The 72,089-nt window shown below is 36.2% G+C and overlaps 8 pseudogenes; 3 read left to right on the top strand and 5 right to left on the bottom strand.

The window, feature by feature from the left end:
- Nucleotides 1–14,704: 14,704 nt before the first annotated feature.
- Nucleotides 14,705–33,685, bottom strand: LOC132799906 (NAD(P)H-quinone oxidoreductase subunit 2 A, chloroplastic-like; annotated as a pseudogene).
- A 10,081-nt stretch (nt 33,686–43,766) lies between these two features.
- LOC132799905 (uncharacterized mitochondrial protein AtMg00370-like) lies at nt 43,767–44,683 on the top strand (annotated as a pseudogene).
- A 3,345-nt stretch (nt 44,684–48,028) lies between these two features.
- Nucleotides 48,029–51,924, bottom strand: LOC125419333 (NAD(P)H-quinone oxidoreductase subunit 1, chloroplastic-like; annotated as a pseudogene).
- Nucleotides 51,925–52,567: 643 nt separating this feature from the next.
- On the bottom strand, nt 52,568–55,470 carry LOC132799904 (protein TIC 214-like; annotated as a pseudogene).
- Nucleotides 55,471–55,592: 122 nt separating this feature from the next.
- LOC132799903 (protein TIC 214-like) lies at nt 55,593–58,583 on the bottom strand (annotated as a pseudogene).
- A 2,262-nt stretch (nt 58,584–60,845) lies between these two features.
- LOC132799839 (NAD(P)H-quinone oxidoreductase subunit 2 A, chloroplastic-like) lies at nt 60,846–63,048 on the top strand (annotated as a pseudogene).
- Nucleotides 63,049–64,614: 1,566 nt separating this feature from the next.
- On the bottom strand, nt 64,615–67,906 carry LOC132799902 (protein Ycf2-like; annotated as a pseudogene).
- A 2,718-nt stretch (nt 67,907–70,624) lies between these two features.
- The window catches only part of LOC125419330 (photosystem II CP47 reaction center protein-like), a 1,504-nt pseudogene continuing 39 nt past the window's right edge, over nt 70,625–72,089 (top strand).

The raw sequence follows: 72,089 nt of genomic DNA, 5'->3' as shown, positions 1-72,089 counted from the left end.
TGGAAGAATTTTTAGGCGTATAAAAAGTGGGATTTGTGCTTGTGGAAATTATCGAGTAATAAGAGATGAAAAAGAATAACCAAAATTTTGTGAACAATGCAGAGTTGAATTTGTTGATTCTCAGATACGAAGATATCAAAGGGGTTACATCAAACTAGCATGCCCAGTAACCCATGTGTGGTATTTGAAATGTCTTCCTAGTTATATTGCGAATCTTTTAGATAAGCCTATTAAAGAATTAGAAGACCTAGTATAGTGCAATGTGTGATTTGATCAAAATTATACGTTTACAAATTCAAATTGAGAAACTACCATCCCATTCAATCGAATTAGGATACCCTAGATCTGACATGTCTCTTGGTAGGAGTAACATGAAACTGAAAATTATGGGTGTGTTCAATACTCCCAAGTAAAAAAGGAATTGGTCTATGGTTGATTCAGTAACAAATAAATAGATATTTGCACCTCATGAAAAAAAAGATTTCTTTTGTGGAAGTAACCATTTCCTTTCTTTCTAAACGAAAGAAATTCTGTTGAAATAAGCAGATATGTCATGGTTGTAGGAGTCTATCCATCGCATATAGGCTTTAAGGATATCATGAAATAACCGTCAAGGCAAAGTAGGGACCTGAAAGATTGAACGGAACGATACATAGACAAGTAAATACCTTACGAATTCCAAGGCCCTCCTTTACTTTAATTAAAATTAAGGGGATTCATCATTCGAAGGGAAGTAGACTACTAAAGAATTTCACATTTCATTTATTTTATTATGCCATAATTAAATAAAGAAATCAATTCATAAAATATACTAACACAAATAAATAAAATGAATCAATGAAATGTTGCTTGACCTTCTTTTGGAACTTGAGTAAGCAGTAGATTTTTTGGGGTTTTTATAGAATTTGATAGTGGAAACGAAACCACTTTCTTTTCTTTGTCTTTTTTGGTGTAACTACTTGAGCCGAATGAGAGGAAACTTTCACATCCGATTTTGAGGGGGGAAGATCCAATAGGACCCTATCCAAATTTTTCTTTTGCCAGGCCCATAACTGAAGAACCCACTTTCTTACGATTATGAGGTTCATTCGAATATGAGATCAATCCTGGAAATACAGCATCCCACTTTTTTCTACTACCCAAGGCTTCAAGACATTTTGAAATTGAAAAATTTATGGAGCAAGTGCTATCCGAGAACAATTAGCTGATCTAGATTTGTGAATTATTATAGATTATTCGTTGGTAGAATGGAAAGAATTATGGGAAGAAGGCCCACAGGTAATGAATGGGAAGATCAAAAAGTTGGAAGAAGAAGGGATTTTTTGGTTAGACGTATAGAATTAGCTAAGAATTTTATTCGAACAAATATAGAACCCGAGTGGATGGTTTTATGTCTATTACCAGTTCTTCCTCCCGAGTTGAGACCTATTATTCAGATAGATAGGGGTGAACTAATGAGCTCAGATATTAATGAACTCGATAGAAGAGTTATCTATTCGAACAATACTCTTATCAATCTATTAACCATAAGTAGATCTACGCCAGGGGAATTGGTAATGTGTCAAGAGAAATTGGTACAAGAAGCCATGGATACACTTCTTGATAATGGAATCCATGAACAACCAATGAGGGATGATCATAATAAGGTTTACAAGTCGTTTTCAGATGTAATTGAAGGCAAAAAAGGAAGATTTTGTGAGACTCTACTTGGCAAACATGTTGATTATTTGGGGCACTCTATTAGTGTCGTAGGTCCATCACTTTCATTACATCGATGTGGATTGCCTCGCGAAATAGCAATAGAACTTTTCCACATATTTGTAATTCGTGGTTTAATTAGACAACAATTGGCTTCGAACATAGGAGTTGCTATGAGTAAAATTCAGGAAAAAAAGCCGATTGTATGGGAAATACTTTAGGAAGTTATGCAAAGGCATCTCGTATTGCTAAATAGGGCACCCGCTCTGCAGAGATTAGGCATACAGGCCTTCCAGCCCAGTTTAGTCGAAGGACATGCTATTTGTCTACATCCATTAGTTTGTAGGGGATTCAATGCAGACTTTGATACGGATTAAATGGCTATTCATGTACCCTTATCTTTGGAGGCTCAAACGAAGGCTTGTTTACTTAAGTTTTCTCATATGAATCTCTTGTCGCCAGCTATTGGAGATCCTATTTCAGTACCAACTCAAGATATGCTTATTGGGCCCTATGTATTAACGAGCGGGAATCACCGAGGTATTTGTGCAAATAGATATAATCCATGGAATCACAGAAATTATCAAAATGGAATGTAATTCCAATGATGCAATTGGAGCTTATTGGCAGAAAAGAATCCATTTAGATAGTCCTTTGTGGCTCCGGTGGCAACTAAATCAATGTGTTATTACTTCAAGAGAAGCTCCCCTTGAAGTTCACTATGAACCTTTGGGTACCTATCATGAGATTTATGGGCCCTATCTAATAGTAAAAAGCATAAAAAAAGAAATTTTTTGTATATACACTCAAACCATTGTTGGTCATATTTCTCTTTATCGAGCAAACGAAGAACCTATACAAGGATTTTGCGTAGCCTACTCATATGATACCAATAATATGGTATGCAAGCTAAGTAATTCTATGACACCAGTGTGAATTCAAGTCTCTCCGGTTCAAGTAAGACCATAGTACCTGAATTTCTACATGAATCATGATCAAAAAAGGAAGTTTTCCAATCATTGACTCAAACCCATTGGCAAACCCCACTTAGCGAAATATGGAGGTACTTATAGCAGAACGGGCTAATCTAGCCTTTCACAATAAAGTGATAGATGGAACTGCCATTAAATGGCTAATTAGTAGATTAATAGACCACTTCGGAATGGCATATACATCACATATCCTAGATCAAGTAAAGACTTGAGGATTTCGACAAACCACTGCTACATCATTTCGTTAGGAATTCATGATCTTTTAACAATACCTTATAAGGGATGGCTAGTCCAAGATACTAAACAGCAAGGTTTTATTTTGGAAAAACACCATCATTATGGGAATGTACACACGTTAGAAAAATTACGACAATCTATTGAGATATGGTATGCCATAAGTGACTATTTGTAACAAGAAATGAATCCTAATTTTAGGATGACTAACCCTTTAATGCAATCCATATAATGTCCTTTGCATGGATCCATACATCTCGATCGGAAAAGAATCAATAGAAAAATAAAGAATCAGAATTGATCGATATATTTCTCGAAACAAACGAAAAAGAAAAGAAAGATGAAACATAAATCATGGATCAACTAAGCCCTTTCAGGGACTTGTTTAAGAAAAAGAAAGAGGAATCTCATGTAAATACCATGGAATAAGGCTTGATCCTGTTCATGGGGATTAAGTAAAAATTCCATTCCAAAAAGTTTGAAACAATTGGGATTTTATGGAGATTGGATGGAGTTACTAATTCATGATCTGGCATGTTCATAATGAAAACTTCATTCTTGATTCTACGAGAATTTTTATGAAAGCCGTTCATTTGCTTCTCTTTGATGGATGTTTTATTTTCCCAGAATGTATCCCAATTTTTAGCCTAATTCTTCTTCGGATGGTCGATTCAACCTCTGATAAAAAAGATATACCTTGGTAATATTTCATCTCTTCAACAAGTTTAGTAATGAGCATAACGGCCCTATTGTTCCGATGGAGAGAAGAACCTATTATGCTCCCTAGTGTTCCGATGGAGAGAAGAACATATGATTAGCTTTTTGGGAAATTTCCAAACGAACAATTTCAATGAAATCTTTCAATTTCTTATTTTGCTATGTTCAACTTTATGTATTCCTTTATCCATATAATTCTAAAATTGCAGAATAACACAAAAACAAATAAACCAAATAAAGATAGATCAAACCTGAACAAAATTTAGCTCTGATACGAACCTAGGACGACCTGCTCCTAAACCCGTATTATATTAGCCCGGATCTTAATTAAGTTCAAGTTCTAGTGGAATGGACCTCAACCCCTAACCAACCTGTGGTTAGAAACCTTGGTATAATGTAGACGCCACAATAGGGGATGGAAAATCTATTGATAAGTCAAGCTAAAACAACCAATTCTCTAATGGTGTTTTAGGTGTTCTCAAAGAACAAAGAGATAATTAATCTCACAAGTATTTTCTTAATGAAATCAAAGTTGTATTCTTATGGAAAAATAAGCCTTTAAATAGGCTTTGAAAGAAACAAAATAAACCCTAAAAACCCTAGGTAAAACCGGCCACACACATAAAGAAACCTAGTTGGCCGAAACTATACTTCCTTTCCTAATCTAAGTTTGATTAATTAATTCCTTTATATTAAATTAGGAATTAATTAATTTACAATGGAAAGAATAAAATAAAAACCTTCCTAAAGTTATTTGTCCAGAAAATAAATAAATAAAAGCCAAAAAGTAATGGTAGTTTCCTAAAAAAAAAAGTAAAAACAAATTAGGAAACTAAAAATGCTAGCCTTTTGATCAAGTTGACTTTGATCAATCTTTGACCTCTTTGAGCTTCAAATCAGCTTCTAGATTCTTTTTAGGATGCCAAATAAGCTGAATATGAAGTCCCACACGTTGCCCATGCTTGGAAAAATAAGAAAAGGCTAATACAGTAAAATACAGTAAAGCCAGCAAGCAATACAGCAAATTCGGCCAAATTGTTGATGCTGTCCGTACAAGCCCTTTTTGATTGCATTTGAGGCTGTTTTAACTTGATTCCATGACCTCTTAGGCATATGTATTGAACCCATAAAGCATTGGAACCATTTCATGCTTCCCGGACTCCAAAAATGTACCAAAACCGTCACCCGGGTCTGTATCGGCTTCCACCACTTGGATGCTTAGAATAGGCTTTGTATCTTCAAGTATGGACAAGCTCTGTTGAGATTGATTACCCCCTGTGTAAATACTCCCAGTTTGTCCTTAAATCTCTTAATTTGAGCTCTTGTGATTGGCCTAGTCTTTATCCGTGTCAAGTCAGCACCCCAGCGGGTTATCGGTTGAGCGGCCTCGGGCGGAATCACATCACTTCCAAAGAACAAGGCTTTTTTCGAATAAGCCAATTCATTTGGGACCCTGTAGATCCACTTATTTCCTATTCAAAGATCAGCCCGTTGTCTTTGTGTTTTCACATCGAGAATTCTTTACAGATGAAGAAATGTTAAAGGTGCTTTTTACTTCCCAAATAGATCTTCCTACATCTATATATAAACGCTGGCTTATCAAGAATAGTACTTTGAATTGTTGATTCATTGCCAGAGATGGCTTAGAACCAATAGTTCATTATCTAATAGATTTTTCCGTTCTAATACTCCATCCGAGAGTTATCAGTATTTATCAAAGCTGTTCGTATCTAATGGAATGCTATTGGATCAAATGACAAAGACATTGTTGAGAAAAAGATGGTTTTTCCAGGATGAAATGAAAATTGGGCTCATGTAACAAGAGCAAGGTTTTCCATTCCTTAGCTAGAAAGATATGTGGCCATGAAATAGGGATCAAGTTGAACAGAATTGACCAGGTGATAGAGTCGTGGAAACACCCATTTCTTCCATATTTTCGACCTCAGCTCCATGGAACAATATACTACTGCTGAAACATGGAGTGATACGAACCTAGGACGACCCGCTCCTAAACCCGTATTATATTAGCCCGGATCTAATTATGTTCAAGTTATAATGGTCACCTTGACCCCTAACCAACCTATGATTAGAAACCTTTGTATATAATGAAAACGCCACAATAGGTGATGGAAGGTCTATCGATAAGTCAAACTAAAACACTCATTCACTAATGGTGTTTTAGGTGTTCAAAAGAACAAAGAGAATTCAATCTCACAAATAATCTTCTATATATAATTCAAGCTTAATTCTTATTGAAAAATAAGCCTTTAAATAGGCTTTGAATAAACAAAATAAAACCCTAAAAGGATTAGGAAATTTCAACCAACATAGAATCCTATTACGAAATTGCCTAATTTCACACTCTTTCCTAATCTAATTTGGATTAATTAATTCCTTTATTTTGAGTTAGGAATTAATTAATTTACAATGAAAATAATGAAATAATAACTTTCCTAAACTTATTTTTCCAGCAAATAAATAAATAAAACCCAAAAAGTAATGGTAATTTCCTAAAACAAAAAGTAGAATAAAATTAAGAAACTAAAATACTAGCTTTTTTACTAAGTTGATTTGACTAACCTTTGACAAACTTGAGCTCCAAATCAGCTTCAATATGCTTTTTAAGATTCCAAATAAGCTTATTATGGAGTACCACACATTTCCCTTCCTTGGAGAAAAGGGAAAAACCAACTCAGCAAAATACAGTAAAGCAAGCACAAAATACAGTAATTTTTGGCCAGATTTTGAAGCTGTCCGTATAATTCCGTACAAGTTGGTTTTTCTTCTACCTTGACTTATTTTCATGACCTCTTAGTGATATTTATTGAATCCATAAAGAGTTGGAACCATTTCTTGCTGCCCAGACTCCAAAAATGTACTAAAACGGCTACTCGGGTCTGTACCGGCTTCCACCACTTGTATGCTCATAATAGGTCTTGGTTCTTCGGGAATAGACAAGCCCTCTTGAGAATGAATAATGCCCTTGATAAATGCAGAAAGGTGATCCCTAAACCTCTTAGCTTGAGCTCTAGTGATTGACCCCGTCTTCATCCATATCTGGTTGGTACCCCAGCGGGTTGTCGGTTGTGCAAGCTCGGGCGGATTCGCATCATTCCCCTCCTCTTGAAAAGGATTTGCCCTCAAACCAAAGTCATCACCTACCAAAAAAGGAGACAAATCAGCAACATTGGATGTAGCACTAACATTATACTCACCCGGTAAATCAAGTTTGTAAGCATTGTCATTTATCCGCTCAAAAGCTTGAAAAGGTTCATCGCCTCTCGGCATCAATTTGGATTTCCGCTGTTCGGGAACCTCTCCTTCCTCAAGTCTTTTCATGAATCTGCTTTACAAAATCAGCCTTTTGTTTTCTATCTAGATTAGCACGTTCACTTAAAGGTAAAGGTGTTAAATCTAATGGAGTCAAAGGATTAAACTCATAAACAATTTCAAAAGGTGTATATTTAGTTGCTGAATGTAAAGACCTATTATAAGCAAATTCAACATATGGCAAACAATCCTCCCACGTTCTCAAATTTCTACTAATTAATGCTCTTAACAATGCAGACAAAGTTATATTCACTACTTTGGTTTGTCCATCAGTTTATGGATGACAAGTAGTTGAAAATAAAAGCTTGATACCTAACTTAGCCCATAAAGTTTTCCAAAAATAACTTAAGAACTTAGCATCTTTATCCGAAACAATAGTCCTAGGCATTCCATGTAACCTCACAATTTCTTTGAAGATAAATTAGCAACATTAGATGCATCAGTAGTTTTATTAAATGCAATAAAATGTGCCATCTTAGAAAATCTATCCACAACAACAAATATTGAATCCTTACCTGTCTTTGACCTAGGCAAACCAAGAATAAAATCCATTGACAAATCCACCCAAGGAAAGGAAGGAATTGGCAAAGGCTTGTAAAGACCATGCGACATCAACCTAGATTTGCCTTTTCAGCACTTCAAGCATCTTTCACATATTTTCTCTACATCACTCCTCATGTTAGGCCAATAAAAAATATTCTTGCAGCAAGGATAAAGTTTTAGAAACTCCAAAATGACCCGTTAAACCACCACCATGACTTTCCTGAACTAGTAACTCCCTAACACTACAATTAGGCACACAAAGTTTGTTTTCCTTGAACAAATACCCCTCAAATATGTAAAATTTATTAAATCCATGTTTCAAACAGGTCCTAAATAATTCTCCAAAGTCACTATCATGCTCATAAAGTTCCTTTAATTGTTCAAAACCAAGCAATCTAGCATTTAAGGTAGAAAAGAGAACATACCTTTGGGATAATGCATCGGCAACCACATTTTCCTAACCTTTTTTGTAGCGAATCACATATGGAAAGGTCTCAATAAATTCAATCCCCTTGGCCTGCCTTAGTTTGAGCTTTCCTTGGCCTCTAGTGTGCTTCAGAGATTCATGATCCACAAGAATCACAAAATCTTTTGGCATGAGATAATGTTGCCACGTTTCTAAAGCCCTCACCAAAGCGTACATCTTCTTGTCATATGTCGGGTAGTTTAGTGCAGCTCCACTCCATTTAATTTCTCACTAAAGAAAGCTATGGGCCTTCCTTCTTGCATTAATACAACCCCAATACCTACACTCGAAGCATCACATTCAATTTCAAAAGTCCTGGAAAAATTTGGCAAAACTAATAAAGGTGCATTACATAATTTTCGTTCAATAAATTAAAAGAGTTTTCTTGTACTTCCGCCCATTTAAAACCAACATTCTTCTTTCCAACTTCATTCAAAGGTGCTGCGATGGTGCTAAAGTCCTTGACAAATCTTCAATAAAAGCTTTCCAAACCATGAAAGCTCCTAACTTGAGTGATAGAAGTGGGTGTCGGCCATTCCTTGATTGCTTGGACTTTAGATTGGTCAACTTTGATTCCTGCAGCACTTACTACAAATCCTAGGAAAACAAGCTCATCTTTGTAAAAATCACACTTTTTCATGTTAGCAAACAACCTTTCTTTCCTAAGGGTATTTAAAACTTGCCTAAGATGGTCTTACATACTCATCCAAGTTTCGGCTATATACTGAAATGTCATCAAAATACACAACCATAAATTTACCAATAAATGGATGCATAACATGATTCATAAGCCTCATAAAAGTACTAGCTTCATTGGTTAAACTAAAAGGCATGACTAACCATTCATACAGCCCATATTTAGTTTTAAATGCGGTTAACCATTCATCACCTTCTTTCATTCTAATTTGATGGTATCCACTCCTAAGATCAATTTTAGTGAACATGCAAGCACCATGCAATTCATCAAGCATATCATCTAATCTAGGAATTGGATGTCTATATTATTTATAGCCCTACAATCAACACACATTCTCCAAGAACCATCTTTTTTAGGCACTAATAAAACAGGAACAGCATATGGACTCATACTCTCATGAATATAGCCTTTATCAAGTAACTCACTTACCTGTTTATGTAACTCCTTTGTTTCTTCGGGATTGCTTCTATATGCTGGTCTATTTGGTATGGAAACTCCTGGAACAAAGTCAATTTGATGCTCAATCCCTCTAATTGGTGGTAATCCCTTTGGAATTTCATCCGGAAAGACATCTTCAAAATCTTGCAAAAGAGAAAGTATTGAACTTGGCAATTCAAGTTCTTCAAGGTTAGCTTGATCATTAAAATAATTATCTTTATAAATCATGACCAGCAATGGTTTTTTACTGAAGATAGCTTTATTTACATCTCCAAAACTCAAATAAAATTTTTTATTCTTTCTTTTGCTTTCTCTCTCTCAGCCACCATACTACCTTCCTCACTCTCGGATTTCTCATTTTTTTCACTCCAATTTCAGCCTCTCTTGGTTTTTCCACTCAAGTTGAGTTTTAGAACACTTACCTGGTTGGTCTTGCATGGGTTGGACTCCTTGGATGGGTGTTGTTGTCGTGGGGGCCATACTAGTTCTCTCATTGAGTTGTTCGGCCACCCTCCTTTGTTGTATTTATATTTGATCTTTGTACACCTCTTTAGGAGTTAATGCCTCCAGCTTGACCTTTTTACCTTTAAATCTAAAAAGAATACTATTCTCTCTACCATAATGAATAGCATCTCTATCAAATTGCAAAGGCCTACCAAGTAAAATATGTCCCGCATGCATAGGCACAACATCACACAAAACCACATCCACATATTTATCAATGCTGAATTTTACTTTGGCTTGTTTATTCACTTTCATCTCACCACTATCATTTAGCCATCCTACTCTATATGGTTCTGGATGTTGAATAGTTTTTAAGCCTAATTGGTCAACTACAATGTTACTAATTACATTAGTATAACTCCCACTATCAATAATCATGCTACAAATCTTACCTTGAATCTCACATCGGGTGTGGAAGATGTTCTCTCTTTGAATTTCATCCTCATCTTTGCATGCAGCCAGCACTCTCCTAGAAAGCAACCTCATGTCATCCCTTGAAGGTCGGAGTGTCTTGGGTTCCTCATGCTCATCATCTCCGACTTCTCCATCTTCAATTTCAGTTTCAGCATCACTTTCTTCACTTTCGGATTCTAGTTCGCCATTACCTTTCAACGCCATAATCCTCCTCTTCGGGCATTGGCTAGCAATGTGTCCTCATCCCTGGCCCTTAAAACACACAATGCCATTACCTTCACTTTTGTCCGCTTGGACAGATTCGGTTCTAGTCTCTCTCTTTGGCCGATTTGAACTTTCTTCTCCAACTTTCGGATTTAGCTTGCTTTCATAGGGTGGGTTGTTTCTCCAGCCACTTGGAATTGATCTCCCGCTTCTGGAAACTCCTCCAAAACGTGAGCCTACACCCCTCCTCTTGAATTGATGCTCCAATTTAATAGCCACATACAACATCTCCTCTAATTCCACATATTGTTGCAATTCTAGTTGGTTGGCTATCTCACAATTCAAACCACAAAGGAATCTTGCCATGGTTGCTTCTCTGTCCTCATTCATGTTTAATCTCATCATAAGCATCTCCATCTCCTTGTAATAATCCTCCACGGACTTACTTCCTTGAGATAGGGATTGAGGCTTTGATGCAGCAACCTATTATAATGGGATGGTACGAACCGCTTCCTCATGGCTCCTTTCATTTGGCACCATGTAGTGATCAAGTCGTCACCAACTCTCCTTCGGGTATTTTGCCCATTGGTCCACCATTGGAGTGCATAATGGCCAAATTCCATTGCTGCCAATTTCACCTTCTTAGCTTCCGAATAGTTATGACAATCAAAAATCATCTCCATTTTCTCCTCCCATTCCAAATATGCTTCCGGATCACTTTTTCCCGTGAAAGGTGGAATGTTTACCTTGATATTCCCAAGATCATCATCTTCATTCCTTGCTGGTCTCCCACAGATTGGCCTTTCTTGAGGTTAAAAAATTTCATCAAACCCCTCTTCCAAGTCATCTCCATAGTTACTTCCCCCGAATTCCTCTCTTGGTCGCCCTCGGCCTCCTCGACCTCGACCTTGTCCTTAATGAGCATCTAACCATATATTTGGCACTCCTTGGGATGTTTCTAACCTGTCCAGCCTTTGATTTAAATGGTCAAATTGAATATTCATCCGCTGTAGTTACTCCAAGACAGCCTTCATATCCGTTTGCTCACCACTCCACGAAGCTCAGGAACCGCCATGGAATCCTACGAACTCTTTTTCATTAATTCTTAAAGATGGATCTCCTCTTCTCACCCTTGAATTTGCCATGTTAGTATAAATAATGCAAAAAGAAAATAAGACCTCACCAAATTTCACTCCCTCACATGTTTCACTCAATAAAGAACTCGACACTCGTGTTTGCACACTAATTTCGGCTTTTAACCCTCTTTTGTGCTCACACTCTCTTGTTTTTTTTCTCTCAATGAATTATCTCAAAGTTCTAATTAAAACACCCACAAAATAGCAATTAGATCACAAGTATGTCTTAATTAAACTTATCAACAAAACAGTAGCAAAAAGTAGGCAATACCCAAAGAAATCAACAAAATCTAGTTTTCAGCTTTTCCAGGCAAAATAAAGCAAATTAATGAGAAAACTTTGGAATTTTTAAGAACTGGACTAGATGGTAAGAGATTAAGGATTCAAGAATAAAATTTAGGAAAAGAATTTTTAAACTCAAACAAGAATCAAATCGAACAAAAATGTAGAATAATGTTGGTTGTTGTTCTTGTAATTCAAGTTTTGTATCAAATCCTTTAACTAATTTTAATCCAATAATTTAAGCACCCAAAATTCCAAATATCCAGCAGCAAAAATAATTCTCCAGCAACTTATCGACAAACCAGCAGCTCCAACAAATTTCCAGCAAACAAATCAAACTCCAACAAACCAAAATTTTTTTTATTAAGGTGCAGAACGTGTATGGGATGGATGCAACCTTAACCGAATGCTAAAATTGTAGAATAAAAGAAAAACAAATAAAGCAACTAAAGATAGATCAACCATAAACAAAATTTGGCTCTGATACCAAATGATACGAACCTAGGACGACCCGCTCCTGAACCCGTATTATATTAACCCGGATCTAATTATGTTCAAGTTCTAATGGTCACCTTGACCCCTAACCAACCTGTGATTAGAAACCTTGGTATATAATGAAGACGCCACAATAGGTGACGGAAGGCCTATTGATAAGTCAAACTAAAACACTCATTCACTAATGGTGTTTTTGGTGTTCGAAAGAACAAAGAAAATTCAATCTCACAAATAATTTTCTATATATAATTCAAGCTTAATTATTCTTGAAAAATAAGCCTTTAAATAGGCTTTGAATGAAAAAAATAAAACCCTAAAAGGATTAGGAAATTTCAACCAACACATAATCCTATTAGGAAATTGCCTAATTTCACACCCTTTCCTAATCTAATTTGGATGAATTAATTCCTTTATTTTGAATTAGGAATTAATTAATTTACAATGAAAATAATGAAATAATAACTTTCCTAAAATTATTTTTTCAGCAAATAAATAAATAAAACCCAAAAAGTAATGGTAATTTCCTAAAACAAGAAGTAGAATCAAATTAAGAAACTAAAATACTAGCTTTTTACTAAGTTGACTTTGACTAATCTTTGACCAACTTGAGCCCCAAATCAGCTTCAATATGCTTTTTAAGATGCCAAATAATCTTACTATGGAGTCCCACATGTTTCCCTTGCTTGGAGGAAAGAGAAAAAGCCAACTCAGCAAAATACAGTAAAGCCAGCACAAAATATACTAATTTTCGGCCAAATTTTGAAGCTGTCCGTACAAGTTGGTTTTTCTTCTGTCTTGACTTATTTTCATGACCTCTTAGTGATATTTATTGAATCCATAAAGAGTTGGAGCCATTTATTGCTGCCCAGACTCAAAAAATGTACCAAAACCGCTACCCAGCTCCATACCGGCTTTCACCGCTTGTATGGTCAGAATAGGTCTTGGTTCTCCGGGAATAGACAAGCCCTCTTGAGAATGAATAATGCCCTGAATAAATGAAGCAAGGTGATCCCTAAACCTCTTAGCTTAAGCTCTAGTGATTGGCTCGGTCTTCATCCGTATCGGGTCGGAATCCCAGTGGGTTGTCGGTTGTGCGGGCTTGGGCGAATTCGCATCATGGAGGAATTGAAATCTTAAATCAAAACATTATGGATGGATGGTATGAACTGCCTAAACAAGAATTCTTGAATAGGGAACAACCAGAGCTATTACTCACTATATCAAAAAATTTCCATTAATGAAAGATATAAATCCATTGGAAAATCAAAAATACGAATGTCGGATGAAATGGTTGTTTCCATCTACTATAATAATGAATCATTGGTTTAACTGAATAACTAAATAAAATAGATAGACATTTCTCTTCATCTCAGGTCAACGGATATTCTCAATTGACCCCTATATGGATAGTGTACATTCCAGTTGACTGACTAATTCTAATTGTTTTTAAGCAATCCACAGAGTGGTTCGTCCTATTCAGATATTCACGACCAATAAGTACTGGATTCTCTTTCAGATAGGCCCTGAAAGAAGAAGGAAAGCTAGAATGCCAACAGGCGTCTATTATTGAATTCACTCGACCGGATAGTACCCATTTTGGGAACGTCCAACGTCAAAGTCACCAAATGGGTAAGTCGCCAATCCCTAAAATGGACTATGTAATGTACTTTATCTGTTGGGTTACTAGGGGGGGGGGCATTTTACCAGAGGTTTCTATTGTATCAATCTACCCTTGTGTGATTCCAATTGAAGCATATACTCGGGGGGTGGGGTGGGTGCAGGATGGATGATTTCAAAGCGGACTCCCCATTCATTAGATAGAGAAGATCACCAAGATTTTGTGATCCACTGTCGAACTTATTCCAATTCACTGAGCATTCTCAATATTATGCCTTGAAAAATACTTGAATCTTTGCGTACTTTAGCTTTAGATTTTGAGTCTCATGTGTCTACCATTTCACCACCAAGGCATCTTGAAATTGAATCGTATTCGATGAATATGATATCTCTCCAATGTGATGTATGGAATATATGACAAAGGTGGAGTGTTAGAGTATTTCTATTGATCGGTCTTGTCATATAGGCTCGAATCGGACATCCAATTGCTTCAATTTGAATTATTTGGAGGGTGCCTTATCTTATATTTATATATTATATAAAAAAGATGGACAATCACACTTATTTCTCGATTCAATAGAAGCCCAAAGAGGTTAGATGAATAGGGTCCCAAATAATGAGAGATACGTAAAAAGCAGGTCCGATTATGCTTATCCCTAATCTTAAATGGAATGTAACGACGTAGGGATCCATATGAAACATAGTATCTATTTAGATACATTTGAATGACCCCTTCTCAAAATTAGAATGTATATAACCCTATTTCGGTCTAGTCTGCTATGGAATGAACTTATAATCATGGAATCGACTCGATCATCAGATTATAGATTATAAGTTCATAACCCTAGCCCAATCCCATTTTGGGCATAACAGATCTGCTAGTTCTTTGATTTCAATTAGTAAGAGGGATTTTGAACTAAGAAATAGTTTCTAGAAGCTAAAAAAAGGTATCCTGAGCAATTTCAATAATCGGGTTCATTGATATTCCTGGAATAGTAGATGCTATCACACATACAATCATACTCAATTTGATGGAATTGTTTGATCTTAAAGGGGATCTTCTATAATTTTGCATGTGAGGGGTTATTTCTTGGTTTCATCCAGTCATTAATAACTTGATTACTTTTAGATAATAGTAGATAGAAACAACGCTCATAAAGAGTCCTATTGAAACCAAGAAATATAGGCCTGCCTACCATCCACACCGGAAACAATGCAGTTTTCCGAAAAAACCTGCTAGTGGAGGAAGACCTCCTAAGGATAAGAGATATAGGGTTAAAAAGAGAGTCAAAAAAGGATCTTTCATGTATAATCCTGCATAATCTCGAATGCTATCAGTTCCGATATGTAGACCAAATGATACAATGCAAGCAAAAGTTCCTAGATCCATGGAGATATAGAACAACATATAAGTTATCATGCTTGCATATCCACCATTTGAGTCTCCAACAATTATTCCAATAATTACATATCCAATTTGACCTATGGATGAATACGCAAGCATATGTTTCATGCTTGTTTGAGTAATAGCAATGAGATTCCCCAATATCATGCTAATAATAGCTAGGATTTCCAAAAGAATATGCCATTCGTTTGATGAGAAATAAAAGGGAATAGCAAAAATTCAAGTGGTTGAAGCTGAAGCAGCTACTTTCAAAGTAACAGAAAGAACAGCAACAACTGGAATGGGAGAGTCAGAGTCAAAAAGAGGATTCCTTACTTCTTTCTCTCATTCAAAACCGTTCATGAGACTTTCATCTTGAAGGAATTATCTTCTTTCTTTTTTGATTACCTTCCTCGCGTATGTATAAGACCGAAACCCATTCAATTCCTAATAAGGATTACTAATCCTTAACTTTTTGAGGAATCCTTCATCAATGGTTGTGAATGATTGATTTTTCTCAATTTTTTTGACCTTGGTTCCATAGGAGCAAGTCAGAAAGATTAAGAAATAGAACCATCTGATTTGATTCGTTCTCAATAGCCATAAGATGATCATCTTAGGGTGAACCTTTTGTCAATGGATATTCCTATTACACTCGTAGTCTCTGAAGAATGAAAACTAACTACGTAGCATCTACATTGAGAATTTTCAAGTATTGTATACATCATTAGTCTGATCTTTTGTAGGAACTACCCGTAATAATGAACTTGCAAAATGAATCTCTTTATCATAAAGAGACTCGGTGTTCCTGACCTTGCTTCACCTTAATTGTTATTTGAACAAGTAAAAGTTATGTCTTGGTCCAAGTGGGGATAGCATTTCTCTTCTGCATGTCCATGGAGTTTTGAAAAATCCAAACATCTCAGGGATAGATAGAGAGGTAGGAATTTATCGAACGAACCGCACTCCTTCGTATACGTCAGGGGTCCATCAGCACATTGATTAGAGTTAGTTGAGGTAGTTTGGCTTGGTTGGTTACTTTTAATACTTTTGTATTTATTGCTCAATATGGAAGCATGCCTTATTGTCTTTTTGATTTATTTAAAAGTATGAAAATTGTAATGAAAAACGTTGAGAAAGAAAATATTCAAAAAATAGATTTTGAAAAACAACAGTTTTGGCTCTCTCTCTCTCAACTACTACATTTTTGGTTTCTTCTTCTTCCCAAAAGCTAACAACCTTTTCAAGAACCCTAAACCTCCATTAAAACCAGAAACAAAACCTAAACAAACCCAAAAAAATAAAAAATAAAACAAAATCAAGAACCAAGAACCAAGAACCAACAACAATCATTCTTGACTAACACCTTGAATGATTGTGCTCTAGGGTACAACAACATAAACCTACACCAAATTCCATCATGGTATCAGAGCATAGTGTAATTTCTTACGACCTTGTGAGCTTTCAACCTATACCATTTTATTTGTGAGAGGATCCCCCACCTAAAGCCTTCCAACCAAAACCAAAACCTCCCAAAAAGACTAGTTGAAACTCACCAAAACACCACCACCCGATAGCTTGTTCTTGTGTCCATTTTTCAAAACTTTTCAAAAACCATTTTTTCAAATGGCCTCACAATCCTTTGCAACCCCAACACCACCTAAGTTTGAAGGCCAAAACTATTCCATTTGGAGTATAAAAATGAAAGCCTACCTTCAAGCCTGTGGTTTATGGGAAGTCATAGAAGAAGGTTATGTAGTGGAGGAGTTGAGAGCTAATGCAACCCAAGCACAAAGAAATGCACATGAGGCCGAAGTTTCCAAGGGGTTCAAGGCCCTCACTGCCTTGCACTCCTCCATGAGTGATTCCATTTTTACAAGGATAATGTCATGCACAAGTGCTTGAGAGGTTTGGATAAAGCTTCAAGAGGAGTTCCATGGAAATACTAGAACTCGGAAAATGCAAGTTTTAAACCTAAGAAGAGAGTTTGAGACCTTGAAGATGAAGGAGAATGAGCTTGTCAAGGATTTCATGGAAAGGATGCTCAAAGTGGTAAATCAAATTCGGGTCCTTGGTGAGCAATTGACCGATCAAAAGGTACTAGAGAAAGTATCTGTGAGCTTACCCGAAAGGTTTGAAGCTAAGATTTCCTCCCTTGAAGAATCTAGAAATCTTAGTGAAATAACCTTGAGTGAGCTCATCAATGCTCTTCAAGAAACCGAACAAAGGAGAGCCATTAGAAAGGAGGAGACCATAGAGAGTGCATTCTATGGTTGCCACGGCAACAAAAAGAAGAATAATGGAAGGAAGAGCAACAACACCAACCAAACCGGTTTTACAACCAACAACAACACAAACAACAACAAAAATGGATGGAATCAACAACAACAACAACAAAGCCATCAAAACTGAGGAGGACATCCACCTTTCCCTCATTGCAAGAAGCTTGGACATCCACCATCCAAGTGTTTTTGGAGGCCGGATGCATCTTGTGAAAGATGTGGAGAAAAATGCCACATTGCCAAAGTATGCAAGCAAAGGAGACAACAAGCCAATGTAGTTAATGAAGAAGCCGAGAACCTATTTGTGGCCACATGCCTTAAAGCCACAAGTAGTTGTCTTGGTTGGCTTGTGGATAGTGGTTGCTCACACCACATGAGTTTCCAAAAGGATGGCTTTATGGAGCTTGACCGAAACTACAAAACCAAAGTGAAGATTGGTGATGGTCGGTTCATGAAAGTAGAAGGCAAAGGAGATCTGTGCTTGAACACCAAGGAAGGTACCAAAATTATAAAAGATGTGCTATATGTTCCTAGTTTGTGTGAAAACTTGCTTAGTGTAGCACAATTGGTAGAAAGAGGCTTTGCTTTAAATTTTGCAAAATATGGATGTATCATATATGATGCTTGTGGTAATGAGCTGTTTAAGGTACCATTGAAGGACAAAAGCTATAGATTGGACCTAGTTAAGAATGAACAAGCCTTAAAAACCAAAGTGGAGTCCATTTCTCAACTTTGGCATAAAAGGCTTGGGCATTCTAGCTATGGTGCCATGAAAAACACCAATGCCATTGTGAAGGACATGCCAAAGATTGAGGAGATGAAAAGCCTATGTGATGTATGCCAACTAGGGAAACCCACACGGCTTCCATTCCCTAAATCCGGTTCATGGAGAGCTAAGGAGAAGCTTGAGCTAGTCCATTCGGATGTGTGTGGACCGATGAGTTTCTCATCAATTGGAGGATGTAAGTACTTCCTAACCTTCATTGATGACTACTCAAGGATGTGTTGGGTAGTTCGGTTACACTTGCACTCTTTGTTTTGCAACATCAAAGACCAAACATTGTTTATGTCTATGTATTCTATTTTATCTTGTAATGTTCAAGAACAATATCCTTTTTGTAATGCCCTAAGCTCATTATCTAGCTTAAGGCCTTTTTTGTCTAGTTGCTGGAATTATATTTCCAGCAACATAAGTCCACTTCCTTGGATACCGTTTGAAGTAGGTTTGGTATTTGGATCTGAATTTTGGATACGATAAACTAGATATACAGAGGAAGAAGCAGCAAAACGAATGGCCCAATTTGGAGCTGGGAAGGCTGAGTTAAGCCCAAAACAATCTGACCCTTGTGTAGTGTTATTGCCCAGAAAACTGGGCAAAACTGCCTCGGGTTTGATTACTTTTGAATGGGTAAATGGACTTTGTTTTATCTGGTTTTTGGGTAAAACATAGTTTAATATTCAAAAAGGCTTCCCTAAAATTTTCAAGTCAAATGGAGCTGGTTTTTAAATTCAAATGCCTTATACAAGCTGAACTGCCCATTAAAGAAGGTTTCTTGCATGCCCAGCACATTGATTAAAGTTAGTTGAGGTAGTTTGGCTTGGTTGGTTACTTTTAATGCTTTTATATTTATTGCTCAATATGGCAGCATGCCTTATTTTCTTTTTGATGTATTTAAAAGTATGAAAATTGTAATGAAAAACGTTGAGAAAGAAAATATTCAAAAAACAAATTTTGAAAAACAACATTTTTGGCTCTCTCTCTCTCAACTACTACATTTTTGGTTTCTTCTTCTTCCCAAAAGCTAACAACCTTTTCAAGAACCCTAAACCTCCATTAAAACCAGAAACAAAACCTAAACAAACCCAAAAAAAAAAAAAAAAAACAAAATCAAGAACCAACAACAATCATTCTTGACTAACACCTTGAATGATTGTGCTCTAGGGTACAACAACATAAACCTACACCAAATTCCATCAAGGTCCCCATACTACAGAAGGATGTAAGCAGTGGAAACTATATTTGAAAATGAATTGGTTATCCATAAAGATAAAGAAAGCTTTCTTGTAGTTCCGCTTCTTGCTCTAAAAATGAAGAAAGACTTGTCGTAAATCGCCGGTTGGGTTTTGCCAGGAATAAAGAATAGATGGAGACATCCTACCCTTTAGTGTCCACGAAATCCAATATGAGGACACTAGAGATTTTTTTGATCCCAACACTGGGGTAACATTCACAGGAAGGTTGAAGTGGAACCAGCCCTACAATTGTAATCCTGTAGTGGCCTTCCTCAGCAACGTGTTTCAAAAAAAGCATTTTTCTTTGGCTGTCACTGAAGGAGCTTTCTTCTCCCTTTGTTACTGACTTTGGTATAGATTCGGACACCTGTTAGGTAAGTAGCTACTCCAGCTGATCTAACTCCAAATGATCCAGCTTCTTTTAAGGATAGGTTAGAGTCACGGATAAAGTGGACAAGAATACTGTGACTAGGGAAACGAAGAATGGAATTGAAGGCATAGTCTCAATAAAAAGAATTGAACACCAACCAACGAGTGGTCGATTTTGATGGAGTCTCGCAGAAGAAGAGCCTTACTCTATAGGGGCGCCGAGATGCGAAACGCATCATCGATAGGCTGTTGACTAGGATCATTAGCTAACAATTCAATTAACTAGTCAAAGATCTGGATATCATTAGTAACCAGTTGCTGAAAAGGCCGCATTTCATTGGCTGTCGGATGTAGTTGATTGGGGTTAGACGAACAAGGTTGACCCCCTCCTACCCTTGTGTTTGTGTGGGAGGTCCGCCCGCTCATTCTCCCTTTCCGACAATTGGATAGGCTGGACCAAGAGAAGAGGGAACTTCCATTGCAACTTCCATCGATCGAGTTTCAGTTACTTTTTCTGTTGATCCAGGTGAGAAAGCTTACTAAGCCTGCCTCTGCTTTTGTCTGTCTCCTAAGGATAGCTCCTTCGTTTGAGAGCCTTTACACGAGTTCATTGAAAAGTCGACGAGGGAAAGGTATCGAGATTTAGCATAGAATGAAAGCGCGGGATACAAGGGTAGGGCTGTACCCAAGCATCAGGAGATGTGAGAGACCTCGCTTGAAGAAGCTTGTTGTGTGTGAAAATCACATCATGGCAGCTTTCATTTTTTTGAATATAATGGTAGGGCTTTCATGGTATTGGTTGGGGTAAGGGGTAAGGAGTCTCGCCAGCTAATTAACGGTAAGGGACTGGGACGTGTTTCCTACCACGGGGATGGCCCATCCTGAGACTTATGGTGATGTGTTCTATGTTCTGGTCTCAGCCCGCCCCCCTTTCATGGAAAGAAATCAAAAATGACAACTCACCATTCGAAATATCTCCCTTCGGGAGCTATTTCTCGTCCCTTTATGGGGTAGCTAATAAGCTTGTTATCTCTCCGTTCCGGTATTTATTAGCTCCGTTACGTTCCTAAACCCTTATCCCGCCCACCCGAGGCTAAAGTACACGCATACATGCACACATGTATGTGCAGGTTACACGGGTGCCGGGTGCGTGCCAATAAGTTGTTTCGGTTTTCACAAGGCATAAGGGGCTATTGTTTGGCATGAGCTTCTGTCTTCAGTACTTCCTTTGAGCCCCATATACACCATCACCTCTTTTGCAACTGCTAAAGATATTTGGGATTACATAAGTCTTATTCTCGGGGTAGATGATTCTCCATCTTTCCATCAGTTGCAACATGAAGAACATGCCTTAGCTTATGGGGAAAAAAAATAAAAGAAAGAAAAGAAGTGTCTGGCGAAGTGGGAGGCGCATTTCTTTCTGTTGGTCTCGATGACATTAGAAGTTTCATCCTTGCTAAAGAAAGGAACGGCCAAGTCCTGAGGTCATAGGGGAACGGATGAAGACAAGACGACACTGGTTGTTCAATGCACCTCCAAATGGATTCATGATAGATGATTGGCCCACCTAACAGATGATGAGATTCTCGATCAATTTGATCGAATTTAGAAAAGTCTTTATCATTATTCAAAACAGTGGAGCTTTCGATCAAGATGTTCTTGCCGGCGATAAACCGATGCATGAGCTGAGGCTCCCATGTCCCGCCGACCCTCCGAAAAAGAAAGGTTGTAAAACGGCTCATAGGGGGTCAGCTTTCTTCATCAACATTTTCATTAACGCCTTCTGCCTTGAATAAGTGGAAATGCTTAGCCCCAAGAAGATGTTGTTAATGGCTTTTTTAAGGTAGTCGTCTAGTAATAATGAATGAAACTTCAACCTTTGTTCGGAATACTTTAGAAGGCATCTAGAGGGCCTCTTTTTGGCTGGTCATACATATCCCGAACCCTTAGGTTAAGGTTAGAGGGACGAGACTAGATGCAAGAAGGGGACAAATTATCCAACTTTCGTTTTTGCTTTTCTCCATAAAATGGAAATCTCTCCGGTCAACATCTTTCCTTTTTTCTTTTTTATGCATTTCTTTATGGGCTTTAGGAAAAGGAGAAGGTGTATAACGTGTAACAGGCCAAAGCGCCATTTAAGGAAGAAAGAAAAAGGATGGAGACTCTTCAAACTATCATAGCATACAGGATTGGGTGAGATCAAAGACCTAGAAGTGGACTCTATCTTTCATAAGACTTTCCTAAAGCGCTATCGGGCTAAGAGGGGCGGTTATTCTGATGAGTTAACCTAGTTCATTAGTTCTAGCTATCCTCGGACTTGCTATCCAATGCATGTATTTTACCCTTATGCGATGATTTAGCTTCCTATCTTAGCTGATAATTCAGAACTTGATGGTATTAAAGAATGGGAGCAGGGCTTTAATAAAGAAGAATTTTTGAAGAAATGGGGTTTTTGGAAGATATGGACTTGGACCAATAGTGAGGCAGGTGCGGATGGGCTTTCATATCCGGTTGATAGAGGAGGATTTCACTCATTGGATTGCTTCTTTGTCTTGGCTTAGCTCGTTAGGGAGAACAGGATTACTTGAATAGGCAGGTGATGGCCCCACTTCGCCCCTTGTTTCAAGCGTGGCTTGGATAACGAGTAGGGGAATCTGCTTTTCACATTTATATAGACCCTAACAGCTATCCAAGCTCTACTTTATGCTAGTACTTGATTGATCGGTGAAGTCCTCTTATTTGAATAACCCATCAATGTCGCACTTCCTGCTCTAACCGCTACCAGCCATCAAAACAATCCGGACGAGCCACACGAAATAATCCTTTCTGTTTCTTAAGATCACCTCCGGGAGAGGAAAAGCTGAGCAAGGAAGGTCAATATCGTAATTACATCTTCCTAAAAGAAAAGGATTTGCGTAAAAAGTCCTTTTTTTTTAGAATTCTTTCTCCCGGAAAAAAAAGAATCTTCAAAATATATATATAATTTCAATATATATATAGTAAGTAAGTAGGGCCCCAGAACGCTAAAAAGGTGGGGGAACCAGAGTGGTCACGATAGGAAAGATAAATGACTATAAGGAACCAACGATTCTCTCTTCTTAAACAACCTATAGCCTCCACACTGAATAAGCATTTGATAGATTATCCAACCTGAGCAATCTTAGTTATTGGTGGGGGTTCGGTCCGTTAGCTGGTATTTGTTTAGTCATTCAGATAGTTACTGGCATTTTTTTAGCTATGACTATCCCCCCGAGGGGGGTAACGTACCTATCTCCCATGAGTGGATCTCATTATATGACCATTTTTATGTAACCCGAGGGCCTCTTAAAAGTCCCCATAATAGGGAGTGGAGAGTTCGTTTTAAAAAGGTTTTAAGTTACTTCTTTTCTGCATCAGTGTATGAGAAAAAATGGAGGATCAGACGCGAATCGAGTGAGCTCATTCGCTTTTTTTTGTCTGTTCTGGAAGATCTATGATTTGGTAGCAGAGAAGGGTGTAGCTTGGAGGTAGTGCTTTTACCTTTTTTTTATTTGGTCATTAATGCATCAACGGAGTCAACTTAATCTTCAGTTTTTTTAGAAGTTGGTCGGCCTTGACGTATATATACTATACTGCAGTTCCGACCTCCGTGTATATTGCGTGTTTGCTCCAATCAGGGTCAACGAAGTCAACTGCCTTTCCTGCTGCCGAAGGAATCTTTTATTTGATTTCATCAAGGAGCTTGGCAACCAATTTGTCTCTTTCATCCGCTGCTACTTTGATTTAGCTCGAGCCGATGCCGGGGCCTGCGTCTATTAAGAAGAAGATAACCACCTTATTTCGCTCCTAAATCCATTAAATTTAGCCTTTCTCCGGAACTACTTTGTAATACCGATATGGGATGACCTTTCCAAATAAAATGCAACTGATTCAAAAAGAGCAAGAACAGCAGCGGAGTAGGTCGTAACGTAAGGAAAAGAAATAAGGATAGTCATCCATCGCCTTGAGCGGAGCCTGGTCTGGGATCGAGCCCTTCCTAAGGATCATGGGTCACGAGATTCGAATTAGTTCAAATCAAATACAACTGGGCCCATATGTTTAGCACAGGAAATTTTTTAAAAATCAGATGCTTTGTTGTTTTGCACGCCTACAGAGAGATATTCCAAAAGTACCGATGCTCAATCGAAAGAAAGAGCAATCAACTATATGCTTAACTCATGCCCCAGGAATCCCTAGACACAGGGGGTACAAGAGATAGAATAAATTACTGGAAAGAAAGCTGGGGAAAAGCATAGAGCGTGCGGGCTCAGCTCTCGCCCCCCCCCCCCTCCCGTGACGCTCCTAAACCGATCGCTATCATTTTCTTGCTTTCTTGTTGTCTTGAATTATTATAGAATGCAAGAGAGAACTTATGACTTCGCGGATGGAGAGGGATTCGAACCCCCGGTATTCCTATCAATACATCAGTTTTCAAGACCGACTCTTTCAACCGCTCGGACATCCATCCCCTTCGTGCTTCGCCCGCCCTATCTATCCGCGCGCTAGCAGGTAGGGGCTTATCTATGTGATTCGCTACGCTTCGCTTGTTTCTATATGATAATATGCACCTTGGTTGCTGCGCTCTCCTTAATTTCACAAAGAATTGAGTGGTTTTTGCTCCTTGCCCTTAGTGAAGCGAGTGGCTTCTGCTCCCCAATTTCGCATTTGTGAGCGGACTAACCCGGAGAGAGATTCAACCGCTAAAGAAAGCTAGGAAATCGATTTGAAGTCGGTTCAGGCCTCCCTAAAAAGTTCTAAACCCAACTCACGTACCACTTGAATCGGTGAACAACCGAACCCTTGGGACCTTCTTCAACCCCAGGATGTGATGAGTCGACCCAACAATTCAATCGGCTATGGAGGGAGGGAATAGAAGCAAGCATTTCCCGTTCAGTTGGATGTCGAGATCAGGGGACTCTATCCAATCCATGTGGCGAAATCCATTTGTGGTGGAACAAACTCAATCTATTTTTCTATCTATATCTATATATATAATATATATATATATAGATAGATATAGATATAGATACAAGAGATCGGCCCCGAAGCAAGCAAGGTATGGTGGGTGCCAGCTACTTTCACTTGTTAGGAGTAGGGGCTGAAAAGAGCTCTTTGTATAGGTTGGGTTTGCTGGGCTTTGATGTTTGCTTACCTTATTATTAGAGAAAGGGGAAGGTTTGATAAAGGAGCTTTTAAGCTTCTTTCCATTCCTGACTTCGACTTCCAGGCCAAGCCATATATGGATTAGATCGGAGTGAGATGTTTGAAAGGAGCACGAAAACTTGGCTTAAGTGTTTGAAGGGAGCCCTCTCGTAAGGAAGCGATGAACAAGAAAGTTGCGGAGTTCTACCAATTGTTTATTCGCAATGGCTTGAATGAATCCGACGAATTCTCTGCTTCTCAACTTTACCGATCCTTCTTCCATTCCATATAAGACCTTCATGTAGAACTATTGTTGTTTTCACATTCCCCTCGCACCTTAGCGCTGCCTCTGGTTTTTCGTCTTGTGCAGCCCTTATTTTTTTCCTTCTTTTTTTTTGTTCTTTTGCCTCCTTCCCCCCTCTTTCTTATAATTCAACATCTTTGATATGTTCTGCATTTTGTTCGCCCACTCTTCATTCAGGGTGGTTAGAACCAGGGCTTCTCTCGAATTCGAGGATGTGACACAAATAATGACTCTCTTCGCTGGAATGTCAGCAGGTTAGGCAGCTGTAAGGTTTTTTATATTCGGTGGAAGGCAGGCTGAAACTCTGCCCCAACCAAGTGAATTTTTTTTTTAGTCCTTTGCTCTTTACAAACCCCTGACTCGTTCATTCACTCGCTTGGATTTAGTCTTGTTCGGTTGTTGATTAGTTCATCGGTAGTTGGTTAGATAGTCGCGGTTGGGTTATTCACTTGGAGTTGCTGGTCACTTCCTGGCATTATTCCCCCTTTTCGGGTGTTGGATAGTTGCTCGGGTGGTGTATTGTATTGTGGTTGGTTGCATCAATTGATTCACTCCTTCCTCAGCATTCGTCGATTGGTGGCGTGGGAAAGGGACATTCGATCACGGGCAAAGATGTCGATGCAACTCATTATGCAAGTTCTGAATTCAAGGTAAGGGGAAATATTTGATAGGATCCGTTTCGGGAATGTGGAATGTAAGAGAAATTCAAATGTTATAACTCCAGAAAGTCAGGAAACACCAGGCTCTTCCAACCTCAAATTACCTACGACGCTTCCGATCTTCCCAGTATTGGGGAAGATTTGTATAAACTCGATCGGCATTGTGAATGAGTTGGCTTTTACTTTTTCTATAGAATGAGCACTGTGAACTATCTGCTTCAAAAAGATAGTTGTAAGAATGAATGAAACTTCAACCTTCGATTGGAATATGGATGAGATCAAAAGGGCCAGCATAAAAAATGACTACCGAAAAAAAAAATGAAAAAAACCAGAATGAGGTAGGCAACGAAAAAGTTTTTACTTTCCTACTGGACAGGTACCACTTATCTGGCAGCTATAAACTTGCCAGTTTCCAAGCGAAACTCGATGCTACTTTAACACATCTAGGGGAACTCCCCCTCCTAAAAGGTTTAGCTCCAATTTTGAAAGGGGGAGATCCGATATGATCCTATCCAAATTTTTCTTTTGCTAGGCCCATAGCTAAAAAACCCACTTTCTTTGTAAGGAAAAGGATAGGCACTCGCGGACTTCCTCGCTGCACATCCAGTGCCTGATGACTTACCTTTGGCCACTGATCTTCCAGATGAATAAGCACTTGTCGTTGAAGACATTGGACCTCACTGGGAGATTAAATTCTTTGACTCCTCAATACTCAATCAAATCCTATTTTTTGAGGATTGAATGCAACCCTGTAGTCCCATCTTTAGTAATTCCTGAACTATTTCTTTTGTATTGAGGATCCTCAAAATAGGCAATTCGACTATTTCTACGATGTTGCCTTCTTTATCTAAAATGTCCGTTTTGCAAAATGCTTCTATTAGTTGGAAAAGGGGGGCGTTCTCCGGTCCTAGGTGTGCCTGGAGGAGGCCCAGAAGTAGTTCATGATCTATATTATCGAAGCACTTTGGTCTCCTGTCCCCCTGCCGGTGGGGAATCCGCTCCCGGGTCGTCGTTCTGCTGCGTCTGGCCTGTCCTTTAGGAACCTTTGGAAGGCAGGGAGTGTGACAACGTACACGCTTCCCTTTACTCCATAGGGCCTTCTCATCACGATTTTTTTTTTACTCGATTCATAAACTTCTCTCAACCCAATTCGATTCTTATCTTCGGCCCGAGCTGTATGAGGCAGAAACTCATCCCACATACGGTTCGGAGGCCTAGCCCTACCCCAGCAGTAATGGTGCAGCTTAGGTCAACTAACACAAAGAAGTAAGGCTCGCGTAGAGGCGTTCACATGTTTTTTGGCTTCCCTAAAATCGAATATTTTGAAGCTGGTAAAGACCCACCCCTTGTTTCAGTCAAAATGAGTCCCCGGGACCCCGGGACATTGGCTTCCGCCAACAGTGGACTATTTTTATTTGTGAGGGGTACTGGCTGGAATATTTGGGTTCGAGTCCCATAGCCCTTTTGTGGTGAAAAGGACTTTTCCAACGAGATAGGCCTTGCCCGCATTAAGATTTAAAACTTGTCGTCTACTTTCAGGAAATGTTCGGAACAGACAACTTACAATAATACAACGCCGCATTCTCTCTTCGGTATTCATCCTTTTTGTCCTTCTCGGAGACAACAGAACGGGTACTATCTTGTCCCAGTAAACAAACTCCTAACAAAGAATCTAGCCAGAAAGGCCTATTTTTTTTGAGCTCGCTCTGGCAGATGTTCCCGCTGATCTTGTCACTACTCAAGAATTTCACATTTCATTTATTTTATTATGCCATAATTAAATAAAGAATTCAAAAAGGCATGGTTTTCAATATGTCTCCTGATAGGGCCCCCACTAGTCCGACTAGCTAGTGAACGGTTCTTTCCGGCGAGAAGCAGGCCGGGCCCTACGGGCGGGCATCTCCCGCAACACAAGCTGCATTGTTCGCCACCACCCGAGAAGCAAAAGATTCGAGAGTCCAGGCCGAAAATACATGCATAGATAGTGGTCTAATGACAAAGGGTTTGAACGTTGTCTAATCAAATCCCAAGTCTACCCTCAGACTTTTTGGTGGAGTTTTTCATTGTCGGCCTGAAGGATGCACTGGCTCGTATGACTAGCTCGCTTACTTTAACTCAACAGCCTAGCTCTAACAAGCCAACTCCATTCCTAGTTTCGCTACCCTGCTTTAGCTCACCACTCAACTCATGCTTCTGTTCGACTCCTGACTAGCCGCACCTTTTCAAGCAAGTAAACGTCTATATCATGCGAGTTATAGCAGTCCTAGGGAATTTATTCGGTGTCTCAGAGTTGTAATCTTTCTATTAATGATTGTGACAGCTTTTACAGGATACGTACTACCTTGGGGTTAGATGAGCTTTTGGGGAGCTACAGTAATTACAAGCTTAGCTAGTGCCATACCTATAGTAGGAGATACCATAGTGACTTGGCTTTGGGGTGGTTTTCCGCTGAAGTTGTTTGAGTCTTTGACAACCCATGAAACTCCTCCTTTAACTATGGTTGATCTGACCATTTTCTTTAGGCGGAAGCTGAAAAGAGATTTGAACAGCAGTTTGAAAAAAAAGACTAATGCTACGCAAAATAATATGTTTCAAAAGAAGAAAAAGCACAAAGTGCATATAGATGTCCACCCCTATTCCCTCTAAAGCTCTCCCAGTGGGGAACTTAATTAGTCCATACAAGGACAAAGTAATACACTTCATTCCATGTTGCAAGAGAAGAAAAAGTGCCCGTTTTTGGCTCGCTCTTGTACAGTTTTTGCTTTTTTTTGGTCTTTCTGTTCACAGGTTGATGAACGAGCTCCTACTCAACATATGATTTCCGGCTGGGGAATGCCTATTTAAACTAGCGACTAGCTTCTTTGTAATGTATTGAAGTGGAGGCAATAGATTATTCTTGTTCATCAACCGATTTTGAAACCGAAGAAATATTTTATTTATTTGTTTTTCAATGAAAATGGGCTATTTTATAGAATAATCTTTCCTAAGCCCGGAGAATAGTAGCTAGAGGGAGAAGAGTGTTCCCAGTGAAGAGTTTTTCCTTTAATCAGCGGGGATGGCACCTGCCTTTATTTAGATGAAATTTATATCACGACCAGCTTCAAAGCTTTTCTTTTAAAGGCTTACCTGCTTTCTCTAGATATCATGGTCAACATTTTTCCAGTGCTTCAGTGGATCTGTCAAAGCCTTGCCTCTTTCCTCCTGCCGAATCATCAGAGACATGGAACCACATTACTGGTTTGAATGAAAAGGTTGGGTTGTTGAGTGATATGGGTGATGAGAGTCTTGTTTTTTTCTAGCTTGAGTCTAGAACTTGACTATCTCATTAAACGCCGAATATCCATATACATATATATATTTTTTATATTTATGGAAGATAGTCGGGCCACTTCTAGCCGTTCCAGCGATTATGTCTGTTCTAGCCCTACCATCCACCCCTATCATCATAATATAAAGGGGTACTTTCGAGCTGATCTGTAACAAATGAAGACGGGGGAGTCAGAAGGGATCCATTAGTTGCATAGATAGCAGTACCTGGGCCCATGAGGTTTGATTATGCTTCATAGCGAAAGAGAGAAAGATGCGGATTGGTGTTCTTTAGCCGGGAGAGGATTAGAAGCCCTTTCACCCCTAGCCACAAGTCATCCCCGTATTTTGCCACATACGTGGGTTCAGTCCTCCAAGGCCTGTTAGAGCTCTCTTCAACTTGCTCATGGCTAGATCGATCGGTTTCGGGTCAAATAGGAAGAACTAGAAGATTCCACCTCTGCTAGCTTTACTGTATTTTACTGTATTAGCCTTTTCTTATTTTTCCAAGCATGGGCAACGTGTGGGACTTCATATTCAGTTTATTTGGCATCCTCAAAAGCATCTAGAAGCTGATTTGAAGCTCAAAGAGGTCAAAGATTGATCAAAGTCAACTTGATCAAAAGGCTAGCATTTTTTGTTTCCTAATTTGTTTTTACTTTTTGTTTTAGGAAACTACCACTACTTTTTGGCTTTTATTTATTCATTTTCTGGACAAATAACTTTAGGAAGGTTTTTATTTTATTCTTTCCATTGTAAATTAAGTAATTCCTAATTTAATATAAAGGAATTAATTAATCAAACTTAGATTAGGAAAGGAAGTTGTGTTTCGGCCAACTAGGTTTCTTTCTGTGTGGTGGCCGATTTTCTTTATGTTCTAGGGTTTTATTTGTTGGCTTTGTAGCCTATTGAAAGGCTTATTTTTCAATATGAATACAACTTTGATTTGATTAAGAAAATACTTGTGAGATTAATTATCTCTTTGTTCTTTTAGAACACCTAAAAGACCATTAGAGAATTGGTTGTTTAGCATGACTTGTCAATAGGTTTTCCATCCCCTATTGTGGCGTCTACACTATACCAAGGTTTCTAACCACAGGTTGGTTAGGGGTTAAGGTCCATTCCATTAGAACTTGAACTTAATTAAGATCCGGGCTAATATAATACGGGTTTAGGAGCAGGTCGTCCTAGGTTTGTATCATTTGGTATCAGAGCTAAATTTTGTTTAGATTTGATCTATCTTTATTTGCTTTATTTATTTTTGTGTTATTCTGCAATTTAGCATTAGGTTAAGGTTGCTTCTATTACCATACACGTTCTGCATCTTAAAAAAAAATAAAAATTCATTCCTAGTTGAATTAGGATTTCCTAGTTTTATCGTATTTTTCCTAGTTTGTTGGTTGTTTTTCATCATTGTTCTTGTTAATTTTGGGTTTTTTTTATTTACTTTGGCTGTTTTAGTTTTAAATATTTGCATTCATATATTCAAAAAAAAAAAAGAAGGGTTTGCAGCAACATATATATAAAAAATGAAAAAAATAAAAAACTGCACATTTGTGTTTATTTGGAGATCACAGGTTTGGTGAATTTCTGGAGTTGGAATTGCAACTTTGGTAATTATTCTTGCTACTGCAGTTGTTTATGTTCTGTGAGTGAAAAAAAAAAAATTATTTTAGTTTGTTGGAGTTTGTTTTGTTTGCTGGAAATTTGTTGGAGCTGCTGGTTTTTTTTATTATTATTCAATATTTGAGTTGCTGGGAAATTATTTTTTGCTGCTGGATATTTGGATTTTGGGCGTTTAAATTTTTTTGGATTAAAATTAGTTAAAGGAATTGATACAAAACTTGAATTACAAGAACAACAACCAACACTTTTCTATATTTTTGTTCTCTTTGATTCTTGTTCGTATTTGAATTTCGTTTTCTGGAATTTTATTCTTGAACTCATAATCTACTACCATCTGGTCCAGTTTTCAAATATTCCAACGTTTTCCCATTATTTTGTGTTTTCTTGTCTAGAAAGCCGAGAAATTAGGATTTGTTGGATTCTTTCGGTATTGCCTGCCTTTTGTTTCTGTTTTGTTGATAAGTTTAATTAAAACATACTAGTGATCTAATTGCTGTTTTGTGGGTGTTTTAATTAGAACTTTGAGATAATACATTGAGTGGAAAAAGGCAAGTGTGTGAGCTTAAAAGACGTTAAAAGCTGAAACTAATGTGCAAACACTAGTGTCGAGACCTTGTTTGAGTGAAACACGTGAGGGAGTGAATATTGTGAGGATTTATTTTATTTTTGCAGTATTTTACTAACATGGCAGATTCTAGAATAAGAAGAGGAGATCCACCCTTGAGGATCAATGAGGAGGAGTCCGTAGCATACCATGGCGATGCTCGAGCTACGGGGAGCAGAGACCAAGTGGACATGAGAGCTGTTTTGGAGTCAATACAGCGGGTTAGTGCTCAAGTTGAGCATGTGAATCAAAGGATGGGAAGGCTGGAAGTTTCCCAAGGAATTTCAAACACAAAAAATAAGCAAGAATTCCATAGAGGACGAGGCCGAGAACGAGGAGGTCGCGAGAGACTGAGAGAGGAATTTAATGAGGAGCCATTCGGTGGAGACTTTGGGAAAGACATGGATGAAACCTTTGATGTCCAAGAGAGAGCTGGCCGTGGAAGGTATAGGAGGGAAGGAACAGATGACAATCTTAGCAATATCAAGATCAACATCCCACCATTCATGGGAAAAAGTGACCCCGAAGCATATTTGGAGTGGGAAGAAAAGATGGAGATGATATTTGACCGCCATAATTATTCGGAGGCTAAGAAGGTGAAATTGGTAGCAATGGAGTTTAGCCATTATACACTCCAACGGTGGACCAATGAGCAAAACACCGAAGGAGAGTTGGTGATGACTTGATTACTACATGGTGACAAATGAAAGGAGCCATGCGGAAGCGATTCGTACCATCACACTATCATAGGTTGCTGCATCAAAGACTTCAATCTTTATCTCAAGGACATGTTGGAAAGTTTTGGATATGTACTCTCCACCATTGTCGGTTCTAATTACCTTGATGGTTGTTTGTGCTTGATTTTCAACAAGTGTTTTGAACTCTTCAAATGTGGCTGCGGCTTCTGATTTTTGTTTGAGGAAGTAGATCCAGCACTTCCTTGAATAATCATCAATAAAGATGATAAAATACTTCCTCCCAGCATGTGTTACTTCATTCATAGGTCCACACAAATCCGAATGCACCAATTGTAATTTTTCCTTTGCCTTGCTGATTGTAGTCAAAGGAAATGGTTGTCTTTTGATTTTGCCAAGTTGACATGTTTTGCAAACAGCATCATCTCCATGGATTTGTGGTAAGTTCTCAACAATTTGTTGAGTATGCATATGCTTCATGGTGGCATAGTTGAAGTGGCCGAACCTTCTATGCCATAGCTTTGATTCGTCATGGATTTTGGTATTCATAGCCATTTGATTTTATTAATTAAAATCAATTACAAGGCTATTGTCTTTCATATGGACAAGTAATATAATTTTTTCATCCTTAGATATTTCACAACATTTATCTAAGAACTTCAAAGTATATCATTTTTTCATAAGTTGAGGCACACTAAGTAAATTTTTGGATAGATTTGGTACAAATAAAACATCGGTAATTTGAATTGTACCTTTCGGTGTTTTAATGACCAAATCTCTTTTTCCATGAGCCTCCATGATTTGTCCATTTTCTGCCCTAATTTTTGTTGCAATTCTTGGGTTAAACTTGACAAACAAGTCCCGATTGTTGCACATGTGATTTTTGCACCCGCTGTCCAAGATCCATGAGTCTGATTGAGCTTGCAAGGTTGCAAGTTGCTGTGAAGGTATGTGCATGCTCACCACTTGCCTCTTCGGGTTCATGAGCATGTCTAGCTTCTTGCCTTTGGTTCCTTTGCCTGCAAACTCTTTCCATGTGATCAAATTGCTTGCAAATTTTACATTGAGCATTCGGTCTCCACCAGCATATCTTAGCTGTGTGTCCTTGCTTTTTACAAATTATGCAAGGACCATATGTCATCTTGTTCTCTCTTTGGTTTGTTGTTTCCTTGCCTCTATTTTGCCTTTGGAAAGGCCTTGGTTGCTGGATTGATTTACCTTTGTTATTTGCTCCAAGGGCTGCTTCACCCGAGCTTCATTCACCTTGTAGCCGAAGACTCCTCCTTTGTTCCTTGGCTTGCAAGGCATTGATCAATTCAGCAACTGTGAGTTGTGTAAGGTCTCTTGTCTCCTCCAAAGTTAAGATCTTTGCTTCATACTTCTCTGGAAGGCATATAAGGATCTTTTCAACAATCCTTTGATCTGGTAAAAACTCACCATGCAACCGGATTTTGTTGACAATCTTAATAAGTTTGTTGGAAAACTCTTTCATGGTTTCATGCTCCAACATCTTCATATTTTCGAATTCTCTTCTAAGGTTGAGCAGTTGCATCTGTCTTGATCTTGTACTTCCTTGGAACTCCTCTCGAAGCTTTTCCTATGCTTGTCTAGGAGTTGTACAAGTCATAGTTCTCCTCATAATCAACTTCAACAAGCTCCCAAAGGTCATAAGCTTAAATATAAGATCTTATTTTGATTGCCCAAACAGGATAGTTGTGGCCATCAAACATGGGAGTTGAAGGTGCTGAAAAATGTGAGGAAGCCATTTAAACCGATCGGTGTTTTGTGAGTTTTGAATTGGTTTTTGTTGAGGGATTTATGAAACCAGGCTCTGATACCAATTTGAAAGGATGAGGGCAAGGTTAATCAAAAGAAAACAAGGTATGAAGGATTGAAATTGATTTGGGGTGAAGGTGTATCTCGCCTTTGATGTAATAAGCTGCTGGAAAAATTGTAACAAGGCCGGTTTTGGTGTTCTCTTGGTTTCAAATGGAAACTAAGGTATATTTCTCCAAAATTCAATATATTCATTCATTGAGATGTAATACATATTTATAGCATACAAAATAGATGTGACAGAACACCATGATCGGTTTTAAGGACCAATACAAACAAGTCCTTCATGGTGAAGCAAAACCACATGTGTAAAGTAACTTAGCCACATGCATCATGGTTGGTTGACAAGTGTTGCTACCTCATTAGTTGCTTCATGGTGAAGTAGTCCTCATGCATGATGACACATGTCCTTTCATGCATTGGTTGAGAGAGAGGCCGAATGGTGAAGCTCCATGTCACCAAGTAGCTTCCATGTCACCATCCTTGTCACCAAGGTGCTTTCCATGTCATCTAGGTGCTTGGCTTTTCGTAAACCCTAATTTGGCTAGTATACTTTAAACAACATATTTTGGTGTCTTTGTGCACCAACTTATCTAGCCTAGATTACACAATTTGCTAGAATTAAAAATATAAGCCAAATATGAAACAAACTAGGTAATGATTTCGACCAAGGCATTTAAGCTTTTACCTCGCCTTGGTCTCAGTTTTGCATGTTTCACGGCTAACACTTACCATGATTCTCTAACAAATTTTAGGATGACTAACCCTTTTAATTCAGTCTATATAATGTCCTTTTCGGGAGCTAGAGGAAATGCATCTCAAGTATCGATTAGTAGGTATGAGAGGGTTAATGTCGGATCCCCAAGGACAAATGATAGGTTTACCTATTCAAAGCAAATTATGTGAAGGACTGTCTTTAAGAGACTATATCATTTCTTGTTACAGAGCCCATAAAGGAGTTCTGGATACTGCTGTATGAACATCGGAAGCTGGATATCTTACATGTAGACTTGTTGAAGTAGTTCAACACATTGTTGTACGTAGAACAGATTATGGCACGTCCCAAGGTGTTTCTAAGAGTCCTCGCAATGGGATGATGCCGGAAATAATTTTTATCCAAACATTGGTTGGTCGTGGATTAGCAGACGATGTATATATAGGCCCTCGATGTATAGCCATCCGAAATCAAGATATTGGGATTGGACTTGTCAATCGATTGATAACCTTTCAAACGTAACCAATATCTAGCCAAACTCCATTTACTTGTAAAAGCACGTATTGGATCTGCCAATTATGTTATGGTCGAAGCCTATTAATGGCGACCTGGTCGAATTAGGAGAAGCTGTAGGTATTATTATGGGTCAATCTATTGGGGAACCGGGCACTCAACTAACATTAGGAACTTTTCATATCAATGGGGTATTTACAGGGGGTACTGCAGAACATGTATGAGCCCCTTTTAATGGAAAAATAAAATTCAATGAGGATTTGGTTCATCCTACAGGTACACATCATGGGAATCCTGCTTTTCTATGTTATATAGACATGTATGTAACTATTGAGAGTGAAGATATTATACTTAATGTGACTATTCCACAAAAAAGTTTTATTTTTAGTTCAAAATGATCAATATGTAAAATCCGAACAAGTTATTGCTAAAATTCGCGTGGGAATTTAAAAAAAAGGTTCGAAAACATATTTATTCTGACTCAGAGGGAGAAATGCACTGAAGTACCGATGTATACTATGCACCGGAATTTACATATAGTAATGTCCATCTCTTACCAAAAACAAGTCATTTATGGATATTGTCAGGAGGTTTATGCCGATCCAGTGTCGTCCCCCTTTCACTCCGCAAAGATCAAGATCAAATGAATGTTCATTTTATTTTTTCCGAATGAAAAATGTTTTCTAGCCTTTCTGGAAATCCAAAAAATAATGATCAAGTAAAACACAAATTCTTTAGTTTTGGTCTTTCTGGTAGAAAAGAAAATATCATTTTGGATTATTAAGAATTTAATTGAATCATATATAAAGGTCATTGTAATTTCATATTTCCTTTTAGTCTACATGAGAATTCTGATTTATTTTTATTGGCAAAGAGATGATGAAGTAGATTCATTATTCCATTCCAGTGGATTACAAAACGAGAGAAAGAACTAATGCCTCATCCCACTATTTCGATTAAAACACTGATAAATGGTATTTTTCATAGAAATATTATTTGTGCTTATTTTGATGATCCTTAATATAGAAGAAAAAGTTCAGGAATAACTAAATATGGGACGATAGGGTTGTATTCAGCTTAGAAAAGAGGATTTGCTTGAGTATCAAGGAGTCAAAGAATTTAAGCCAAAATACCAAATGAAAGTAGATCGATTTTTTTTTCATTCCCAAGGAAGTGCATATTTTACCCAAATCTTCTTCCATAATGGTATGGAACAATAGTATCATTGGAGTATATGGACCATTTTAAATATAAGAAGTTGAGCTAGCAGATTGGTACGAGTGGAGAGAAAAAAAAATATTGAACTTAAAATCTATCCATTTTACTATAGAGATGGATAAGATATTTTGATACAACAGCATCTTGATACCGTCGGGAACGGTAAAAAAAAATGTAAGGAATCAAAAAAATTGAAAAATTGGATCTATGTCCAATGGATCACACCTACCAAGAAAAATTATTTTGTTTTCGTTCGGCCCATAATCATATATGAAATAGCAGACGGTATAAATTTAGAAACAGTTTTCCCTCGATACCCATTGCAGGAAACTGATAATCTAGAACTTATAGTTGTAAATTATATTCTTTATAGAAATGGAAAACCAATTCGGGGAATTTTTGGCCATAAACGATGGATACTAGGCACTGTGCGTATCGACTCGTGCAGTGCTGTAGTAACACATTAAGTATCCCGCCTGAGGAGTACGTTCGCCAGAATGAAACTCAAAGGAATGGACAAGGGCCTACACAAGCGGTGGAGCATGTGGTTTAATTCGATGCAAAGCAAAGAACCTTACTAAGGCTTGACATGCCGCGAATCCTCTTGAAAAATAGGGGTGCCTTCGGGAACATGGGCACTGGTGGTGCATGGCTGTCATCCGCTCGTGCCATAAGGTGTTTGGTTAAGTCCCACATCAAGTGCAACCCTCATGTTTAGTTTCCACCGTTTAGTTTAGAACCCTGAGCAGACTGCTGGTGATAAGCCGGAGGAAGGTGAGGATGATGTTAAGTCATCATGCCCCTTATGCCCTAGGCGACACACGTGCTACAATGGCTGGGACAAAGGGTTGCCAACCTGTGAGGGTGAGCTAACTCCAAAAACCCATCCTCAGTTAGGATTGTAGGCTGTAACTCGCCTACATGAAGCCGGAATCACTAGTAATCACCGGTTAGTCATATAGCAGTAAATTCATTATCGGGCCTTGTACACACCGCCCATCACACTATGGGAGCTGGCCATGCCTGAAGTCATTACCTTCACCGCAAGGAGCGGGATCCCAAAGGCAAGGCTAGTGACTGGGGTGAAGTCGTAACAAGGTAGTCATACTGAAAGGTGTGGCTGGATCATCTCCTTTTCAAGGAGAGCTAATGCTTGTTGGGTATTTTGGTTTGACATTGCTGCACACCCAAAAAAAAGTGAGCTACGTCTGAGTGAAACTTGGAGGTGGAAGTCTTCTTTCATTTCTTGACGGTGAAGTAAGACTAAGCTCATGACCTTATTATCCTAGGTTGGAACAAGTTGGTAAGATCCCCTTTTTTGGGTCCCCATGTCCCTCCCGTGTGGCAACGTGGGGGCATAAAAAAGGAAAGAAAAGGATAGAGTTTCTCTCACTTTTGGCATAGTGGGCCCCCAGTGGGAGGCCTGCACAATTGGTTATTAGCTCAGTGGTAAAGCGCACCCCTGATAATTGAGTTGTTGTGCCTGGGCTATGAGGGCTCTCAACCACATGGATAGTTGAATGTGCTCATTAACGCATGACCCTGAGATGTAGATCATCCAAGGCACATTACCATGGCATACTTCTCCCGTTCAAACTGGGGTTTGAAACCGAACTTCTCCTCAGGATAGATGAGGTGATTCAACTGAGATCCAATGTAGATCCAACTTTGTATTCACTCATGGGATCCGGGAGGTTCGAGAGGGACTGCCATGGCTCCTCTCTTCTCGAGAATCCATACATCCCTTATCAGTATATGGATAGCTATCTCTCGAGCACAGGTTTTGGTTCGACCTTAATGGGAAAATAAAATGGAGCACCTAACAACATATCTTCATAGACCAAGAACTACGAGATCACCCATTTCATTATGGGGTGACAGAGGGATCGTACCATTCGAGCCTTTTTTTCATGCTTTTCCTTGAGGTCTGGAAAAAGCTGCAATCAACAGGATTTTCCAAATCCTCCCTTCCGGAAAGGAAGAACATGAAATTTTTTTTCCTTTCCACAGGGACCAGGAGATTAGATCTAGTCGTAAGAATGCTTGGCTGATAAATAACTCACTTATTGGTCTTCGACCCCCTCAGTCACTATGAACACCCCCGATCAGTGCAATGGGATGTGTCTATTTATCTATCTCTTGACTCAAAATGGAAGTAGGTTTGAAAAAGGATCTTAGAGTGTATAGGGTTGGGCTAGGAGGGTCTTTAACACCTTCCTTTTTCATCTCATCGGAGTTATTTCATAAAGACTTTCCATGGTAAGGAAAAAGCGAGGACCAAACACACTTGGAGAGCATAGTACAACAGAGAGTTGTATGCTGCATTCAAGAACGATGAATCACTCTAAAAAAGGAATCTATTGATTCTCTCCCAATTGGTTGGACCGTAGGTGCGATGGTTTACTTCATGGACAAAGTCTCTGGTTCAAGTCCAGGATGGCCCAACTGCGCCAAGGAAAATAACTGAAGAAACATTTGACTCCTTCATGCATGCTCCACTTGGCTCGGGGGGATATAGCTCAAATGGTAGAGCTCCACTCTTGCAATTGGGCTGTTGCGATTATAGGTTGGATGTCTAATTGTCTAGGTGGTAATGATAGTATCTTTTACCTAAACGGGTGGCTCACTGTTTCTAAGTAATGGGGAAGAGGACCGAAACATGCCACTGAAAGGTCTCTGCAAAGTCATAAGACCATGTATGGGGGCTAACGTGATACGAACCTAGGACGACCTGCTCCTAAACCCGTATTATATTAGTCCAGATCTTAATTAAGTTAAAGTTCTAATGGAATTGACCTCAACCCCTAACCAACCTGTGGTTAGAAATCATGGTATAATGTAGACGCCACAATAGGGGATGGAAAACCTATTGATAAGTCAAGCTAAAACAACCAATTCTCTAATGGTGTTTTAGGTGTTCTCAAATAACAAAGAGATAATTAATCTCACAAGTATTTTCTCAATCAAATCAAAGTTTTATTTTTATTGAAAATTAAGCCTTTAAATAGGCTTTGAAAGAAACAAAATAAACCCTAAAAACCCTAGGAAAAATCGGCCACATAATGAAGAGTTCTAGCTTGACCGAATCTTTCCTTTTTCGAATCTAATTAATTAATTACCTTATTTTCAATTAGGAATTAATTAATTTACAAACAAAATAATAAAATAAAAACTTTCCTAAACTTATTTGTCCAGCAAATAAATAAATAAAAACCCAAAGTCAAACGCAAATTAGGTAACGAGTTGACTTTGACATCTAGGCTGAATTATGTCTTCAATCGAGCTAACTCATGACTGTCCGAGCTAACTTATGTCTATCTGAGCTAACTTATGACTGTCCGAGCTAACTCATGACTGTCCGAGCTAACTTATGTCCGTCCGAGCTAACTTATGTCTGCATGTCCGAACTAAGTTATGTCAGATGTCCGAGGCATGGGTGTCCGATATCAAATGTCTGATGTATGGGTGTCCGATGTATCAACCTTCACCACTTGGATACTTAAAATAGGTCTTTTATCTTCAGGTATGGACAAGCCCTTTTGAGAATGAATTACTTTCTGGATAAAGGCAGCAAGGTTGTCCTTAAGCCTCTTAGCTTGAGCCCTAGTGATCGGTCCAGTCTTCATCCGTATCGGATCAGTACCCCAGTGAGTTGTTGGTTGTGCGAGCTTGGGCGGATTCGTATCATGATGCCTACCCAATACCAGAAGATCAAGGAAGTTGGTGACCTGACGACAGGGGAGCCAGTGACCAAAGTCCCAGTGAGCGACGGCCGTAACTATAACGATCTTAAGGTAGCAAAATTCTTTGTCGGGTAAGTTCTAACCCGTACCAAAGGCGTGATGATCGGGACACTATCTTGGAGAGAGGCTCGGTGAAATAGACATTTTTGTGACGGTAGGGACAGCCAGTACCTGGGTAGAAAGACCCTATGAAGCTTAACTATTCCCTGGGGTTGGCTTTGGGCCTTTCCTGCGCAGCTTAGGTGGAGGGTGAATTGTATTTCCAGCAACATAAGTCCACTTCCTTGGATTCCGTTTGAAGTAGGTTTGGAATTTGGATCTTAATTTTGGATATGGTAAACTAGACATGTAGAGGAAGTAGAAGCAAAAATAATGGCCCAATTTGGAGCTGGGAAGGCTGAGTTAAGCCCAAAACAATCTGACCCTCGTGCAGTTTTGTTGCCCAGAAAACTGGGCAAAACTGCCTCGGGTTTGATTACTTTTGAATGGGTAAATGGACTTTGTTTTATCTGGTTTTTGGGTAGAACATATTTTAATATTCAAAAAGGCTTCCCTCCAATTTTCAAGTCAAATGGAGCTGGTTTTCAAATTCAAATGCCTTAGACAAGCTGAACTGCCCATTAAAGAAGGTTTGTTGCATGCCCAGCACAGCGATTAGAGTTAGTTGAGGTAGTTTGGCTTGGTTGGTTACTTTTAATGCTTTTGTATTTATTGCTCAATATGGCAGCATGCCTTATTGTCTTTTTGATGTATTTAAAAGAATGAAAATTGTAATAAAAAACATTGAGAAAGAAAATATTCAAAAAACAGATTTTGAAAAAAAACATTTTTGGCTCTCTCTCTCTCAACTACTACATTTTGGTTTCTTCTTCTTCCTTTGATCGGTCAATTGCTCGCCAAGGACCCGAATTTGATTTACAACTTTGAGCATCCTTTCCATGAAATCTTTGACAAGCTCATTCTCCTTCATCTTCAAGGTCTCAAACTCTCTTCTTAGGTTTAAGTATTTCCATGGAACTCCTCTTGAAGCTTTATCCAAACCTCTCTAGCACTTGTGCATGACATTATCCTTGTAAAAATGGAATCACTCATGGAGGAGTGCAAGGCAGTGAGGTCCTTGAACCCCTTGGCAACTTCGGCCTCATGTGCATTTCTTTATGCTTGGGTTGCATTAGCTCTCAACTCCTCCACTACATAACCTTCTTCTATGACTTCCCTTAAACCAAAGGCTTGAAGGTAGGCTTTCATTTTTATACTCCAAATGGAATAGTTTTGGCCTTCAAACTTAGGTGGTGTTGGGGTTGCAAAGGATTGTGAGGCCATTTGAAAAAATGGTTTTTGAAAAGTTTTGAAAAATGGACACAAGAACAAGCTCTCGGGTGGTGGTGTTTTGGTGAGTTTCAACTAGTCTTTTTGGGAGGTTTTGGTTTTGGTTGGAAGGCTTTAGGTGGGGGATCCTCTCACAAATAAAATGGTCTAGGTTGAAAGCTCACAAGGTCCTAAGAAATTACACTATGCTCTGATACCACGATGGAATTTGGTGTAGGTTTATGTTGTTGTACCCTAGAGCACAATCATTCAAGGTGTTAGTCAAGAATGATTGTTGTTGGTTCTTGGTTCTTGAATCTTGATTTTGTTTTATTTTTGGGTTTGTTTAGGTTTTGTTTCTGGTTTTAATGGAGGTTTAGGGTTCTTGAGAAGGTTGTTAGCTTTTGGGAAGAAGAAGAAACCAAAAATGTAGTAGTTGAGAGAGAGAGAGCCAAAAATGTTGTTTTTCAAAATCAGTTTTTTGAATATTTTCTTTCTCAACGTTTTTCATTACAATTTTCATACTTTTAAATACATCAAAAAGACAATAAGGCATGCTTCTATATTGAGCAATAAATACAAAAGCATTAAAAGTAACCAACCAAGCCAAACTACCTCAACTAACTCTAATCGCTGTGCTGGGCATGCAACAAACCTTCTTTAATGGGCAGTTCAGCTTGTCTAAGGCATTTGAATTTGAAAACCAGCTCCATTTGACTTGAAAATTGGAGGGAAGCCTTTTTGAATATTAAACTATGTTCTACCCAAAAACCAGATAAAACAAAGTCCATTTACCCATTCAAAAGTAATCAAACCCGAGGCAGTTTTGCCCAGTTTTCTGGGCAACAACACTGCACAAGGGTCAGATTGTTTTGGGCTTAACTCAGCCTTCCCAGCTCCAAACCTAATTCAAACGGCATCCAAGGAAGTGGACTTATGTTGCTGGAAATACAATTCCAGCAACTAAACAAAAAAGGCCTTAAGCTAGATAATGAGCTTAGGGCATTACAAAAAGGATATTGTTCTTAAACATTACAAGATAAAATAAAATGCATAAACATAAATAATGTTTGGTCTTTGATGTTGCAAAACAAAGAGTGCAAGTGTAACCGAACTACCTTGTACATTATGGCAAGATCACCACATTTCAACAGAAATGACTAGAGAGAGGAAAGGTTCCTTTTTTTTTTAGGGTACTCCCGAGAGCAGATTCAGTGGAGACAGGGTGGGGCTCGTAGCTTAGGGAATTAGAGCACGTGGCTATGAACCATGGTGTCGAGTGTTCGAATCCCTCCTTGCCCAGAACTGGCCAAAAAGGGAAGGACCTTTCCCTTTGGGGGTAGGAAAATCATGACCGGGATTGCGGACCCGAAGCTATGGAATTTGGGCATGGATCTTTTGTCAAAATGGAACAGCCTTACTCTTTCTTTTTTCTTTCTTTTTATTTATCATTAATGATGGATCAATTAAATATAGTATGCCCGGCTCGAAGCCCAAATCGACATTTTTTTTTGTTTTATGCCCTGTAATTCTTCCTCAGGCAGTATTGGACAGAATAGCAGAGAAAGTACAAGTATTAGTAGCATAGGAAAAATGCATTTCTCGTCATTAATATGTTTGCTCACGGTAATTATGGCCTACCGGGCAAATCAATGACTACATCTTTGATGCATTTCCTAGTACATATGAGAATTCTTAATTGGATAGTTGTAAATAGCCCTAGATTATGGAACAAAGGATTATCCCAGGCCTACGCCGAGGTATTGACGGCGATTCTCAAATATCACAGAACATAAAGTGATACGATGAGATAGAATGCAATAGAAACAAAGACACAAGGAATGAGTTACCTACTCTTAACGGTCAAAGCGAGCCCTTTCGTTCCGAATTCTTGAATTCGAAATGAATCAAATCTCCCCAAGTAGGATTTGAACCTATGACCAGTCAGTTAGATCTCATAAAGTTTAATTCACGTTCTCAACCCATAACCAATATGAGCTCAAAGTTTCCTTTGTAACTCCTAGAACTTCTTCATAGTGGCTCCGTTCCATGCCTTATTTCATAGGGAACCCAAAAGTGGCTCTATTTCATTATATTTCATCCATATCCCAATTCCATTCATTTAATATCCCTTTGGTGTCATTGAGATAAGAGATGTCATTTCTAGTCTATCTCTTTCTATTTTTATATATAGATGGAATGTTTAAAAATCATTATATAATAATCCAGAAATTGCAATAGAAAATAAAAAAGGGAGGTTTGTGATGATTTTTAAATCTTTTATACTAGGTAATCTAGTATCCTTATGCATGAAGATAATCAATTCGTTCTGGTCGGACTCTATTATGGATTTCTAAGCACATTCACCATAGGGCCTTCTTATCTCTTCCTTCTCGAGCTCGCGTTATGGAAAAAGGGGAAGAAGGAACCAAGAAGAAAGTATCAGCAACAATCGATTTTATTACAAGATAGCTCATGATGTTCATATCGATCTATTATGTGCCTCTGCATCTAGCATTTGGTAGACCTCATACAATAACTATCCTAGCTCTACCGTATCTTTTGTTTCATTTCTTATGGAACAATCACAAACACTTTTTTGATTATGGATCTACTAATAGAAATTCAATGCGTAATCTTAGCATTCAATGTGTATTCCTGAATAATCTCATTTTTCAATTATTCAACCATTTCATTTTACCAAGTCCTATGTCAGTCAAATTAGTCAACATTTATATGTTTCGATGAAACAACAAGATGTTATTTGTAACAAGTAGTTTTGTTGGTTGGTTAATTGGTCACATTTTATTCATGAAATGGGTTGGATTGGTATTATTCTGGATACAACAAAACAATTCTATTAGATCTAATGTACTTATTAGATCTAATAAGTACCTTGTGTCATAATTGAGAAATTCTACGGTTCGAATCTTTAGTATTCTTTTATTTATTACATATGTCTACTATTTAGGTAGAATACCTATTGTTACTAAGAAACTGAAAGAAACCTAAAAAATGGAAGAAGGGGGGGAAAAGTGAGGAAGAAACAGATGTAGAAATAGGAACAACTTCAAAAACGAAGGGGACTAAACAGGAACAAGAGAGATCCACCAAAGAAGATCCTTCTCCTTCCCTTTTTTTGGAAGAAAATAAGGATCTGGAAAAAATTGATGAAACATAAGAGATATGAGTGAATGGAAAGGAAAAAACAAAGGATGAATTCCACTTTGAAGAGACATGCTGTAAAAATTGACCCATTTATGAAATTTATTATATGGATGGGAATGAAAATCAAGAAAATTCAAAGTTAGAAATATTTATAGAAAAAAAATCTACTCTGGGTTGAAAAACCTCTTGTTAATATTCTTTTTGACTATAAGTTTAGTTTTAATCTATAAATTAAATAATTGATTAAGTTAACTTGAGTTAACTTAAGTTGAGTTAGGTTTTTTTATTTTATTTTTTTTTTATAAATTAAAAGAAAATAAAAAGTAAATTAATAAAAAGATCAATACATAAGATATATAGACTAAGAGATGGGAAGAAATTCGTGTTGAAATGTGGTGATCTTGCCACAATGTGCAAGGTAGTTCGGTTACACTTGCACTCTTTGTTTTGCAACATCAAAGACCAAACATTATTTATGTTTATGCATTTTATTTTATCTTGTAATTTTTAAGAACAATATCTTTTTTTGTAATGCCCTAAGCTCATTAACTAAAGCTTAGGGCCTTTTTGTCTAGTTGCTGGAATTGTATTTCCAGCAACATAAGTCCACTTCCTTGGATGCCGTTTGAATAAGGCTTGGGATTTGGATATGAATTTTGGATATAATAAACTAGAAACGCAGAGGAAGCAGCAGCAAAAAGAATGGCCCAATTTGGAGCTGGGAAGGCTGAGTTAAGCCCTAAACAATCTGCCTCTGGTTTGATTATTTTTTAATGGGTAAATGAACTTTGTTTTATCTGATTTTTGGCTAGAACACAGTTTAATATTCAAAAAGGCTTCCCTCCAATTTTCAAGTCAAATGGAGCTGGTTTCCAAATTCAAATACCTCAGACAAGCTGAACTGCCCATTAAAGAATGTTTCTTGCATGCCCAGCACATTGATTAGAGTTAGTTGAGGTAGTTTGGCTTCGTTGGTTACTTTTAATGCTTTTGTATTTATTGCTCAATATGGTAGCATGTATTATTCTCTTTTTTATGTATTTAAAAGTATGAAAATTGTAATGAAAACGTTGAGGAAAATATTCAAAAATTTTGAAAAACAATTTTGGCTCTCTCTCTGAACTACTACATTTTGGTTTCTTCTTCTTCCCAAAAGCTAACAACCTTCTCAAGAACCCTAAACCTCCATTAAAACCAGAAACAAAACCTTAACAAACCGAAAAAAAACAAAATCAAGAACCGAGAACCAACAACAATCATTCTTGACTAACACCTTGAATGATTGTGCTCTAGGGTACAACAAGATAAACCTACACCAAATTCCATCAATTTGACCTCCCCCCACATATTTGATACCGTCCCCTACGAAAAAACTCGCAATACTGATACCATTCATATTCCATCAATTATTCATTTATAAAAAAAATGAGTTAGTTGAGCCAATCCTCTTATACCTTTAGTTAAGCATATTGCATAAAAAACATCTATGTAACCACGATTATATGACCAATTATATCTCCCATTTAATAGTTTTTCCTAAAACAAATTTCCTTTTTTAGGAATACTTTTAACAAATGAATTAAAGAAATTCAAATTTTGTAATGAGGAATAAACTGGCTTATATAAAAAAGACGTTATAAGGATTCCAAAAAGATCCATACTAAATGAAAAAGTTGCGTTTGAAATAAATTCATACAAATCCATAGAAGTATTTCGATTTGGATGTAAAAGGTTTATCGTTAGATTTAACAATTTTGATAATATATCCAAATCCATCGATTCTTGATTGAATTGATTGAAGAAAGGAATTCCTATGAATCCAATGAACAAAGGAAATAGTACTAATACAAGCATAGGAAATAGCATAGTATTCTCTGATTCCTGTGGATATGAGAAAGCATTTTTGGTTCCAAAATGACTAATAGTAATAAATGGGTGCATCATGCTTCTTAGATTACTATCAAATCGATGTCTTTTTAGAAAAAAAAAAAAAAAAAGGAGCCCTTTCATTATTATTCATTGTTAATAAAGTTAATAAAGTAACATTTTTTTAATAATTTTTTGCCCTTCTTTACCCCATAGAGATATTGAAAAGAACGAGCTATTTTTTTTTTCCACAGTAAGTTTGGAACTAAAGGTTTAAATGTCCTTCAAAAGTAAGTAAATAGATCTGAAACATATAAAATGCAGTTAAGCCAGCTGTGGAACAAGAGATTATTGAAAAAATCGGCGAATATAACCAACTATCATTAAGAATTTCTTCTTTGGACCAAAAACACGCAAGGGGTGGAATATCACATAGAGAAAGTGTACCTAATAAAAATGCAGTTTTTGTAATTGGTACATGTTTTCGTAAACCACCCATAACAACCATATTCTAGCTTTTATCTGGAGAATATCCAACAATTTTTTCCATGGAATGAATAATTGATTCGTATACTCAAAACAACAATGCTTTCGAATAAGCATGAGTAACCAAATGAAATAAAGCCGCTCAATAAGACCTCATACCTAAAGCCAACATTATATAACCCAATTGGGACATCCTAATTGAATGAAATCCTCGACAATGTGAATTAATGTGGGTACAGATATTGGACTAATTTCATTCTTTATCTTAAAGAAAGAGTAGTTCAAATCCGAAACTATATTTCAAAATAATTATATAGACATTAATTACTCGATTTTCAATCCAAATTAAGACGTGATTATTACCAAAACGGAAGGAACCTTAGCACTTAGTAATTTGAAAATTTTCTTGAATCAAGGGAGTTATTTATTTTTTGTTTGAGGCTAATTCAAAATTGTTCGAATTGTATAATTGTCAATTATTGATATTGGTAAACGACCTAAAGCAATTTGATTATAATTTAATTCATGACGATCACAAGTAGAAAGTTCATATTCTTTAGTCATTGATAAACAATTTGCTGGACAATACTCAACGTAATTACCACAAAGTATACAGATTCCGAAATCAATACTGTAATTAAGTAATGGTTTCTTGCGAATATCAGTTTCCAATTTCCAATCCATGATGGGTAGATCTATAGGACACACACAAATATATACTTCACAAGCAATACATTTATCAAACTCAAAATGGATTCGACCATGGAAACACTTCTCAGTGATTAATTTTTCATAAGGATATTGAATAGTTATAGGTAAACGATTTGCGTGGGATAAGGTAATCATGAAACTTTGACCAATGTAACTTGCAGCTCGTACTATTTGTTAACTATAATTCATTAACCCAGTTACCGTAGGGAACATATCATGAATATATATGAATAATTTGATGTTTGTATATTTCTCTTGTTTAGGCCAAGTTGTGAATATAGAATATCATATTCCTTTATAGTAAAAAGAGTTGGAAAGGAGTTGTTAATAATAGATTACTGAGAGAAATAGGTAAAATAAATTTCCATCCAAGATTCAATAGTTGGTCCATTCTTATCCTATGTAAAGTCCATCTTGTTACGATAGGAATAAACAAAAAAAAATAAGTTTTAGCTAATGTAATAAAGATATCAATTGTCGCCCCAAAAACCTCATATCATTAATTTATTTGAAAATGCTCCGAAACAAATATATACGGAATAGAGATATTCCAATTGCCCAAGTAAAGAACTGTTACAAATAACGATGAAACTAATAGGTTTAGATAGGAAGCAACATAAAATAAACCAAATTTTATCCCCGAATAGTCGGTTTGATAACCTGCTACTAATTCTTCTTTTGCTTCTGGTAAATCAAAAGGCAATGTCTCACATTCTGCTAGGAAAGAAATTAGAAAAACAATAAACCCTATAGGTTGACGCCACAAATTCCATCCCCAAAAACCATATTTTGATTGCACCTCAACTATATCAACTGTACTTGAACTATTGGATAATCATAGTCGGCGGTACCATCACTGTTTCCATCGCTATTCCAAAACTGTACATGAGATTTTCACCTCACATGGCTCCTAAAGGGCCATAAAAAAATCTAAAGACCGAGTCCTTTTATCTTGCAATGCTTGGTTATACAATAGATAAGATTCAAATCTATCATACGGTCCAAAATTAGACCAATTGAATTCTATCTGTTATGTTTTAATAAATTAAAAAATAATAATTAGTGTACTTAATATTAATAATTAATAATAAAGAATTCAATTTATTATTAATTTAATAAATCAAGAAATTGAATTAATGATAAAAAAAATACTTCTGAATTGATCTCATCATTTTTTTAAAAATTTCCATAATCATTTAAATTTTTCTTTGTTGAGTAATAACTTGATTCTTCAATAAAATACTCATTGTAAAAAAAATCAATAACCCATTGTTAAAGAATTATATATTACATTAATTCATGAATTATGACACGAATTGTATCGATATAAATCTTGATAAAAGAAAAAAAGAATAAAAAAATATTGTGTTTATTCTTTTGTATACCTTTCTTTTTTTTTTTTTTGTTCCTATTCTTCTTTCTGTTTTTTAAAAAAAGGGGCTTACAAAATCAAAAAAGGAACTATCTTGTTCCTAATAGTAATTTATTTAATCAGCGGATAGGAGCATACTGATGCGAATCCACCCGAGACTGCTCGACCAACAACCCGCTGGGGTGCTGACCCATTACAAATGAAGGTGGGACCGATCACTAGGGCCCAAGCCAAGAAGTTCAAGGACAATCTTGCTGTCTTCATACAAGGAATAAGTCATAGTCAAGAGGGGTTGGCCACATCTAAAGAACAAAGGCCTGTTTTACTCATACAAGCAATAGAAGCCAAAACAGGGTCGGGTGACGTTTTTTGTGATAATAAGGAGGCCGGGTTGTATGAATTGGAACCCCATCTTTATGGGTTCAATTCATATGGAGGATGAGTCATAGAAACCAGCCAAAGCAGCTTCAAAGCCGACCAACAATGTGGTTTGCGCACAAGGAGAAGGAAAGGCCGGATTTGCTGTATTCCTTGCTGGCTTTACTGTATTTTACTGTATTAGCCTTTTCTCATACTTCCAAGCAAGGGCAACGTGAGGAACTTCACAATAAGCTTATTTGGCATCCTAAAAAGCATATTGAAGCTGATTTGGAGCTCACTTTGGTCAAAGATTGGTCAAAGTCAATTTAGTCAAAAAGCTAGTATTTTAGTTTCCTAATTTTATTCTACTTTTTGTTTTAGGAAACTACCATTATTTTTAGTTTCTATTTATTTATTTTCTGGACAAATAAGATTAGGAAAGTTATTATTTTATTATTTTCATTGTAAATTAATTAATTCCTAATTCAAAATAAAGGAATTAATTAATCCAAATTAGATTAGGAAAAGGAAAGTTTCGGCCAAGGTAGACTTCTTCATTGTGTGGCCGGTTTTTCCTAGGGTTTTTAGGGTTTATTTTGTTTCTTTCAAAGCCTATTTGAAGGCTTATTTTTCATTAATAATACAACTTTAAAACTTTGATTTGATTGAGAAAATACTTCTGAGATTAATTATCTCTTTGTTATTTGAGAACACCTAAAAAACCATTAGAGAATTGGTTGTTTTAGCTTGACTTATCAATAGGTTTTCCATCCCCTATTGTGGCGTCTACATTATACCAAGGTTTCTAACCACAGGTTGGTTAGGGGTTGAGGTCCATTCCATTAGAACTTGAACTTAATTAAGATCCGGGCTAATATAATACGGGTTTAGGAGCAGGTCGTCCTAGGTTCGTATCACATACTCTGGATCGGAATCGTGGGGAGTACTGCCTTAAAGCCCCAATTAGTATTCTTTGTATATTATGTAGAAATGTATCCTTTTGGATAATTTACAGGATCTACGTTACTAATCCTTTGCGTATCTTGGTGTTTCTACCTATCCACTCCTTTTTGTTCAATCGCCTTTTCTTTTATGGTAATACATGTATGAAAATACATACAAATGATAGTGAAAACTCAATACAATTGATCTTTTAAGCCCGCTTCAAGTCAGGATCACCAATCAACCAATCTTGGGGTAAATGGAAGCTTCTGCTTCTGTTTATTTCTGCCCAACTCTCTAACTCTTATACATAGAAAATGAGACTCAATATCTTTACTACGAATTTATATAGAAGTTGTTCCCTTTCACTCATCCAACTATCTAGTTTAGTTCATCAATCCGAATAATGAATAAAAAAATGAAGATATCTACTCAATTCATTCTACCCCTTTCCTAGAAAGAAAATAATAGAGAGGAAGGAATAGAGAAAAATTTATGTCTCAACAAATCACACGTCGAGATATTGATAACACACATAAAGGTAATGGTATTTCATAACTAATTGATTGAGGAGTAGTTCGTAGACCGCCTAAAAAAGAATATTTATTATTTGACCCGTATCCTGACATAAGAAGTCCAATGGGAGCAATATTGGAAATGGCAATCCATAAAAAAAACACCGATATTAAGATCCACTAAAACAAGGTGATAGCCGAAAGGAACTAGTGAATAGCTTACTAAAATTGATATGACTGCTATGGATGGTCCGATACTGAATAAATGGGTATCTCCTCCCGACGGAAGAAGATTTTCTTTGAAAAGAAGTTTTGTCCCATCTGCTAGAACTTGAAGAACTCCCAAAAGGCTAGTGTATTCATGTCCAATACGTTGCTGCAGTCCTACGGATATTTCTCTTTCTAACCATACAATTACCACTACGCTTATTGTGATTCCTAATACAAGAGTAAAAATAGGAATAAAGGCCCATATAATTCCGTAGACCTCTTTGAAAAACTCCAATCAAGAAAAATAATCGATATCTTGTACTTCTATCGTATCAATTATCATTTCAACTATCAACTTCTCCCATAATGATATCTATGCTACCTAGCAGCTACTCCTCCCATACAAAAATAATTATGCGTCATTTTGATACCAGTGGCAGCTTCGAATAGATCATATATTAATTCTCTTTCTCAAAAAATATAGAAGAAAGGCATCTGTGCACCAATATCTGACATAAAAGGGCTGAGCCATAGTAGTTGAGAAGCTATACGACTCAACTCCAACATAATTACTCTGATATAGCTGGCTCTTTTAGGCACTTGAATATTTCCTAACTGCTCCGGGCCATTTATGATTATTGCTTCTATGAACATAGTAGCTAAATACTCCCAATGCATTACATGAGGCAGATATTCTATAATTATTATGAGTCGAAGAACACCATGCATTGATGGGTGGTGGGGACCCATATTTGCTACCATGAGGTCATTTCTTGTAGCTAGTATATTCATAGGTTTTTCATCAAAAAAACTAAAATAAGTTCATTAAAATTCAAATTCAAGATCTAACAAATTAAATAATTCAAAATAAACTACTTTTTCAAATTAGCGAGTTTTTGATTCCCGAATATCCAATTGATTAATTAATTCTTTATAACATATTCTATTTTTCTTTAACAAATAAGATAGTAGCCATTGGCGTTTTCCCAAAATTTGACGTAGGCCTCTTTGAGATAAATAGTCTTTTCTATGCAATTCCAAATGTGAAATAAGTTTTAGTATCCTATTGGTGAGGCTGCGTATTTGAAATTCAACAGATCCTACTTTTTCTTCTTTTTCTTCTTATGAAATAACCGAGATGAATGAATTTTTTACCATAAAATGAAATTTGTCCCCCTATTCCTATACTTTTTTTAGTGTTAGTGGTTTTATTGATCAATAATAACAATGCCATTCATTTTAACTTAGTATACACAAAAGATAAAAATTTATACCTAAAATGAGAAAAAATAAGATTTTGGTGATCATTTATAGATCTAATTGATATGTCAATGAATCACGTATTGGAATGAAATGTAAGCCAATGCATGTGTGCATTTCTTTGTTTTCATAGATCGTACTATAGGAAATATAGGAAAAACAAATCTACCATTACCTAACAAATTTTGAATCGAGGATACATATTTATCCTTACCAAACTGAAATGACTGCCTTTATGGGTATCAAACCAATATCGATTCATACAAGCTAAATCTTTGAATTGATAATTAGGCCATAGAACGAATTTTAATTTAATTGTATCTCTTTCGCTTTTATCCAAAACTTGACTATTTGCCTTCTTACATTGCAACATGTTGCATTTCAAGGCATACCATTCCCATTCCTAGAATTAAAACAAATTAGAATTCTTAATTCTCTATGAAATCTAGGGGATAAAATGTTCTCAGGGACAAACAAATCATAATGATTGTTGTCTTTATTTTTTGTCATTTTTTTGATATTTTTCAATGAATTCAGCAGAATTCTTTTTATCAACAGTGCTTTTTGTTAAGGACTTTTGATTTATTTCATGCTTACTGTTATGAACCAATGAAATACCTACGACTTAATATATAATAAATTGTCCTTCATTTTTTATAGATAGACGGATTGGGTTGATAATCAATATTCGCTTTTTCATCAATTCTATAAAAGTTAAATCTTTATGAATCGGTAGAATATCTAGGCTGAATTCGCCCCTTTGAATAGAGGATATAAAAATTTCTCTTGGATTTATCAGTCTAAGAAGGAGGCAATATACTTTGATGTTATCGATCACTTTTTTATTTAAAACACTATCCCATCTCAATTGAAAATGCAAATACCTTTTTAGGAAGAAACCAAACCCCGCTTCTGGATTGTTTCTTATTTCTATCTTTTTTCATGTCTGATCCCACAAAATCTTCTTCAATATCTTCGTCTTGCTTTGAGAGAGATGATTCAAAATCTACTTGGCTTATGGATTCTTTTTTTCCTTGATTTTGGTTTTCTGATTCAAGAGATTTTTTTTTATTCGAAAATATTGATATATTTCTTTTTTTCTTTCCGGTGATGCTTTTATTTTCACTAGCATTTTCATTTATATGCAAATTAAAAGGAATTAATTTGATTGGAATGGCCCATGGTTTAATCTTATACCTGTTATAAAGTATCAAAAATTCTAGGAAAAACCAATGATCCATATTTGATACGAGACAACTTCGTATTTCTTCATTCATTCCTATCCAATCAAAAAGGTTTTTTTTTGTATTGGATAGGTTGATTTCTTGATTTTGAGGAATCATGAGATAAAAAAGACCTTGTGTATCGGTTTTATCAAGTACTTGATAATTATTCCTCTCGAGTCTTACTGTATTTATTACTAGTGGTGTCAATATCAATATTGATCTAGGCCTCAATATCGACTTTCTTTCTTAGACAAAAATTGAGAATTATCCAATTAAGATATTTTCTATCCAGATTTTTCTCCATATCTATAATATCATCTTCGACTAGATAATTATTGATAGGGATATCTCCTAGCATATTAAAATATTTTCATTTATGTGTACTATAATTATAAAAAATTTATTGGTTATTATTTACTTGTAATGGTAATCCATAATTAGAAGAGTTCTTCTGATCTTCATAATTAATGGATTTAGATGATATAAATTTATATGCTAAAAGATCATATCTATAGTGTTTTTTAAAATTCTCTATTTCCTTTTGTAATGAGGCAGCTTCAAAAGTTTTTTGTTTTTTGTAGTGAATTAATCAGTTTTTTTTTTCATTTTCACATGAATCGTATTTCTTTAAATGGTTAATTTGAGCTACAGAGTGTTGATTAACTCTATTTCGCCACTTTTGTGGTACTAAGCTAGACCATTTAATCGGAGATAAATCATATTGATCATGACCTTTTAACTAATTTTTCCACTGATTCATTCCCAAATTTCAAAGAGAATTATGTCTTAATTTGGAATGAAATAGTTTCTATGTTCCACCAAAATAATTCTTTATTTCATTCTTAAGAAAAAAAGTTGTTCCATTATATTGAAAAACAGATCTTAACTTATATAAGTATAAGTTAAGGTCTGAGGGTTGTGATAATTTGTAAAATACATATCCTTGTGACATGTAAGATAAGTCAAAAAAAAGTCTGTGTGTTTTTATTATTAATAGTAGAAAGGGACTTTTTTATAGTCGAAATAAAGTAAATTAGACGTTTGTTTTTTCTATAAAGTATTTTTTGATTTGTTTCGCTATTAGAATTAGAAATATCTTTATCATCGTAAATATATTTATTAAGAATCTTTCTTGTTGATTCCTTAAAATATTGTGCATTAATATTCCAAATATCAATGGTACCTAAAAAGATATCTATGTATATATTTTCAATGAAAAAAAATTTATAAAATAATGTGATCTATGGATTAGTCGAGCATTTCTTCTTTTTAATACTTGCCCAATATTTTTTGGTGATCTTAATCTTTTATCATCATAACTCATTTTGTTTTTGTTAGAACTTATATTTTGTATTATAATGTATATCTTTTCAATGAAAAATGATATATAAAATAATGTAATTTACAGATTACTCGAGCATTTCTTCTTTTTAATACCTGCCCAATATTTTTTGGCGATCCTAATCTTTTATCATCATAACTCATTTTGTTTTTGTTAGAACTTATATTTTGCATTTTAAATTCTTTTTTCTTCTCTTTCTTTATTTTTTCTATTTGATTTATGAGTGTATTTGTTCTATCAGTCAAATTTTGTAATTTTTTTTTTTTGTTAATGAATAATTTGTGCAATATGTAGGTCGAATTTTACTAAACGATTCATGAATTAGCTTATTATTTCTTATTGAATCTTTTTCTTTTTTAGTTTCACTTAATTGATATATTTATAGTTCTCCCACGCCAAATGATAGAGTTGGGTTTATTTTTTGGAGTTCTTTTACTATTTCTTTTCGAAATAGAATGGTTTTACTAAACTGGTCTTATTATTAGAACTAGAAAATGCTGCTTTTTCCATTGTCTTATTTTTTTTGTTGAGTTCTTTAAAAATAGGCTAAAAAATTGAAAGGTGGTTTTGGGAGAGACAAAAGGCAATTTAGTTTCCATTCCTCAAACTATTAAAAAATAGAAATCTTTTTTTTATCCTTTCTTTTTCATTGGATCATTATAAGTTTTTTGTAGCTTAGATTTATGCCAAGGTTTCAAACGAAAAGGAAATAGGATCTTTATCTAAATACCATCTATTAGCCATTTTTTTGGAAATTCTATTTCTGATAATTGGACGCCAATATATGTACATTTAATATGCATTTCTCTATTCCAATCCTTTAAATCATCATACCATTCGGGAAATTGAAACAGTAGTATACGTATAATATTTTTAACGATTATCAATAAGGGTAATAGAATATTTTTTCCAAAAATTGATTAGGTGACTAACACAAGACCTCTTAGTATTTGAGCAAATATAATATTATCCCATGCTTCTGCTATTTCTATATGTGCTTTTTCTCGTCTTTTGCTTTCTTCAATTTTGTCTTTTTCTTTGTTTTTCTCAGTGCCTTTTGGCTTCTTTTTTGTATAATTTGAAATTGTTGATTCTATGTTTTTCCACATCCAATTTTTAAAAAAACATTTTCATTGGCTCAGACATATCAAAAGGAAAAAAAAAAAAAAAAAAAACATCTTTTTCGATTCTATCCAAAAAAAGGGGTGAATGTACATTTGCTTAAAAGAGTTTCCAAATAATTGTTTTGTGTCTTTGAGCGCACATAGAACCTTTTAGTATGTCTCAATGAAAATCCGGTTGTTGTGAATAACGTATCAAAGCCACTTCCTCTATTTCATAAGGATTATTAGTATCTTTGGTATTAGTATCAGTAGTTTGTAGGTTATCAGTAAAAATCACTACACGTTTGGATTTTCGTGAACAAATCTCATACTCCGTTGCCACCCCTCTGTGGTTTCTCCCACCTAGTTTTCTAAATCATTAACTAATTTGTACGACCATCGAGGAACTTGTTTAGTAATTTCTTTTAGTTCAATACGTTTTTTTCTAATTTTTTTATCGTTAGGACCTCTTATAGCTGCATCAAATAGAAATTTATAATTTTGTTTGTTATCTTCTAAATCAATTTTTATTTGTTCTTCTTCGGGAAGTAAAGAAAGCTCGTTAAAATTTAAACTTGATGTGGTTTTTCAGTAAGTTCATTGATTAAGTTCAAGAAATATAAAATTTTTGTTGTTAATGGTTTTTTATTAAATGGATTTTTTATCTGTTCAAATTTTAGGTAATTAAAAATAAGAAGGATACTATGAAATTTTTTTTATACAAAAACCCTCTATGTTAATGTTGTTTTTTTTGGAAGTTTCATCTAGGATTGCAGTTGAAAAAAAATTTGTGATTCGTCCCCGATGGGGGCCAGTCAAGAAAGGATCATATATTTTAGGTAAGTATTCGTTTTGAGGGTATCATTACAAAATCTAGTCTCTTTTTTAAGTGTATCCCAAACAAAGAATATCCTATCTAAAGTTTTGTCTAGAATTCTGACTCTATTTATAAATTTTTTGTTTACGTCTTTTTATTTTTTGTTCATTGCTATAACTTCAATTTGCTGTAAACAGAGACATCTTTCTTTATATCATTTCCAAAAAAGTTGAAAAACTTGATGGGTATGTAAAAGATATTCTTTCTTTGCCCTCGCTTTAAGCAGTCCCTAAAAGATATTCTTTCTTTGCCCTCTCTTTAAGCAGTCCCTAGGTGATGCGAATCCGCTAGAACCCACTCAACCGACAACCCGATAGGGTGTTGACTCGATACGGATGAAGATCGGGCCGATCACTAGGGCTCAAGCTAAGAAATTTAAAGACATTATTGCTGCCTTTATCCACAGAGTAATTCATATTCAAAAGGGCTTGTCTATACACGAATATCCAATACCTATCTTGAGCATACAAATGGTGGAAGCCGGTACAGACCCGGGTAGCGGTTTTGGTGCAATTATGTAGGCCGGGAAGCATGAAATGGTTCCAATGTTTCATGGATTAAATACATATGTCTAAGAGGACATGGAATCAAGCTAAAACAGCTTCAAAGTTGTCCAAAAAGGGGTTGTATGGACAGTTAGTAAATTTGGCCTGTTTTTGCTGTATTTTGTGCTCGCTTTACTTATTGTACTGAGTTGCCTTTTTCTCTTTCCTCCAAGAAAGGAAAACATGTGGAACTCCATAATAAGCTTATTTGGCATCCTACAAATCATATATAAGTTAATTTGGAGCTCAAAGAGGTCAAAGATTGGTCAAAGTCAACTTAGTTAAAAAGCTAGTATTTTAGTTTCCTAATTTGTTTCTACTTTTTGTTTTAGGAAACTACCAATACTTTTTGGTTTTCATTTCTTTATTTTCTGGACAAATAAGTTTAGGAAAGTTATTATTTTATAATTTTCATTGTAAACTAAGTTTAGGAAAGTTATTATTTTATTATTTTCATTGTAAATTAATTATTTTCTAATTCAAAATAAAGGAATTAATTAATCCAAATTATATTAGGAAATGAGTGAGAATTTCGGCCACCATAGGAAACTACTTTGTATGGCCAGTTTTCCCTTTGTTTTTAGGGTTTTATTTTGTGACTTTGTAGCCTATTTAAAGGCTTATTTTTCAATAAGAATTAAGCTTTAATTTTATACAGAAAATTATTTGTGAGATTGAATTCTCTTTGTTCTTTTGAACACCTGAAACACCATTAGTGAATGAGTGTTTTAGTTTTGACTTATCAATAGGATTTCCATCACTTATTGTGGTGTCTTCTTTATATAACAAGGTTTCTAATCACAGGTTGGTTAGGGTTCCAGGTGACCATTAGAACTTGAACATAATTAGATCCGGACTAATAAAATACGGGTTTAGGAACAGGTCATCCTAGGGTCGTATCACTAGGTACTTTGGTTAGCAGGGGAAGGGGAGCTCTATAGGAACACCAATACATGAAGTTACGATTATTAAGCTTTAATAGAGTCTCTAATAGGAAAATAAAGTGATAAAACCAATGCTAGAGGTATTAGAAGCCCTAGTTTTGGAGGGACCAACCATTGTACTTCTAGGGGAGGGTCTAACATAGCAGAAGGCCATAGCTTTTGTGAGTGGTCAGCGCAATACGGTACGATATGCCAGCAGCCTAAATGAGGCACCCAAGAGCCACTAGCACAAGATAGATTTAATGCCAGGCTGGAAGTGATTTACTAAGTCAGGATTTCCAGTGGCTGCCCATTGTAGAATCGTCGATAACCTGGCCGCCACTATCATGTGTGTAAAGACTTACTGCATAGGCATGCTGGAAACCGTTTGGCAAGTCAAGGGACCCTGAAATCTACTCCTTAGCTATAACATTCCAGAGTCATGCAGAACAGACACTAACCGTCCTCCAACTACTATTAATTAATTGGACCTTCAAGGAACGGAACAAGTAGAGTACAAAAAAGAAAGCTAAACCATTTGTAAATGTGATTTCCTCTCCGTAAAATCATTTCATGGTAAAGGAAATTGAACCTATGCCACTTAAGCAATGATGGAAAGGAATAAAATAAAGAGAGAAATAAAAAAGAAAATAGAGGAAAAAATAATAAATAAAAAAAGCAAAGTAGAAGAGCCTAGATTCCAAATGAATGAAAACGTGACTGAATTGGTCCTAGTTACTCTTCGGACCTGAGTGGAAGAAGGGAAGAGATTCCCGAATGAGGAAAAGGATCCAATGACTTCAAAATAATTGAACGAGGAGCCATATGAGAAGAAAATCTCATGTAGGGTTATGTAGAGTCGCAGTAAGGGTGACTTATCTGTCAACTTTTCCACTATCAACCCCAAAAAACCAAACTCTGCCTTACGTAAAGTTGCAAAAATGCGCTTAACCTCTAGATTTGAAATCACTGCTTATATCCTTGGTATTGGCCATAATTTACAAGAACATTCTATAGTCTTAGTAAGAGGGGGAAGGGTTAAGGATTCACCCGGTGTGAGATATCATATTAATCGAGGAACCCTAGATAGCTGTCGGAGTAAAGGATCGTCAACAAGGACATTCTAGTGCGTTGTAGATTCTTATCCAAGACTTGTATCATTTGATGATGCCATGTGAATCGCTAGAAACATGTGAAGTGTATGGCTAACCCAATAACGAAAGTTTCAAAGTTTCTAAAGAGATTCTATTCGGAACTATTATATGTCCAAGGTCCAATATTGAAATAATTTCAGAGGTTTTCCTTGACTTTGTTCGTGTCAACAAACAATTAGAAATGCCTCGACTTTTTTAGAATAGGTCTGAGTCAAATAGCAATGATTCGAAGCACTTCTTTTTACACTATTTTGGAAACCCAACAACTCAATCTTATGGATTTGTAAAATACAAGATTTCCAATCCTAGCAGGAAAAGGAGAGGAATAGATACTCAATTTAAAGTGAGTAAATAGAATTCCATACTCAATCTCGTAGATACATATAGAATTCTGTGGAAAACTGTATTCGACGAAAGTCGTATGTATGGCTTGGAGGGAGATCTTTCATATCTTTCAAGATCCACCCTACAAAATAAATGATTTTAGCCCTTATAAAAAGAAAACTGATTCTTGAACCCCTTTCACACTCATGTCACGTCGAGGTATTGCAGAAGAAAAAACTACAAAATTCGATCCAACTTATCGTAATCGATTAGTTAACATGTTGGTTAACTGTATTCTGAAACACGAAAAAAAAATCATTGGCTTATCAGATTATCTATCGAGCCATGAAAAAGATTCAACAAAAGAAAAAAACAAATCCACTATCTGTTTTACATCAAGAATACGTGAAGTAACTCCCGGTATAGCAGTAAAAGCAAGACATGTAGGCGGATCGACCCATCAAATGCCCATTGAAATAGGATCCACACAAGGAAAAGCACTTGCCATTCCTCGGTTATGAGGGCCAACCCATAAACATTCAGGTCGAAATATGGTTTTCAAATTAAGTTCCGAATTAGTCTACCAAAGGGAGTGGCGATGCCATATGCAAAAAGGAAGAAACTCATAGAATGGCAGAGGCAAATAGAGCTTTTGTACATTTTGGTTAATCCACGAACAGGATCTATATAGATACATAGACCCATGGGTCCATACATCTCGATCGGAAAAGAATCAATAGAAAAATAAAGAATCATAATTGATTAATATATTTCTCGAAATAAATGAAAAGGAAACGAAAGACGAAACATAAATCATGGATCAACTAAGCCCTCTTGAGGACTTGTTTACGAATAAGAAAGAGGAATCTCATGTAAATACCAGGGAATAAAGTTTGATCCTATTCATAGGGATTCCGTAAAAATTCCATTCCAAAAAGTTAAAAACAAGTGGGATTTTTTGGAGATTGGATGCAGTTACTAATTCATGATCTGGCATGTACAGAATGAAAACTTCATTCTCGATTCTACGAGAATTTTTATGAAAGCCTTTCATTTGCTTCTCTTCGATGGAAGTTTCATTTTCCCATAATGTATCCTAATTTTTGGCCTAATTCTTCTTCTAATGATCGATTCAACCTCTGATTAAAAAGATATACCTTGCTTATATTTCATCTCTTCAACAAGTTTAGTAATGAGCATAACGACCCTATTGTTTCGATTGAGAAAAGAACTTATGATTAGCTTTTCGGGAAATTTCCAAATGGACAATTTCAATGAAATCTTTCAATTTCTTACTTTACTATATTCAACTTGATGTATTCCTCTATTCGTAGAGTACATTGAATGTACAGAAATGGCTATAATAGAGTTTCTGTTATCCATATTAACAGCTACTCTAGGAGGAATGTTCTTATGCGGTGCTAACGATTTAATAACTATCTTTGTAGCTCCAAAATGTTTCAGTTTATGACCCAACCTATTTTCTGGATATAAATATGTATGGTCTAATGAGGCTACTACAAAATATTTACTCATGGGTGGGGCAAGCTCTTCTATTCTGGTTCATGGTTTCTCTTGGCTATATGGTTCATCCGGGGGAGAGATCGAGCTTCAAGAAATAGTAAATGGTCTTATCAATACAAAAATGTATAACTCCCTAGGAATTTCAATTTCACTTATATTCATCACTGTAGGAAAAGCCCCAGCCCCTTCTCATCAATGGACTTCTGACGTATACGAAGGAGTGCGGTTCGTTCGATAAATTCCTACCTCTCTATGTACCTCTGAGATGTTTGGATTTTTTAAAACTCCATGGACATGCAAAAGAGAAACGCTATCCCCACTTGGACCAAAACATAATGTTTACTTGTTCAAATATCAATTAAGGTGAAGCAGCATCAAGAACAATGAATCTTTTTATGATAAAGATATTCATTTTGCAAGTTCATTATTATGGGTAGTTCCTACAAAGGATCGGACTAGTGACGTATACAATACTTGAATTCTCAATGTAGATGTTAATAGTTAGTTCTCATCCTTTAGAGACTACGAGTTTTTGAAAACGAATACCCTAAGATGATCATCTCATGGCTATTGAAAACGAATCAAATCAGATGGTTCTATATCTCAATCTTTGTGGCTTGCTCCTACAGAACCAAGGTCGAAAAGATTGAGAAGAATCAGTCATTCACAACCACTGATGAAGGATTCCTTGAAAAGTTAAGGATTAATAATCCTTTTTAGAAATCGTATGGGTTTAGTCTTACACATACACAAGGAAGGCAATCAAAAAAGAAATAAGATGAGTTCTTCTTTCTTTTATAACTTAGGAGCCATGTGACATGAAAGTCTCATGCACGGTTTTGAATGAGAGAAAGAAGCGAGGAATCCTCTTTTCGACTCTGACTCTCGCACTCCAGTTGTTGATTTTCTTTCTATTACTTCGAAAGTAGCTGCTTCAGCTTCAGCCACTCGAATTTTTGATATTCCTCTTTATTTCTCATCAAATGAATGGCATCTTCTTCTGGAAATCCTAGCTACTCTTAGCACGATATTGAGGAATCTCATTGCTATTACTTAAGCAAGCATGAAAGTATGCTTGCGTGTTTGCCCATTTGTCAAATTGGATATGTAATTATTGGAATAATTGTTGGAGACCCAAATGGTGGATATGCAAGCATGATAACTTATACGCTGTTCTATATCTCCATGAATCTAGAAACTTTTGCTTGCATTGTATCATTTAGTCTCCATACCAGAACTAATAACATTTCAGATTATGCAGGATTATACATGATAGATCCTTTTTTGGCTCTCTCTTTAGCCTTATGTCCATTATCCTTAGGAGATCTTCCTCCACTAGTAGGTTTTTTTGGAAAACTTCATTTATTCTGGTGTGGATGGCAAGCATGCCTATATTTCTTGGTTTCAATAGGACTCCATATGAGCGTTGTTTCTATCTACTATTATCTACAAATAATCAAGTTATTAATGACTGGACGAAACCAAGAAATAACCTCTCACGTGTAAAATTATAGAAGATCCCCTTTAAGATCAAACAATTCCATCGAATTGAATATGATTATATGTGTGATAGCATCTACTATACCAGGAATATCAATGAACCCGATTATTGAAATTGCTCAGGATACCCTTTTTTAGCTTCTAGAATCTATTTCTTAGTTCAAGATCCCTCTTACTAACTGGAATCAAAGAATTAAGATATGTTCCGTCCAAAATGGGAATGGGCTAGGGTTATGAACTTATAATATATAATCTGATGATCGAGTCGATTCCATGATTATAAGTTCATTCCATACCAAACCAAACCATAATAGGGTTATATACATTCTAATTATGAGAAGGGGTCATTCGAACGTATCTAAATAGATATTGTGTTCGCATATGGATCCCTACATTGTTACATTCCATTTAGGATTAGGAATAGGCGTAATTGGACTTGCTTTTTACATATCTCTTGTTATTTAGGACCCTATTCACCTCACCTCTCTGGGTTTCTATTGAATTGAGAAATAGGTTTGATTGTCCATCTTTTTGATATAATATATAAATATAAGATTAGGCACCCTCTGGATAATTCAAATCAAAGCAATTGGATGTCCGATTCGGGCCTATATGACATGACCGATCAATAGAAACACTTTAACACTCCACCTTTGTCATATATTCCATACATCACACTGGAGAGATATCATATTCATGGAATACGATTCACTTTCAAGATGCCTTGGTGGTGAAATGGTAGACACACGAGACTCAAGATCTCATGCTAAAGAGCATGGAGGTTCGAGTCCTCTTCGAGGCATAATATTGAGAATGCTCAGTAAATTGGAATAAGTTTGGCAGTGGATCACAAAATCTTGGTGATCTACTCTATCTAATGAATGGGGAGTCTGCTTTGAAAAAGTCTATCTTACACCCACCCTACCCCCCGAGTATATGCTTCTACAGAAACTCTAATAAAATGCCCCCCCCCCCCCCCCCCCCGCGCACCGTAACCCAGTAGATAAAGCACATTATATAGTCCGTTTTAGGGATTGGCGACTTACCCATTTAGTGACTTTGGCGCTGGACATTCCCAAAATGGGTACTATCCCATCAGTGAATTCAATAATAAACACCTATTGGCATTCCAGGGCCTATCATAAATAGAATCCAGTACTTCTTGGTCGTGAATATCTAAATAGGATGAACTGCTCTGTGGATTGCTTAGAAACAATTAGAATTAGTCAGTCAACTGGAATGTGTATTATCCATATAGGGGTCAATTGAGAAGATCCGTCGACCTAAGACGAAGAGAAATGTCTATCTATTTTATTTAGTTATTCAGTTAAGCCAATGATTCATTATTGTAGTAGATAGCGACAACCATTTCATCTGACATGTGTATTTTTTATTTTCCAATGGATTTACATCTCTCATTTATGGAAATTTTTTTGATGTAGTGAGTAATAGTTCTGGTTGGTCGCTGTTCAAGAATTCTTGTTTAGGCAGTTCATACCCTCCATCCCTAATGTTTGGATCTAAGATTTCAATTCTTCCATGTTTCAGCAGTAGTATATTGTTCCATGGAGCTGAGGTCCAAAATATGGAAGAAACGGGTGTTTCCATGACTCTACCACCTGGTCAATTCTGTTCCATTTAATACCTGTTTCATGGCCACATATCTTTCCAACTAAGGAATGGGAGACCTTTCTCTTTCTCTTGTTACATGAATCCAATTTTCAATTTCATCTGGGAAAAGCCATCTTTTTCTCAACAATATCTTTGTCATTTGATCCAATAGCGTTCCATTAGATAGGAACAGCTTTGATAAATATTAATAAATCTCAGATGGAGTATTAGAATGGAAAAATCAATTAGATAATGAACTATTGGTTCTAAGCCATCTCTGATGATGAATAAACAATTTGAAGTACTTTTCTTGCGTATTCTTGATAAACCAGCATTTATATATAGATGCAGGAATATTTGTTTGGGAAGTAAGAAGCCCCTTTGACATCTCTCCATCTGTAAATAATTCCCAATGTGAAAAAACAGAGACAACAGGCTAATCTTTGAATAGGAAAAAAGTGGATCTGTAGGGTCCCAAATGAATTGGCTTATTCAAAAAAAGTCTTGTTCTTCGGATGATCTATCTTGTGTCTGGTACTGCATGGTCCCACTCTGCAAGAACTCTGAATCATTCTCTTGAACCCCATCCTCTTCATCATAAATGATCTGCTTATCCCGAAATGACCTGGCCCAATAGGGAAATCCCAATTCATTAGGCCTTTCGATATAAACAAATAGAAAGCCCCAAGGGTGCCATATTCTAGGAGCCAAACTATGTGATTGAATAAATCCTCCTCTATCCGTTGTGGGTCGAGGACTCCTTCTCCTTCCCCTTCTTCAAATTCTGATTCATATTGTTCATAGAGAAATCTTTGATCAATGATAGAACAAGATCCATTTTGCATCATATCTAAGGGATTCCTTAGTTTGGGCCGAAGGAGCAATGTCACTCGATCATTATCAAACTGGCTGCAATCTATTTCTGTCTGTGAGGATATCACTAAAGTGCCTTCTACTTCTAATAGGCCATGAACTAGATCAGAATCATTCTCAACGAGTCCATAAGAAGTGATCCCATTCTTTTCATCGAGTTCAAGTAGAGACGAAATGTCTTGAGCAATTGATCCGGCAGAAAACTCAAAAGATAAAGAAGTATTGTTAATTTCTTCATGCTCGTTCCAAGTTCAAAGTACCATTTGTACAAAACCCAGAGGAGGTTCATGGCCAAGGGAAAAGATGTATGAGTAACGGTTATTTTGGAATGTACCGCTTGTGTTCGAAACCGTGTTAATAAAAAATCAATGTGCATTTCCTGAATTGACATAATATGCCCGGTCGATTGGAATTGAGAAAATTTTGTACCTTTTGTTACAAACATATGATTCACAATGAAACAAAGAAATAGATCGAACCGATCGCCTCCGTGTCCGCCTTCCAATCCAAGGAAGGTGAAAAATGACATATTATATATAACATAACCATTTCTATAACATATATTAAATATAAACAAATCCTATTTATTAATTAATTCTAAATCATTTTTTATCATTTTTTGTTTTGATCTGATCGAAATAAGAGTAGGATTTTCGGGATAAAAAATAAACAAACCATGGATAAATCCAAGCGATCTTTTCGTAGGTGTTTGCCCCTGATCCAATCAGGGGATCGAATTGATTATCGAAACATGGGTTTAATGAGTTGATTTATTAGTGACCAACGAAAAATATTATCTAGATGGGTGTATAAACTGACTTTAAAACAACATCGATTAATTACCTTTGCTGTAAAACAAGCTCATATTTTATCTTCGGTACCTTTTCTTAATAATGAGAAACAATTTGAAAGAAGCGAGTCAACCACTCGAACTGCTGGTCTGAGAACTAAAAATAAATAACTCTTCAATTGAATCAAAATAAAATTCCAATCCGAACTTAAATGCGAATTTACGTTTTGTTCAAAAACTTTGAGAATCCAGGTTTGATTATCATGTCGTAAGAAAAAAAATAATTGGGAAAGAAGAATAAATCTTTTTTTATTGAACGTGTTTGTTCATTTTGATAACTTTCTCATAGGATGATATTTTATCATACTAATTTCTACTCTACCTTCCCGGAGTTCATTCTCCAGGGAACTCCATTTAAAACATTCCAATGGATTCCTTCCAATCTCCTTATTTTATGATCTCATTAGAAATCATATAAAAACAATTCCTATTTAATATAGCTATTTGTGCAAGTATTTTATGATTAAGAAGCAACTGCCCCTTGTACAGATTGTGTATTAGTCTACTATAACTATAGTATACATGATTATCTCGACTTAATGGATTTATTTGAGTGATCCACAAACGCAGTAAATCTCTATTTTGCCTATCTCTATCCCGATGAGCTAAAACAAAGCTCTTATTTTCTATTGAGTATAGTCTGAATAAGTCTTGAATGAGCCCCTCGAAAGCTTGAGGCAAATAAATGAATTTTTGTTCTACGTCTTCGAGCTATATATCTCGGTTTAATTCTGGTCATTGAATAAATGAAACTTTGATGAATAACTAATTGATTTCTTTTATTTCAATTATTTTCTTCCCCTTTTCTAGTCTTATTAATAACAAAACGGATTCTTCCAATGTATAAAACAAAATTCCAATGGTTTTTGCTACTATAACCTTCCCGACCATGGGTTTTTTTTATAGGCTTTCACCTTGAAATAATAAATTTTTTTTATACCTAGTATAAAAAAAAAAACACAGTAAATCGAAAAGTAGTAAATATAAATGGGTATAGTGGGTTCCATCGTTTCTATGATTTCTTTATAAACGGTGAGGTCCTCTCTATACACCGGAGCCTCTTCTTTCATTTAATGAATGTTATTGCTAACTTGTACAGTTCACACTCTTTGGCTCTACCCATAATTATCTAGTAATAGGTCTTTCACAATGAAACCCACCAATACAGTAATGGTATTTAATTATAAATATTAGCTGAGTAGCTGACCCAGTTAGTCCGTTCTTGCAATAGTCAAGAATAAGGGCATAACCTTTTCGGCTTTTAAATCGGATTTGCTTGCTTAATGGATACCATTTTCTACCAATGGGGAATTCTTTCTCGTCGTAAATTAAAAATTGAAATGATTGGGTTTGGTACCAATGAAAACCATAAATTTGATAGCACAATAGAAAGATATGGTAGATCTTTTTTATTTTTAGATTTAACTTTTTTAGTTTTAGAGAGTAAATGGGCTTCTTTCATTCTATCCTATTCATTAGTCCTGATCGCTAATACTGGATCGATTGTTTTCTTTCTTTTGGCCTACCACGTTATTTGAACGAGTTGAACATACACCTTAGTACATGTTCCTCATCGCTAAGGACATCCCCGAAGAGCTGGAGATTTTGTGACATTTTTGATTGACTGTCTTGTGTTTCAATAAGTTGTTTAATAGTTCGCATGTTGAATCATATACATAATGAGCTGGTTTAGATCGATCCTAACCAGATGATTATGAATCATTTATATATTAATGGATTAATTTGTATATATTAATATATTAATTATTAATTAATAGAATATTAAACCTGGTAAGACGATAAAATAGCAAATTGTAGATTTGCGTGAAACCCCTGTTCTGTTAGTTTTAGTTCTTGTTATTTTTTTTAACCACTACACGATCAACAATTCCATGAGCTTAGGCTTCTATTGCTGACATAAAAATATCTCTTTCCATGGCTTTGAAAACAACCATAAACGTTTGCCTGTTTTTTGTACATAAACCTTTGTGGTGGTTTCGCACAGCTTCAGTAGTTCTTTTGCTTCCAGGATAAATTCTCCCGTATGTGCCTCATAAAAAGCACTAGCAGGTTAATGCATCATTACCCTGATAATATAACATAATAGATAGTTCCTCTATATTGCATGATGAAAGTCGAAGAGATAAAGAATAATAAAATAAATAGTATGAAAAAAAGATAAAATCAAACAATCGTACAAGCATCTTTTGCGCATTGCATACAACTCTACAATGGAATTCACTTTTACCTTGTTTTACCATGCATCGAGGAAATAGAAAAAAAAATAGAAAATATACATATATATAGGGTCTGTCAGATTCACATAGGTAAATGATTCACTAACCACCCTTCCTTTTGGAGCAGTTAAAAAATACTATGATGCCTTTATTGCTTTGTTATTTCATTTGTTATTTAGCAATCCCAAAATTTCTTCTTCTTTTTTTTCAATACAAATAAATAAGATTTTTTTACTTTTTTATTTTTTTATTTTTTTATTTTTTTATTTTCGTATTCTTTCATAACATAAATATTGTTATCTTCGGTGTGAAAACAAAAAAGTTTGTGATGCTGAAATAGGTCTCCCGATAGATCAGATAAAATTGGAAATACCCTTTGTTTATCTCATACTATTTTTTCCTTTTATATCGAATTCGAAGTGCCATGCTATTATTACTTAATATTCATATTTCCTATAGTACGATGGCATAGCCTTCGTTTTTTCTCTCAAATCCAATAAAAAACTCATTGGCACCAAGCGTAAGGGAATGCTAGACATTTGGTAATTTCTCCTCTGACTAGAATAAAAGATGCCATTGAAGCAACTAATCCTATGCATATTGTCAGTATATCTGGTCGCATAAATTGTATAGCATCATAAATAGCTACTCCAGGTATTAGCCACCCTCCAGGAGAGTTTATAAACAAATACAGATCTTTGGCATCGTCCTCGATACTGAGATATAGCATAAGACCAATAAGTTGATTTGATATCTCGTTATCAATCAGTTGGCCTAAAAAAGTAATCTTTTCGATAAAGTCAATTGATTGGGATAAAATTGTATCCCTTATGAACCATACATGCACCTTTTGATGTATACAGCTCAACACAAATTGCGAAAAAAAAAAAAAAGAATCAATGTGTAGATTCTAGCTTTCTTTATTTTTTTATATTTATAGCAGGCTCTTTTTAACTTGTAACAAAGGGGGGCTTTTTCTTTCATGTTTCAGGAAAGATGAGTTTTTGCCTGTTTTAATTTATATATGAATTAAAAACCTATAAATAAAAAAAATTCACTAAACTTATCGGACTAACTTCTCATTGATGTATTGTTTCATCGGAATCCAATCCAAATCATGATGTAAGTTTCTTGTTCCTGAACGGTCTTCTTGAACTTTTTCTAGGTTTAAGCTCTACTCCAAGTAAAGATCTATCCGATTTGGATTTGCACATATAGGACAAATGCTCCAATACCACGTCTTTTTGCTACGACTTCCCTTTTTTTTTTATTCCATGTCTCCCACCAAATAGTAAATATTCAATGCATTCATCACATTACTCGATTGATTAACAATTTGAGATCGTTATTATATATCATTATTATATATGATGAGTGGAAAATCTTTATAAATAGAATATGATATAAATGGTAATCATAGATATATTACCAATTGGTTTTTTTTCTAAACGGAGCCTGTATATTAATATTATATTTCATTTTTTCGGTCTAACCAAGCCATCTATAACTTATAAATTATTATAATTAAGAATATTAATATATATACACCCCTAAAAAATAGATTGAATTCCACTTCATTGTATTTCACGCTCTAATTTTTTGATGATTCAATCAACCTTTCTTAGGCGAAAGAGAGGATATCTCGATCGGGTAAGAGAACGGGGAAATACCATATGACCAAATATATCTGACAAGTCGCACTATGCATCTTCCTTTCCAGGGTTTCAAAAAGGAACTTTTGGAACACCAATAGGCATTAAATGAAATAAAAATTAATTACTACAGCTCACTTTGATGTGAAAGCATAACAATGTATTTATTGTCTTAATAATATTCTTCCTTATCCTATTTTATCCATAGATCGAATAAGTTTATAAAAAAGGAAGACAGAAATACTAAAAGAAAATTCTTTCATGTAGATCCTTTGAATGATTAAAAAAAATATAAATGCAGTCACTCATATAAAAGGTATCATCCTTTTGCCATTACGTATTGGTACTTATCGGGTGTAGAATAGATCTACTTCCTTTTGTTCCTACAAAAAAAAATTGTTCCATTATTACTAAAAGAATAGAACAAATATTAATCCTTTCCCTGAGATAATCCACTCATGTCTACTTTTCATTGATAGAGGGGTATTTCCATGGGTTTGCCTTGGTGTCCTATTCATACCATCATATTGAATGATCCCAGTCATTTGCTTGCTGTCCATATAATGCATACAGCTCTGGTTGCTGGTTAGGTCGGTTTAATGGCTGTATACGAATTAGGGTTTTTTTATCCCTCTGACCCTGTTCTTCATCCAATGTGGAGACAAAGGATGTTTGTTATACCTTTCATCACTTGTTTAGGAATAACCAATTCATGGGCTGATTGGAGTATCACATGAGGGACTATAACAAATCTGGTTATTTAGAGTTACGAAGGCGTGGCTGGTGCACATATTGTGTTTTTTGGCTTATGCTTTTTAGCAGCTATGTGGCACTGGGTGTATTGGGATCTAGAAATATTTTGTGAGGAACGTACAGGAAAACCATCTTTGGATTTACCCAAAATCTTTGGAATTCATTTATTTCTTTCAGGGCTAGCTTGTTTTGGTTTTAGCGCATTTCATGTAGCAGGATTCTATGGTCTGAGAATATGGGTATCCGATCCTTATGGACTAATCAGAAGGGTACAATCTGTAAATCCGGCGTGGGGTGTGGAAGGTTTTGATCCTTTTGTTCCGGGAGGAATAGCCTCTCATCATATTGCTGCAAGGACATTGGGCATATTGGTGGATCTATTCCATCTTAGCGTCCGTCCACCCCAACATCTATACAAAGGACATATGGGAAATATTGAAACTGTCCTTTCCAGTAGTATTGCTACTGTCTTTTTTACAGCTTTTGTGGTTGCTGGAACTATGTGGTATGGTTCAGCAACTACCTCGATTGAATTATTTGGTCCCACTCATTATCAATGGGATCAAGGATACTTTCAACAAGAAATATATAGACGAGTTAGTGCTAGGCTAGCCCAAAATCAAAGTTTATCCGAAGCTTGGTTGAAAATTCCTAAAAAATTAGCTTTTTATGATTACATCGGCAATAATTCAGCAAAAGGAGGATTATTCTGGGCAGCCTCAATGGACAATGGGGATGGAATTGCTGTTAGGTTGTTAGGAAACCCTATTTTAGAGATAACGGGGTCCTATGCCTACTCTTTTTAAAACATTTCCGGTTGTTTTAGTAGATGGAGACAGAATTGTTAGAGCCGATTTTCTTTTTAGAAGGGCTGAATCGAAATACAATGTCGAACAAGTAGGTGTAACTGTTAAGTTCTATGGCGGCGAACTCAACGGAATCAGTTATAGTGATCTCGCTACTATGAAAAAATATGCTAGATGTTCTTAATTGGGTGAAATTTGTGAATTAGATTGTGCTACTTTGAAATTCGACGATGTTTTTCGTAGCAGTCCAACGGGTTGGTTTACTTTTGGACATGCTTCGTTTTCTTTGTTCTTTTTCTTCCAACACATTTGGCATGGTGCTAGAACCTTGTTGAGAGATATTTTTGCTGGTATTGACCCCAATTTGGATGCTTAAGTAGAATTTGGAGCATTCCAA

This window comes from Ziziphus jujuba, chromosome 11, assembly GCF_031755915.1.
Source record: "Ziziphus jujuba cultivar Dongzao chromosome 11, ASM3175591v1".
Classification (NCBI taxonomy): Eukaryota; Viridiplantae; Streptophyta; class Magnoliopsida; order Rosales; family Rhamnaceae; genus Ziziphus; species Ziziphus jujuba.
This window is presented reverse-complemented; position numbering and strand designations above follow the sequence as displayed.